This window comes from Nipponia nippon, unplaced genomic scaffold (assembly GCF_047370975.1).
Source record: "Nipponia nippon isolate SJK-2023a ecotype South Korea unplaced genomic scaffold, ASM4737097v1 scaffold_4, whole genome shotgun sequence".
Lineage (NCBI taxonomy): Eukaryota > Metazoa > Chordata > Aves > Pelecaniformes > Threskiornithidae > Nipponia > Nipponia nippon.
In genome coordinates this window covers 38,517,951-38,588,978 of record NW_028262358.1, presented here as the reverse complement: position 1 = coordinate 38,588,978, position 71,028 = coordinate 38,517,951, and the positions used below count along the sequence as shown (strand labels likewise).

The 71,028-nt window shown below is 44.8% G+C and overlaps 1 protein-coding gene across 10 annotated transcripts; it reads right to left on the bottom strand.

Annotated features, from left to right (window-relative positions):
- Positions 1-15,839: 15,839 nt before the first annotated feature.
- On the bottom strand, positions 15,840-62,850 carry LOC148053261 (protein ELYS-like). 10 transcript variants are annotated; one of them, XM_087774653.1, is made up of 36 exons: positions 62,737-62,850; positions 57,038-57,164; positions 55,570-55,823; positions 52,234-52,414; positions 51,238-51,445; positions 49,839-49,955; positions 48,757-48,841; positions 44,762-44,912; positions 42,838-42,970; positions 42,569-42,750; positions 42,003-42,094; positions 40,979-41,107; positions 38,771-38,861; positions 38,591-38,680; positions 38,288-38,428; positions 37,402-37,506; positions 36,635-36,728; positions 34,986-35,109; positions 34,800-34,856; positions 33,465-33,611; positions 32,519-32,706; positions 32,202-32,346; positions 31,974-32,105; positions 31,014-31,161; positions 30,776-30,926; positions 30,121-30,228; positions 29,415-29,610; positions 28,166-28,363; positions 26,341-26,857; positions 24,451-24,553; positions 23,427-23,533; positions 22,577-22,761; positions 18,443-20,282; positions 17,535-17,668; positions 16,963-17,069; positions 15,840-16,313 (listed from the first exon to the last, which is right to left on the bottom strand). In XM_087774653.1, exons 2-36 carry the CDS (start codon positions 57,156-57,158, stop codon positions 16,121-16,123), a joined length of 6,954 nt encoding a protein of 2,317 aa, XP_087630779.1. In that variant the 5' UTR covers positions 57,159-57,164; positions 62,737-62,850; the 3' UTR covers positions 15,840-16,120. The 10 variants fall into 10 exon arrangements, with proteins under 10 accessions (XP_087630779.1, XP_087630783.1, XP_087630782.1 ...); XM_087774657.1 differs by having other exon boundaries at positions 26,428-26,857; XM_087774656.1 differs by having other exon boundaries at positions 42,033-42,094.
- Between the last annotated feature and the right edge of the window lie 8,178 nt (positions 62,851-71,028).

Here is a 71,028-nt window from a genome sequence, read left to right as displayed (position 1 = left end):
TCTAGTGCAGCCTGCCCTGGACCACGCCCAGGCGGCCTCTGAATATCTAATTCTGAAACACGCTTTTACAAGCAGCACCCTGACAGGCTGAACTGCAAACACGTTTGCAACACATGCAACAGGCCCCGGTTTTGGGGACTCTCTCCTACCAGTTTAAGTATTCTCTCCACCACACAGCTAAAACAATACCACACCAGCAAAGGCCTGTCACCATCATTTCTCTAAAACTATATCCGACAGCTTACCAGGTAGGAGACACAAAGTTAATAGAAGCCTGGTTAAGCTCATTTCACTGTCTTAAAAAAGCAAACCCCAGGCAAATCAACGCAGGAAAACGAGTTGCCGCAGTAAGTGAACGAGGAGCTGTCCTCAGCAGAACAGCCTACAGTACTGTGTGCCCAAACGCATGTGGCAGCTGCCAGCCAAGACTCCTACAGCCATCCAGACCGATGGGCCCAAGAAGGCACTTGAAATACCACGTGTAGCCACACGCCCTAAACGGGGTTCAGCATTCCCGACAGAATTAAGTCCCTCACTTGCCCAGCATTTTACCAAACGTGATCAGGAAGCAGTTCTTAGACCTGAAAGACTGACACCATGCTGCTTTCTATTGGCAGAAGCTCCAGACCTGCGCTCACGGTTTATTAAGGAAGAAATCAAGCACTTTTGTTTAAGTCAGCAACTTTGCTGCGGGATGCGTGCTTCGTGCAAAAATCAAGAAACCCCCCCAAAATGCGCTGGGTTCCTGTCGCGCTGTGCTCTCCCCCTTCACCCCAGCCAGCCCTCCCTCTTCCCGCCATCGCCGCTCTACGCAGACAGCGAATTTCCCGCCTCCTCCATTTGGCAGAGGTCGAAGCAAAGAAACGGTTCGCAAAGAGCAACTGGGAGGGTAGTAGCGTACGGCCTTTTGGCCAAGGTGTGCCTTGAATGCTTTATTAATCAAGTCACCGGCAGGCCCCTTCTTTCCCAGAGCAGCCCGTCATGCACTCCTTGGCTCTTACACACCACAGCCTCCTCCTGAAAGGCTTCTGCCTCGCTAAATAAGTCACGTTAACAGTGGTTGCTTTCAGAAACATGCCCCAAATTAAAAGCAGTATTCTTATTCTTTTTTTTTTTTTTTTAGAAAAGAACAAAGAACACATCTGCCCCAAGTTCTAGGGTGTCTATCGCATGACCGGCTTTAAAGTGAAAATCTTTGGTTCTGCCTGTCAAGGACTTTGAAACGACACAACTCTGAGCTGCTTTGACAGGGCTCGGTGCATTCGCTGGCATCTTTTATTTCAGTAATAATTTCTTACAACGACAAAATGAAAACAAGAAACTCTAATGGAGTTCGAAGTAGACAGAATATTCTGTCACCTGAACTCATGAGAGATTTGATATGGTATTGTGGACCCTTAACCAAAGGCTACATGATCGCCAGTTTACCCAAGCCTGAAAGCCCCTGGAGGGTCTTGCCGGGGCATTGCTGGCATAGAGGTGTGTGAGTAACGAATCTGAAAGATGACAAGAAGGGCAAAATACCAGACTCAGAAGACCAGAGGTTAATGGATCTGGCCGCGATGCCTGTGACTGGGAAACTCGCCTGAGCCACGGCGGCGCACTGGGGCTCCCACTCCTTTCGGGCTTCCTCCAGCCAGGACGCCCACGTCGCCTGCGTGCTCCAGAGCCGCCGCTCGTTCACAGCCAGCAAGAACTGCACCTCTTCTGAACAGACAGACAGCTCTAACCCAGGGGGTCAACGCGTAAAACAGTAAACCCCGTGAGAGACGAGGACCAGCGGCGAGGGAGCCACGCACTGGGAGCTGGTTTGGCCTCTTGCGGAGCAAGCCCTTCCTGTCTGGAGCTCCTAGGGACCGTGTGGCAGGCGGGGACATAAACCCACCCTGCTGCTGAACAGCCGAGATGTTTGTTGCTGCTGTCAGCATCCTGAACTGGAAATGAAAGCTGCAATCTTCCTGCTCCTCTTCTACCCAGAAGGTGGTCAAACAAATACTGTGCCCAGAGCGTGCACAGGAACCAACCCAGGTGAATCCTCTTTAAAGGCACTTGCAAATACTTGCCAATTGCAAACGCTTCCAGCTCTTTCTTCAGCTCTGATGGTTCTCCCCTCCTGTCATGTTATAATATTCCTTACTTTTAAAGTTGGAATATTTTTCACTCCTGCCTGCAATAGCCTGACTTACACTTGTTTTGGGTTTTTACCTTGAGCAAACCATCAACGCTTGATAAGGGAACTGACTTTGAGCAACTGCATGTGCCCATGCCAGTGCTGCAAATGACTACAGGGACCATTTCTCAAAGCAGAGGGTTGGGTTTGTTTTGGTTTTTTTTTTTTTCCTTTTCAGCTTTTTAAAAGCAATGTGTCTGGGGAGAATAAAAACCTTTGGAAAGAATCCCAAGTCACAGACTATGAACTGCTACTCCCATATTGACAGGCAGAAACACAGCAGTGCTGTTAGGCTGCCCTAAGCAAGCAGAGCACGAGCTGGCCAGCAAGCAGCAAGGGGAGAGCACCCACCTTCGGGGAGGGCCCACCCAGGACAAGGCTCCTGGTGGTCTCGGTTCTCACGTGCCTCCTCTCCGGCTCAGATGGAGTCCTGATCCAGGCAGAGGTGGGGTGGCACAACAAGGCGTGTGCTCCTGCACGTGTCAGGGCTGAGCAGGGTAATGCAGGTCTCCTCTCTCCCTCCCAAGTCTTTTGAAATACTTGAAATCGGCATGCCAGGGTTAGTATTGTGTAAAACGCCTCAGATAAGAGATGCTACGTGAGAAGTGGAAATGGAAATCTTATGTTCAGCTGCAGATCGCCATACACAAACAGGAGAACTACAAGGTTTAAGTCAGAGATTGTCCAAAATGTTCTCTACCACCCACTTTGTAAGAAATTCACCTGTGGACCTGCCTCGGCCGCTTTCCCACCATACTTCTTCCATGTTACAGATTACCAAAAGTGCCTCCTCCTAATGTTTTGGGAAGGCAAAATCTACTCGCTCTTTTTGGAGCTATAGTGGTGCTGAAGTACGTACGTGTTTCATCGGCTATTGGTCGCCCTGTGCTCCCAACAAGATTTCCTGTCCAATATTAATTTCTTCTTTTGTTCCTTTCCCTCTTCAGAAATACCCCATGTAGCTCTGGAACTTCACAAGCGAAAAAGTCTCACGGCCACTTTGCTCCTCGGGTGGAAGCGTGCGATGCCCTCTTTGTACCGCTAGCAGCAATCACAAGCTGCTTTGGTTCTGGCCCTGCCAGCCCAGGGAAATCCTTCTCGTCTCCGGCTAACCCTAACTTGCAGCGATGTAGCCATAGCTGCTGTGCCTCTAGTACGTGGGGCAATGCGCGATGGGAAAACCAGACCTCATCCGCTCTAAGTGTGGGTACACCAGGCAGGCAGACAAATCTCCTGCAGAGACAACTCCAGCTGCCCCTGCACGGGGCGGGCTCAGGCGTGGGGAGTTTGTTGGTCTGTGTTCATGGGCACATGAAAGCAATTCAGTTCTTTGCAGGACTGGACTGGTGCTGGAAACATTAAATCTTCTGCTCCTGACACCTGCTAGCAGCCAGGCTGCTGCGGCTACAAGGTCCCTGAGCCGTGATCCGCTTTGGGATAAGAGACGTGTAAGTGCCTGCCCTCTTTTTATGGGAGCCGGACTAAGAAGGAACCAGTGCTGGAGTCCCAGCAAAAGGCTAACTGAAAGGACTGCAAAGAGAGCGGGTTTCAGTCCTGAGCCCCAGAAAGGGCAGGAGGAGAGCAAAGGGGAGGAGAGAGGGAACCTTCTCCTCCAGAAGGAGCCGACGGACCGGGAAAGTGGCCGGCACGCATGCTGCTCCTGCCCAGGAGGGAATAGCTCTGCGTGGCACCGTCACTGGGATCTGGGGTTGGGAAGCAGAGCCACCAAAGGCCTGGCAGCAGGGATCATCTCTATGCTCTACGTTTCAACCACGTTTGGTCTGTGGGAGCCCAAACTACAGCTTAGTTTTAGAGGTGCTGCATTACTGGGAGAGAAAGGGAAGGAAAGAAGCGGAATTAAGTCACACAGAGGAGAGAGGGCCCGAATTCTCAGGAAAAAGAGTTACCGCTGTCATACACCTTAGTCGTAAAAGTATGTGCCGTTTGTGAATAAGAATGCAGAATAAGCTCTTCATATGCTGCCCTTGCTCACTGGCAGGCTCACTCTTTCTTCATCCTGAGCTGTCAATCACTTTGAGCTGGTATCTTTTGTCATTTTGCCCAGCACCTGACTGCAGTTTGCGCCAAGACCAGAGAGGGAAAAATGACAAAGCTGTACCTCTCAGCACACCGTAAAGTTGACAAAGTTTCTTGGTAACAGGCGTCTGCTGGACTCACGGCCGCAGTCTGTAAGCGTATGAAAAGCATTAACTGACATTAGATTTTGAAGGCGGGTTTTAAAAATAGTTTTAAACACTGCCAAAAATCAGATAAGGAAAAACAGACCATTAAGTCCTTAAACACAAAAGGAGAACCCACCTGTTTGAATCGAATGGCGATGACCACGTGAGGCCGACGGCCGGTGGCATTCGTGGTAGTCGTAGCTGTTGTTCTCATCTTCTGCCCTTGTTCCCTTGACCTCTCGATCTGTGCGGAATTATCACAAGGCACCAGCTTCCAACTGTCCACATAAAAACCTTGCTGCTGGTCTTCTCTGATCTTGAGCCTACCAGGCTTCCTGGTTTTAGACAGGAAGGCTGTTACCTGGGGAGAGAGATTGATAGTCAAAATTTGTTACTAACAGAAGAAAAAAAAATTGTTACACTTGGCAAGGAGAGAACCAAAATTAAGATAGACTACGGCTGAGCACGGGGTACTTCTTCTGCCTTTACCATGTTTAGAAACTCGTTCCCAGAGAGTTCCGCTTTCCAGGTCAATTTTATCTACATTGAGAGCTCACATCTGCAGGCTTAAGATGTTTGCAAAATTCAGGATAAAGGCGTTATTTCCCTCTGCTTCGGTTATCACCATCAGATGAGGAGTTTAAAGAAGCTTATTCCACGAGCTGCTAAAACTAATGAAGCTTGTTTTCCTGAATATTCACTTTTTTCCTCTCTCTCCTGCCCATTGCATTTAATTTGTCTGAAATGGGCCACGTGGCTCAAAAGCAGTGAGGAGGAAGGTACAGGGGAAAGTGGTTCACAAACAAGTGGCTAATTGTATAAACCTTAGGAGGAGAGCGGAAAACTCAGTCCTCTGAGACACAGACCATCTTCCAAATCCCCTCCCAGCTTAAGAGAAACAGATTACCCATTTCCAAGTAGCAATGAGTCCTGCGTCTGCCAACATAAGAGACTAACTTGAAGAGGAGCATAGCGGGGGAAAGAGTAAATAAAAACGCTAACTTTCTTCTTAACCCCTTCTGCCTTCAAAAAGGAGCAAACTACAGAAAGGAGAAAGAAGAAAAGTACTACAAGGGATGAAAGAGCTTGGCCAGGAGTATGGCAGAGCAGGCGGGCAGCTCAAGCAGCAAAAAGATGCTGTTAGGTCCAGAGACGATGATGACAATAGGCAACAAAGAAACAGATGTACATAGAAAACTAAGAGCTGTTAATAGTGAAACAAAGCGAGTTCATTACCAGTTTGTTAGAAATCTCCAGCATACGGAAAGAAATCCGTAAAGACAAGAAGTAACTAGGAGGTAAAACGTACTGCTGTAAGCACCCCCACAGGGCCTTTGCCACCATCCGTGAGTCAGTACAGAGAAAAAGCACTGGCCACTTTTCTCAGTCACCAACGACTAAAGCCAGCTGGATGGCCTTCAATTCCGCAAGTTGGCTCGATTCACCTTCTCCTTCAGCAGTTGCTGCGACTTGTCGTATAGGACTCCATACAGCAGCTTTCCATCTCCGATGCTTTCCTACAATACAACGGGGCCCATCAGTGGACAGAACATCTTGATTCTCATTTTCTGAGAGTTTATTATACAGTGGGGCCTCCTCAGCATGCACCACCTCCTCCCCTGGCGATATTCCGAAATCTTTGCCTTCCGGCCAGTCCGTGATCACTTCCAAGGTTCCTGGGCGACTGGGGTTTCCTATTTGAGCCCGTTGTGTGACCAGTGTGACCCACTTACTCCACGTAGCATCACTTGCATGATGTGTGGAGGGGACCCTGCCTTTGCCAAGCGTGGCCTGCACTCTGCTGCCAAAGGGATTGAGAAGAATTCATTAGCGATATCAATTGTAGCATACCACTTGCCTGCCTTTGACTCCAGTTCGTATGGAAGTTCTAGCACGGCCGGCACGGCAGCACTCAGCGGCGGCATAACTTCATTCAGGCCACAGTAGCCTGCTGTTAGTCTCCACTCTCCCTTAGGCTTTCGCACTGGCCATATGGGGCTGTTAAAGGGTGAGCGAGTCTTGCTGATCACTCCTTGGCTCTCCAGTCGACGAACCAGCTTATGGACGGGAATCAGGGAGCCTCGGCTGGTGCGATATTGCCGCCGGTGCACCGTTGCGGTAGCGATCGGCACCTGTTGTTCTGCGACCCTCAGCAGCCCCACAACAGAAGGGTCCTCTGAGAGACCAGGCAAGGTGGGCAGCTGTTTAATTTCCTCCGTCTCCAAGGCAGCTGTACCAAAATCCCACCGGTACCCTTTTGGGTCCTTGAAATACCCGCTCCTGAGGTAGTCAGTGCCAAGGATGCACGGAGCCTCTGGGCCAGTCACAATGGGGTGCTTTTGCCACTCGTTCCCGGTTAGGCTCACTTCGGCCTCCGGCACGGGCAGCTGTTGGGATCCCCCTGTCACTCCAGAAATACAGATGGGTTCTGCCCCTGTAGAGCTTGATGGCATGAGGGTCCACCGTGCAGCCGTGACCACTAGAGCCTTCGACTCCTCTGGGTCTCATGTGCCAGGCCATCGAATCCACACGCTCCAGTAAACCCGGTTGTCCCCTTCCTCCACCTGGCCGGGGGCAGGTGCGAGTATTCATTACTCACTCCTTGTAAATACGGGTCAGGAGTTCCTTCATTAAAATCAGGAGTAAGATCAGCCCTTCTGTGCCGTCTGGGGAGCTGCCCACTGGAAACCGGAGCCGCAATTTTCCTGGGAGAACCCCCTTGTGTGGTTGGTTTTCCTTGCAACTCACCAACCCGTGCCTCTAGGGTCGAGGTAGATTTCTTCATCCCACTTCCTTATGTCCTCTCTGTGGTCACGCAGGTAAAACCATAGGGTGCCCCGTGGTGTGTACCCTCTCTATCCTCTCTCTTGAGCAGAGGAACGCTGGCTCCTAATAGCTGAGATACTGGTCCGTACAGGTGGGGAGCAGGACCTATCCTCTTGGAGCTGCTGCACCTCCCGGGACAGTTTCTCCACGGCCGAGACAAGGGACAAAGAGAGACTTTCTTCCTATTTCCAGAGCTGGCCAGCCAATTCATCCACCACTGGTCCCTCTTCGTCTTTCCAGGTCAGTATTACCAATGAGTTGGCATACGATGCCGGTGCGCTCCGTACCAACTTCCGCCACGCGGGTCGTGTGCACTGGACTTCATCTGGATCTTTGGATAACTGCTCGTTGTCCAGGCCACCATAAGTCACCTCCAGCACGGCTAATTCCCTCAGGTACTGGATACCTCTCGCCACAGTGCTCCATTTGCCTGGGCGATAGATAACATCTTCCTTGAAGGGATATCTTTCCTTCACGCCTGACAGTAGTCACCTCCAGAGGCTGAGGGCTTGTGCCCCTTTTCCAGTCCCTTTGTCAATGCCCCCTTCCCTCGGAAGGGATCCCAGCTCTTTGGCTTCCCTACCCTCTAATTCCAGGCTACTGGCCCCCTTATCCCAGCATCGGAGCAGCCAGGTGACAACGTGCTCACCTGGACAACGCCTGAAATCTTCTTCCATAGCTCACGGCTCACTCAGGGATAGGGATCGGGTGGTTTCTGTCTCGTTTACGAGTTCTTCCTCTTCCTCCTCCTCTCCTTGTGATGGCCCTGCTTTTTCTTCATCCCTTACTAAACGAGCTGACTTTCGCTTCCAACATTGCTTCTTGCGTATAAGGGCGACCGATACGGGCACGGGTTGGCTCTCTGGTTCAGCTGCAGTACCTGTTGCAGGGGCTGCAGTAGGCGCAGTGCCCGTCGCGGGGACTGGAGCAGCCGCGGTGCCTGTCGGTTTGTTTTCCCTCTCTTCTCCCTGAGGGTGCTGCATGACACCGAGCAGTGTTCGGTAGATACTAGCCAGGGCCCAGCACGGGGCGATAAGGTGTGCCTCTTTGGAATAACCACGGCACTTTTTTCCAAGCATTTCTATCACTCTGTCAGGATCCTGTAGTTGTTTGGGAGTGCAGTTCCAGAGCACTGGAGGTGAGAAGCTCTCTAAGCACCTGCCCGTATTCTCCTACATGCTGTGCCACCCACGAGCATCCAGTCTCGGGGCAGATCTCTGGGCGATTTCCTTAAAGAGTTGTTTAACCCTAAACGAGACCTGAAACACATTCAGGAGACAGAGCAATAGGAGCATGCCGGATATCCGAAATTCTCGAGAGCTGGTGTAACCAGCCTGAAGGAGAACGGGAAGGTGAAAGAACGGGGGAAAGCATCGCCCCCCGCCCCCCGTCTTCCCAGAGACCGGTTCTCCGAGGAGGAAAGGTGAGGAGCGTCATTATTAATAATTTCCGAGAGATGGCGCCCGAGGCACGGAGATGACGGCAATACCAACGACCAATCCCAAGTCCGTTTTTTGACCAGTAATATCGTCGTACCGTAAGCCGACGTTACGCAGTCCAGTCAAACGGTAATCCTGGCCCACCTCCCAGAAGCGATAAACAGCACGACGGGGAACACCTACGGCAAGTGAGGATTTACATAACACGACCGTGCAAACAAATAAAAAGCCATTGTGGCCACCGACTGTTAAAGTAATACAAAGAATGTTTATGACAAGTTTATTTTAGCACGCTCTGGCCAGATCTGTCGTTATCTCAACCCTTCGTGCCCCATGTTGGGCGCCAGAAAGGACTGTCGTGGTTTAACCCCAGCCGGCAACTGAGCGCCACACAGCCGCTGGCTCACTCTGCCCCGGTGGGATGGGGGAGAGAATGAGAAGGGTAAAAGCGAGGGAACTTGTGGGTTGACATAAGAGCAGTTTAATAATTGACATAAAATATTATCATCACAACAACAACAACAATAATAACAATAACAACAACAACAAATCGTAATGAAAAGCAAAACAACAAGAGAGAGAGGAACAAAACAGGAAAAACAAGTGATGCGACCGCTCACCACCCACCGACCCATGCCCGGCCCAGCCCTGAGCAGCAATCACTGCCGCCTGGCCAACTCCCCCCCCCCCCCCAGTTTACATACTGGGCATGACATCATATGGTATGGAATAGCCCTTTGGCCACTTTGGGCCAGCTGTCCTGGCTGTGCTCCCCCCCAGCTTCTTGCGCGCCTCCCTGCTGGCAGAGCACGGGAAGCTGAAAAGTCCTTGACTTAGTATAAACACTGCTTAGCAACGACTAAAACGTCAGTGTGTTATCACATTCGTCTCATGCTAAATCCAAGATACAGCACTATACCAGCCACTAGGAAGAAAATCAACTCTACCCCAGCCAAAACCAGGACACAAGAAGAGGCGCATGGGGAAAAAAGAGTCAATAAAAATGCTAACTTTCTTCTTAACCCCTTTTGCCTTCAAAAAGGAGCAAACTACAGAAAGGAGAAAGAAGTACTACAAGGGATGAAAGAGCTTGGCCAGGGGTATGGCAGAGCAGGCGGGCAGCTCAAGCAGCAAAAAGATGCTGTTCGGTCCAGAGAGCACCCACCCACTTCAGCCAACATGCCCAGAAGGGCCATGTTACGAGAGCATAAAGCATGATTTTCAAATTACCATAGGCAACAAAGAAATAACAGTATATTGAAGACTAAGAGGTGTTAATACTGAAACAAAGCGAGCTCACTACCTGTTTGTTAGAAATTTCCAGCGTACGGAAAGAAATCGGTAAAGACAAGAAGTATCCAGAAGGTAAAGCATATTTGAAAAAGCCCACAAGCTTCATGGAGTGTCATCCCGTTGTCAAACTAACGCAGCTTACAGGGATCAAAACTTCCCTTCATCCCAAACCATTACGTAAGCTTAATTCACGCGGTTATTTCTCAGATCCATGCTGTTTCATCCCAACCGCGTTTCTTCTCCAGCATTTCCTCAGCCTGCCCTTATGGGTACAATCCTCATGGCTGCCCAGGTAGACTCCATCATAAGATATGCTTCAATCAATCATTTTACTCAGATACTAAGTTATTAAGCATCTAGACAGCATTGCAGAAACTTCAGGACCTGCAAATGTTGATTTTTGAAGGGGGAAGCCCTGGGTTAGCAGATTGGTAACCTCCCTTCACCGCTTGGCAGGCACTGGCGTCAAACGTTAAGCTTCGCAATAACAAATCCACCAACTTCAAAAAGAAATCTGTTCTGCAGCCGTGAGACTGTGCTTAAGAACTGAAAAGAAACATAAAGATCCAGGACAGGATTTTTTCCCTCTGTCCAAGCAACAAGAACTGTGTGCAGTAGGAGCAAGTCAACTTCCAACAGGGTTTTGCATTTCCCGGTTGATACGGCGAGCGAGATGGGAAGGAACGAGTTTTCGCTGTCGTGCTTATCACAGGGGCGCACAGCGGATGATGTCGAAGGAAGAGAGAAACCTGTTCACAAATGGCGTCCCTGCGTCATTTCTGCTGGCACAGAGCTGGGCAGGGAAAACAAAGTGCTCTTTCTTAAGGGAAGTGCCACAGGAGTTAACCACAAGCAGCCTTCGGTAATCGGGGTGGTAGTTTTGTAGACAGAAGGCACTACAGCCCGCGAGCGAAGCTTTCTGCTTACAGCAGTGCTAGAATCCCGTGGACGACAAGCGCAGAAGGATGCTGATGGAGTGGGAGCGTCCAGCAGCTACCAAAGCTGTACTGCGAGGCTAAAACCATTGCTCCTACTGCATAGGAGAGGTATGGCACTATAAAGCTTCTGCACGCTATAAGGGTGTACAGAAGAAAGCATTTGTTTTCTCTGCTGAGGTGCTGGAAAGACTTTCTCTTAGTACCCTGTGCAAGAGGGAAGTGAGGAAGCATAAGGGAGATGAACGATCAGCTCACTTGATGGTAGGTAAAGGAAGATGAGTGTTTGAACAGTTGGTAAAGAAAAGGTTTACTAAAGGCTAACACTTTTGGTTCTCCTGTTAGGGATCAACTAATTACACCCGTGACAAATTATCCTTTCAGGGCTTATCTGTAAATCTGGCTGTACTCCACCAACTTGTTACTCAAGCCTATTTTATAGGACCCCCTGTGGCTTGTACTGTAAGTTGCTCCGTCTACTCACGGTTTCTATTTTGGCTCATTTGAAATTAACGGAGTCTTTTAAAAGTACAACCTGGAACGCTCTTGGACGTAAATGACACTTTGTGCTAATCCCACCTGCTACTGCTTGTTCTTCTCCCGATTCCGGGCGGCTTTGAAGAGCTCTTCGCACACCAGGCCTCTGTTTGCACCGTACCCGGCCATCGAACAGCTCTTCCCTGAGCCGGTCTGACCGTACGCCAGCAGAGTGGCGTTATAGCCTTGCCAGGCGTCCTCCAGCACTCCTTGACCGAGATCACGGAAGGCCTCTCTCTAAAAAACGGTCGAGTGCATCCTCCTCCTAGATGAGCAAGCAAGTGCAGACACAAGCACTGCCGTCCGGTAGGAGCACCCCCGCTAGTAGTTTAAATTAGGAATCAAGATTTGCAAACAGACTTGAAAGTAAAACTGAGTTCCAGGATGACAGAAACGCCGATAAAATCTAGCTAATGCTCCAAGCCCGTAAACTTGATAAATGCCAGGCGTTCGCATTACACGCCCATGAAGGCTAACAGCGGCAGATAAACAAAGTGACCAGTCTGCAACGGCGCATTGGCTAAAACTGCTTTTAGTTGCTGCTTTGACTAACATCGGAGCCGGCCTGCATAAGTGGTGGATCCTGCCGGGATGAGCATACCATTCTCGTCCTTTAGGAAGCTGCTATGAGACCGGTAGGCTAGATCAAAAGTAAAGGTTTTCCTCTGCCCTGGCTTCCCAGGCTCATATACGCTTGTGCTGTTGGAGCTCATAGAAATCCCACACCTGCTTCCTACGTCCTTCTCTCTCTGGGTGTTACAAGTACAATTGTCGTATCAAAACACAAGCAATCAGTCATTCACTAATAATTCATGGTTTAGTCTGGATTTAAACCATGTTCAACAGCAGTGCACACCACACCGGTGACCGCTGTGGGATAAGCCCGCTCTTGAACCATGCCAGCTGAGAGACAGCCAAGGAGTAAGCGACCTGAACGAACGGACACATCAGTAACCGTAACTCGCATTTGTCCCCCCTACCTCGCATGTTGGTCATCCGCAGAGCAGAGTGCATGGGAAAAAGCATTTTATGTTAGGAACAGCTTTAATTCAAGAGGAACCACAGTACATTTATCTCCAAGCATATCAAAGAGACTCGTTATCTGGACTCCTTTGGTGAAAAAAGCATTCCTGGAATGGAAACCCCGAAGTTTTGCCCAGGAGACAAAAGTACAAACAAAAGGAGAAACAAATGCTACCTTACTCCTTGAAATTCTATCATTTCCAAGTATTTTCAGGTTGGCCTAGACTAACGGGTCACAAACATTGCCTAACAACTCACGAGAAACTATGGATTGGCTTCTGCCTGTAGCTTGTTTTTCCCCCACCAGGAATCAACAACGAAGCTATTTATGATTAGTTACATAGGAACTGATGAAATTGCAGCAAGTACATTTATTGTGCTGACAAGCCTGAGAGTAGTCTTCCATGAGTTCTGATGGGGGATTGAACTACTTAGTAGCTGCGGACTTATTTGCACACTGGGCACGTACAAATAGCAAGGCAAATGAACTCAGTCAACGCGAATCAGTTAATGCTTTAAGCACCAAGTGGCTATCAAAAGTACAATGGATTTGCTTTAATTCTGCTTCGCGTTACAACCTGCAATGACTACTTTCATCAGCCTTCGCTTCTAAACAGTTGAAGAAAACAAGTCATATGAATATTTGTGCTAACTCTCTGAGGTAACTCCGGGAACCATTTCTACTGAAACATTTCTTTCCTTGACAAATTCCCTTCTCACAACAGCCCTTAATCTTATTAATATTCACTCTCCCTTTCACAGTAGTCTCTCCTACTATGTGTTTCCTGGAAATAAAATCTGCCATTACACCTACCTAGTTTTATTCTGGCTGAAAGGTCTACTAGCCCAAGGCAGCCAGCCTTCCAGTGGAATTTTCTCGGGGTTACGGCCCCAAAGGCACAGATGCACAGTTTAGCTTCAGCTTTTAGCCATCTGACATTAGGCCAAAGCAGATGCATCCAAACACTCTTGAGAAATCCCAGCTCTTCATTAGGGGGAGAAAAACAAACAACCAACCCTCAAGCCAGTACATTTCCTATAGGAAAACTTCAGAATTGCTGTGTTTAGTGACAAACTGTACTGAGGAGCTCCTGGGAAATGCTCATCTTGCTCGCAAGAGAATTGGCGCTCTGTGTCCCTAGAGCTTTCTGCAGGCATCCACCACAGCGATGCATCACCCCTTCTTCTGCCACAGGCCCCTCGTGCCCTTCTCTGGCACCGTGAAGATCATCTCTCGCCGATTCATCCTCACTGTTCAGATTCATCCTCGCTGTTAAGAAGCACTGCTCACGCACTGGCTCTCTCGCACCTTTGTTGAAATGATCTTTCTGCTCTATCCTTCACATACTTGCGGCAAGCCTACACAAAGAATCCCTCAAGGAAAATCTGTTTTCTCCACTGCATTGTCGACCCATCCTTGAGTTGCCATCTTGACGCTGTTAGCTAGCTTCTTTCGCTTTTCTCAGGCTCTAAAGAAAAATTCCCAGTGCCTCTTTTTGCTTCCATTTCCGTCTATGTCCTTTAGCTTTCCGAAATCCCACTCCTTCTTACTCGTTACGCTTACACGCTCGTTCTTTTTAAACTGCTCCCTGGGGAAACTGGTCAGCACCCAAGAACTGTGCACTGAATCTAAGTCACTGAAGAACAATGGAGGAAAACGTTTTAACACAGAATTGGATTAAAACACCTTTAAAGTAAACAATTACTAGACCATTACAAACCTTTAGGAAGTTATTAAATCTCATGCCAATTTTCTTGTTACTACTCTTGCTTTCTTTTTTCCTCCAAAGCACTGCCAAATGAGGATAACTCAGCTGAGCTGGTTATAAAACAGAGAGGCTAAAATTACTACAAATGATCAATAAAATCAGCTAGTGTCATGTTTTCGCTTGTTGTAGTTGATTTTCATACAAAAAATATACTATAAGTACAAATGACAGAAACGTTAAAATCCTATTAAGCAATCTTCACTAGCATTTCATCAGTCAGTTCTATTCGATCAGCAATTGGAGCATTTTATAAATACTTTTGTGCACTCCACAAAACGTCTGCTCAGATTTGACGCCCATTTTCTCTTCCGGTTTTGAAAGTTTCATCTTTTACCGCATTTTCTGAGCTAGTCGCTACATTTCTGTACAATGTGAATTTAAAACAATATTGCTAGAACTTCCCCGCCCCCTTTGACCAAATTTATATCGTAGCTCAAGTACAAAATGTTCAGAGTAAATAATTACGAACCTGACTGAAAGGTCTCACTCGAGCTGCCACTTTCACACTGTCAACATTTGGCTTTTTTTTAAGCTTTCATTCAGCCATGAATACTCCCAAGGGGAAAAGTATCCAAGTGCATGCAACTGCTTCTCTAGAACGACCTGTTCCGAGACAGAAAAATCACGGCCCCAGAAGAAACTTCTGGTACAAGCTTAGTCGGTTATTACCACATTCATCCGTTATGTACAAGCACGTATTAGTTAACCAATAAATTATTTCTTAGAGTAACTGGAGTGGTTTTTACTAACTGCAAAGTTTAATGTCAGGTTCCACCATTCCGTAGTCTGCAAAGTTGCATCCGTATATAAATTAACATACATAAAAATAATCCATTGTCAAAAAGACTGCACATCAAAATAGTACTTCCATGTCTGCTTTTAAAAGAATAGGGTTTTTGGTTTATTTTTACAAATTGAAGCTTTATAGGGACATTTGCTCCATAACCCAAGATTATTAATGAAATAGTGACTCAAAAATATGGTTTGTAACTAAGGATTCTGTACATTTTTGCACCTTTTTCAGACTATTATGTTAGCTTTACCATCAGGTTTTCAGTGCTGTGATATGCAGGCTTCAAATACTGCAAAATGTGTTTACAGACAATAATTACTTCAATTACAGTAGCATTCCTAGTAACCTTACAAAAATAATTTTGGCTCAAATTTCAAAGTATGCGGGTAATATCCCTTTCAATGTGAGATGCTATTGCAACCATCACACCCGCTATACAGTTAATTTGTTGCTGACAACAAGCGGCAAAAAATAGCAAAACATCTGAGGTGTGATCTAGTTTTATGAACAAAAAAGCAGCTTTGCCAAAGTTTAAGACAAAACCAAAAAAATATTGCACAGCTTAAAACACAGTTGTTTACCTTCTGACTTCAACACAGTACAACTTAACGGTGAATGTAAGGAATTACCAGTTTGTACTGTGAGCCCAATCTTTTGTGCCAGAAGGCCAAACATCCTGTATTACATCTCAACTAGCATGTTTTAAATGTTTACTTGGTATAGGAGTTCCAAGCAAACTTTTAAAAAGCTTAAAAAGCTTTCGGCCTCACTTGTCAAGGTCAGCAACTCTTGCCAACCAACATGAAAATTTCTGAGCGATACAGACCATTCAACCCACTAATTCCCTCAAAAAGCTATCAGACAGTAAGCATATTGTGAAGTAGACATTTTTATTTCACATTCCTAAAATAAGCTGTATTTACATATTATATAAAGGTATGAAGTCTTAATATAAAATAGAAAACTGCATTGACTGAAGAAACCGCACTCCATATGGAGTTACTTCTTGAAGACCATTAGTTTATGAAATTTTACAATAATTTATATAAATTATCTCTTCCAAATTAGATGATTTTTTTTTTTCTTTTTACTAATCCAGACAATTTTGATGACTTCACAAACAGCGGTGTACGTTCTAAACTTAAAAAAGAGTTACAGCATCTTCCGGCGCACAACTGGCTTTGGAAAATTAGACAGTCTTTTTTTGTTCTTTCGTAGAGTCTTCTCTGCCACGTCTGCGGTTTCTTTCTGTTTTTTTTTTGGTCCATCCACTGGACTTCCAAAAGGAGAGATGAATTTTATTTCCACTGGTGGAGGTGACCAAGAACCTTCTTGTCTTGGGGTTCTGACAAGAGAGAGAAGTATCAAATGGATTTTTTATTACCAGCAGCATTTACTAGAGGAAAAAGAAACCGTGGAATTACAAAATCAATGGCAAAGCATTATTTATGGGCTTCTTTGTAGACAGGATCACGCAGAAAAGGTAGATAAATAAGCTTCCTTTTGCCTTCATTCCTTACCAGACTGTCCCAGGCATTCTCGGTCACTGCTCATAGGAGCTTTTAGAGCCCCCCACCCCAGCTCTTCAGAGGCAAATGTCTTCAGACAGCTTTCCAGAAGGAACCAGAAAACACGTCCAGAAACAAGAAGTTCTCTTTACTCATTGCCTGACCCCCTCCTGCCTTGCACGCGGAACTGAAGACCACAAGAGTGTGGTTTCATAAGGTGGAACAAGACGATATAAAAAAAGCACGCCATCATCGCAAAGAGCAGCATCCACTTGCCCTTTCCTATCCCCTCCCTCTTCCGTTTCCATTAGAAAGCTAAACCATTAAGTGGGGAGAAGGGGGCCTATTAGACCAGCAAGCTGGGCAGGCTTGTAAAGTCAGAGCAGAACCGCACGGCCAAGTGAGGAAGAGGAAGGTAGGTGGCTAACAGCTCAACCACTTCCACAATAAAGGAACACAAGGAGGTATTCAAGAAGAATTTCATACTTGCTTGCTTTCTTCATTTCTGACTTTGCAGTTCTACCTCTCTTCAATTTGGGCTTTCCCACAGGCTCTGTGGATTTGGTATCCTCTTCCTCTTTAGCTGGAAGCTCCTAGGTTAAGGAAACCAAAACGTTACTCATGCACAACTTCTGACACTTCTACAGAACACAAAGGAATGTTTCTTTCATGAAGAAGTCCTGACAAAGTTATTTCCAAAAGCATTACAATTTCCCTCAAAAAACAAACCTTCCACCTCAAGTTATTGGACCATCCTAACAGTTCAAACTCCGAAATGAACAGATAACACGCCCAGTAAGTTTAAAGAAAGCCACTGTGCCTTTTGTTAAAGGCAAAGCGATACTTATTAATTCTTGACTTACATAGACTCAAAACTGATTTCCGTAGCTAGTTGTCATGAAGGGAAAAAAAAATCAATTGTTTAGCCGATTAATTTAAAGCTCTCTTTTTAGACATACTTTCAAGGAAAAAAGGAAGGCATTACAAAGTATGATTTGAAAAAGCAGTATGGAGCAAAAATCAAGAACACGAGACTAGTAACTCGAGTTTTTACTTACTGGTTGTGTCACAATTCGGGAAATGCTAGATACATTTTTCATCCTTGATCGCAAAAGAGGCGGTGAAAAGACGAATTGAGAAGACATGTCCGGGTCTGAATCCTTAAGCTGCACAGGACGGTCTGCTTTTCCAGCTAAAATGACAATGTATTGTTAACATGCACGTACGTTATACATAAAAGACAGTCATGTTAAATGACAGCTGATAATCAGGAGCACAATAGCTTCCTGCAATAAAAGCTCCAACCAGGTTTATAAGCCCTCGGTGTGGAGCTATTTTTGCCCTAGTAACTGCCCCTTGGGACCCATTCTTTTATAGTAAATTGTGAAACAAAAATAAGCCAGTGCAGTGGTTTTACCTGCACTTACACAATCAAAGATATTACACTCAAGAGGCATCAACTGGCCTTACAAATCTCAAAAAAAATTATCACGTAGTCTAATGAAAAGAACCCTATGGGCAGTAACTTCACTCACAAAGTATATGCCCACAAAAAACAATCCATAATTAAACAGCTGTATAGTTCGTTGCAAGATGCAGCTCATTTGAAGTTCAAAACTGAATTTGGAAGCACGCCTCCTTTATTTCTCCAGCGGGGGGAGGAGATGGCAATCACGTCTTAACGGATAACCCTCCGGTTTCCCAAATTGACAGAAATTATGCTCGTGACAAAAATTCAGATTAAATTTCATTTCACTCTACTCAGACCAGCCTCCACATCTCTTTCCACCACTCGTCAGCCAGTCGTGCAGAGTCCAGAAAACAGATGAATCACCTCCTTCCAAATTTTTTATTTTGCGTGCTTACATTCTTTACAATACTTAAAGCCATCCTTGCATCCACCTGTTTTACGCAGTTTACAAGGCAGCAACGTGCCCTATTTTGTGCACAAACACAATGCACCTACCTTTACATCTCTTTGTCAGCTTTGTGAGAGGAGGAGAGAAAAGGAAGGACTCCTTTTCCTCAACAGACACTTTCTGATGCGTGGCAGTTTTGCGGGATCTGGTTCTTGTCATACGATCCCTTAAAGTTCTTGATGTTTCCTCATGTCCTGATGGGTTTATGCCTTCAAGCAGCAAAGGACTGCCACCAGGTCCCTGGGGGAAGGCCTCCTCCCCTGTGCTCTCTGCCAATATTGAGCGTCTCTTTCTGCCCCGACGCCCTGTCCTTACTGTAGTCCCGGGCGTGGCCGATTCCTCATTTGGCTGTGCAGGTGTTTGCTCACGAGTATCCGTTTCTTCTGCTTTAGCACGTGCAACTCTTCTCGCTCTTCTCCTAGGAGTATCAAGGATTTCCACTTTCCCCCCTGAACGTACGCCCTCCTGAGTAGAGAGAGATTCTGTGTCTGCCAAGAGATTGCGTGCCCCCTTCCTAGCACTTCTTCTAGGAGTGAGAGCAAGTTTGAATTCTGTTTGAGGAAGCGAGGGTTTAGACAAATCAAGGTCAGAATTTTCTGAAACTTCGGATGAACTCCTCTTTCTTCTTCTGCCCCTTTTAGTTGGCACGGGTACAAGGACTTGGTCACTAGGCTGCACCTCTGGATCCTTGACAGTATTTTCAGTCAATTGTAAATTAATGCTTTTCAGTTTTCTTGCACTTCTGCTGGGACTGACCGCCGGTTTTATCTTATGAGCAGTGTCTGTCTGGCCACTTTCTTCATCTCCTGCTGAACTTTTCCCTCCTCTAGTCCTTTTGGAAGTAGCAGAAGCAATAACGCTACCTTCCGCAAGACAAGTTTCCTCATTAGCCTCTTCCAAGAGCTCAGACGCAGCTTCCTTTGCTCTCCTTAATCCTCTTCTTGGAGTAACAGCTATGGACTGCGTCCTGACGGACAACGTTTGTCCATCAGAATGGCTGCTTTCTACTTTTTCTAAACTAGTCGGTTTAGGCTTCCTACCTCTCCTAGGAGTAACAGGGATCACAGGTACTTGCTCCCCGTGAGCATTTTCTTCCGTTTGAAGACTAGAAGTCTCTGATGCTTCTTTTGTTCGCCTGGTACTTCTCCTAGGAGACAGTCCAAACAGAACTGGTTCGTCTCTCTTCAGCAGTTGCTGATCACTTGCCGATGCAATACTTAGACTTCTACTCAGTTGTCCCCTTGTGCGTGTCCTAGGAGTGATGACATACTCGACTTGATGGATGCTGGTGTCATCTTCCACTCCTTCTGGTACAGTTGGTAGGGGAGCTTTTGCCTTCTGGAATCTCGTTACCTTTTTACCTATGGTTTCATGAATAGACTGTTCTACAACTTCAGATGTAAATTCTTTACTCCTTGTGTCTTTGATTACATCCAGCAAGTTCTCAGCAATAGCTGTCTTAATGGGTTCAGGCACATATGGGAGCGACTCTGCAATATTTTGAGATGCCTGATCGCTAGTTACAGTGGACACCGAGTTTGTCACATGGTCTTGGTTTTCAGAATTTCCTAAACTGTTCACGGGCTTTTCCTCTGCTGTCGTACCAGCCGGTCGAGAACCATCCACTGACGTAGGGCCTCCCATCTCCCCTTCACCTTCTTCTCCTTCCAAGACTAAAGTAAAATTACTCTGAGATACAAAAAGCTCTCCATCTCCCTCAGCTGCATCACATTCACTATCCTTATTATCAGGCAAATCACATGCAAACTGTTGCTCTATAGTAGCATAGCTGTATTGAAGACTGCCTGATTGAAGCAGTTCACTATATGGTGATCTTTCAGGGGCTTCTTCCCAGGTTTGTGCCTTAACCGCACTATCTTCAAGAACCTAGAGTTAAAAAACGGCTGTTAATGCACTATTGATGACCAAACAGACTAACTTCCAGCTGAGCTAGATGAGGCTGAGGACAGCAAAATGCTGCTTTTCCTTTCAGATCACCACTGACTGTAAAGTTAGAAACATCCAGCGCACTCTCTACTGGAGAGAAAAGTTTATGCGTTTAAGGGATGGAGAACAGAGCATTCAGTCTCTGCAATCACGTGCTCCATTTCTGATATTTCTGTTCATGCCTAACGATTTGCCACCACCCGTGAACAAAGTGAGCAGTTTTACAGTGCAAGCTGTATACACAACTGGCAGTAGTCATCCCATTGCAATACGTTCGGGACTGACTACGAATCCACACAGAGTGACCGACTCTGCATCTAACAGGGTAAGATACAATCATTTAAGATACAAAGTTTGAAGTTTCAGTCGCGATAGCTGTGACTGCAATGCTTTGTCAAACTGGTCAGGTATCGCATCCCACAACTCAACCCTGCGCGCTAAGGAATCACTGGGATTGCCTGAGACAACACATATATTCGAAATACCTCCACCTCGTGTTTTGTAGTTCCCTGTACTGAGCAATTATTCTTTCCTTCTAGATCATGGAATGCTTTGGGATGGGAGGGACCTTTAAAGGTCATCTAGTCCAATCCCCCTGCAATCGGCAGGGACATCTTCAACCAGATCAGAGTGCTCAGAGCCCCATCCAGCCTGCCCTTGAACGTTTCCAAGGATGGGGCATCCACCACCTCTCTGGGCAACCCGTTCCAGTGTTTCACCACCCTCATCGTGAAACAGTTTTTCCTTGTCCTTAGTCTAAATCTACCCTCCTGTAGTTTAAAACCATTACCCCTTGCCCTGCCGCAGCAGGCCTTGCTAAAAAGACTATCCCCATCTTTCTTGTAGGCCCCCTTTAAGTATTGAAAGGCTGCAATAAGGCCTCCCCACAGCCTTCTCTCCTCCAGGCTGAACAAGCCCAGCTCTTTCAGCCTTTCCTCAGAGCAGAGGGGCTCCATCCCTCTGATCATTTTTGTGGCCCTCCTCTGGACCCGCTCCAACAGGTCCATGTCCTTCCTCTGCTGAGGACCCCAGAGCTGGACGCAGCACGCCAGGTGGAAGCTCACCAGAGCAGAGTAGAGGGGCAGAATCACCTCCCTCGACCTGCTGGCCACGCTTCTTTTGATGCAGCCCAGGGCACGGTTGGCTTTCCGGGCTGCGAGAGCACATTGCCGGCTCACGTCCAGCTTTTCATCTCCCAGTACCCCCAAGTCCTTCTCCTCAGGGCTGCTCTCAATGAGCAATGATCCACATGAGATACTCAAGCTTTTATGCTGAGAACAAAAGTAGCATCTGTTACATATTTCGAGTGATGGCTCAGATGGTCAAGATCACTTAATCCATGTGTAAAGACCTTTGCCCAGCCCTCTACGTTACAGCGCTAGCCAACGATGGCAGAAGGAAGAAGCCATTCAACAGGAGTCGCCACAGAATCTGCTTATTTTCTTGCCTCCTGCCTTGTCAAAAGTTGCTAAAGCATCATTGTATAGCAACGTGCCCTGCTTCAAAACTAAATTCAGGACAGACTAGTCTGCATAAACTTTCCTTTTATGCTTACGAGTCTACGACCAAGAAAGCAGTAAGTAGTTTGTCCTGAATTCAGTGAAGGCAGACAAGCCCAAACCAGATGTTTCCGTATAAGTCAGTAAGAACCAGCTATAACAAAAGCAGAAAAGCCTTCACTGTGCTGCTACGTGAACGACTGCAGAAGCTTTGAGACCTTTGTCTCCTGCACCTGCTCCCTTCTTCCCATCACAAATTTGCCCTTTGCTCCCATAAGTGCTTTATGTATCGCCAAGTCTATAATCATCTTCTCTACAAGCATTGTCCTAAATCCCAAAGCTGAGACAAGCTGCAGAAGTCACTGAAATTTCATCTGAAATCTGGGACACTGAAAAGCATTTTCTGTTACTTAAGACCAACCTATTTGTGGTACGCCTACCTTTCAGTTTGTGTTTAACTATTCTTAATTCCTGTGAGGACAATCCTACAAGAGATTGACAGTATATTCTATAGGGTACTTCGAGGACATCCGCAAATGGCCCCCAGTATCAACCAGCTGCACTCCCCAACTTTTCTTATTGCATTTAACATACATAATGAGGTTTTAACTTGTGTTAACCAGCTAAAGAAACGCAGGTGGTTTTGTGTGCCTTCTACTTGTCAGGAAGACAGGCCTGTCCTCAATTTGCAAAGTGTTTTCTGTTTTGTAGAAAATGGGAGAATAGTTTACTCACGTTCATTTCCTCAGCTTGAGGAAGATTGTTAGAAACAGCTACTTCTTCCTGCGGAAGAGGAACATCTTCTTCAACTTCAGCTGCTTCGAGGTCTTGTTCTTTAGGTAAATCCACACACTTGCCCTCAAGGTGATTTTCGGAATGAGTACTGACCACGTCCTCACGGTCAAGGATACTTATCGCAGCTGGAAGAGATTTATACAATTTTAACTTAATTGCTACATAATGGCACAGGTTTCAGCAACAGGAATTAACAGAGGCAGCAGGAGCCAACACCACAGTTCTCCACCCTGCCACATATATATTGGGCTTTCTCCACAAACCAGAAGCCAGAACTATCTACCTGGTAAAGGAGGCAGCCCCACAATTACACAAAACCAAACAAACAAAACAAAAAAGAGGAAGGGTAAAATCAGCCGGCAAGTCCATAGAGAAAAAGAACAACAGAGGAAAGGGTGGCTGGAAAGGCACACTGATAGCTAGTTCTTCTTCACAGCCCAAATACCGAGGATGCATCATCTTGTCATATAGTAACTCAAGCAGCAGATCCCATAGCAGACAAATTAGGAGTGGTGCACAACAGTAAAACGCATACTGACCTCTCCTTCGAATAGTTTAAATTCTACCAGTTTTCTTAATACCTTTCTCAAGAACAGGAACAGTCACGATGCATTTTCTACAAGGACTTTCTTTGAGGAGGGCATTCTCTCTGCAGTTTAATGAAAGTTAGCAGTAGCATGCTCGCACTACTTCAGTCTGAGACACTGGTAGCGGTATGGCAAACTACACATTTTACTTCAGGAGTTCAGCTGCCTCAACTCCCACAACATCTCCAACACACTGTACATACATTCAGCGTCTGCCCCCGGGGATTCAGAGAGCTGTGGATTTGGTGCAACTGGTATGGCTGTTTCTTCTGATGCAGAGGACATTCTGGACTCCTGGTGGGTTGTTTCGCTTCATGAACAGAAAGAGAGAAATTCATCATACGGCTTCAAAACAAACCTTGAAGAGCTTTACAGGTTACTTTCTCACTGTACAACCTTCAAGTTTCAAAACAGAAACATTCAGAAAAATTAGAAATCCCTTTACCAACATAGCTACATTCAATTCCTGACTCCTTTTATGCAATGAATCAAGCACTGAACATTCTTCCCAGCTATCTATCTAACACTAGATAACAACATCACAACAGAGTGGTACTGAAGAGTAAAGTATCAACTGTCTTCTGCAGGAAGAGCGCAACTGCTATATTGGAGGTTTACAACAAACTGAACAAATGTCTGTACCAGCGTATGTTACCGCTTGAAATGAAGGGTTATTTCATGACTAACTTTCTGTCTTTATCACTAAGCAGTTGCAGCTTTTAAAGTATCTGGCGAGAAAACTGCTTCCCCTTCCATAAACAAATAGATGCTAATTGAGCACACACAGAAAACAGAAATTAAGCGTATAAAATACTGCCAGAAAGTACTCAAACCCCAAAATAAACCCGCTAACGTTACAGGAATCTCAGGTGTCATTTTTAGCTAGGCAATTTTCAGACTAAAGCAGGCCTTATGTTCACAGTATCTGCTTAGTAACCCTCAAACTGTAAAAAGGTTTATAGAGCCCGTTGAACGAAGCCCTTCTCACCATACTTTGGGGTCTGCAATGATTTGAGAAAAAAAGACTCAAACTGACAGCTAGTCAATTTGACTTCTATTCATGCCAAGTTAGTTGTGTTCCCAGACAGAAAGGAACAGAGAAGCCGTCATATCTATAAGAACACAGGAAAGGACCAAGACCAGGTCAAAATCATAGTTCTCAAACACGGGAGAGCCAGCAGCTACATGTTGTGCGAACCCAAAGATGTATCTGTTTTATAAACTCACCCTTCACTTGCAGTCCCAAAAGCAGCAGCCTCAGGAGCTTTAACCACCAATTTACCATCCTCAGGAAGGGCAGGACTTTCAGCATTTGATTCTTCCACAAATCCTACAAAAATCGACAGGTGGATGACTTCCCTGTGGCACTTAACAGCATTTCTTTTCAAATGCTCATATGGTTTTTGAAGGGAGTGAGCCTTTATGCATTTCACCTAGGATAGCCATCTAACAAAATAATGCTACCGAGACTTCAAATGCACACTGGGTCCGAATTCTTCTTCCCAGTAAAACAAGGAGTCTGATGCATCATTTCAGTCAAGGAAACCAAATGACCATTGATATTCTGTTGACAAACTAAACTTGCTATGTTACTGCCCTAATACATTCAGAAACTTCAGAAAACATCCCTCCTTCTTAAAACTGGCTAGTAACGTTTCTTATTTCTCTTTGGATACTTCTCTCCTTCCAGCACTGCTGCTTTTCTTTCCTGACTCCGTTTCCCCTCTTCTACAAGAATGCGTCTCAGGTCTTGTCTTGTTCTCTTCTCTAGTGATTGACTGGTGGTGTGGAAACCCAGCTGCTTGCTAACCTGTTTTTATCTCAACCGGTTCCATTTTAGAAACAGCCTCCTTTTCTTCTTTGCTTCTACTGTCTGCTTCCTCCAGATCCAGCAATTACCTTTGCAGACAGTATGCAGGACTGGCATAATTTTGCAGGCCCAGGCCAAACAGGAGCTATACGGACTGCCCTCCAATGCTTCCAGACTACTGAAATTGTACAGAACTCTTCGTACCAGAGTCCAGCCGTGACAAAGTTTCTTCATAAGGTTATTCTTTAGTGATTAGCACCTTAGCATTCTTTTTAATGAAAAGCACCTTTGATTTCTTGTCCAAATACAAGACGTCTAAAATAGGACAGGCAAATGTTTTGACCTCTCTTACTAGAAGCACTCAGATCTGGAGAATCCCTTTTACCCATGTACATGGAGCCCATATCTGGGCACTCCTGTCATTTAAAAAGGAAAGGAGCTGAGGAACTTCCATAGCAACACTCACTCTCCAGGATGCTCCAGAATTGCCTCAGACTTAGGACTGAATCAGGCTGCAGGTGACGCACCGATGCTGGAGCACACCCTCACTGCTACGAACCCTTTCAAGACCTCAGGCACAGAACTCTGACACTTGCACACATGTCCCAGGAACAGCAAACATTGTTTAGAGAGACTCGAAGGGACTGAGCTCTCTTTGTCAAATACTGACTGCAGCTGTGCTTGCGCATCTTCTCCCTGTTCTGGCACTACTTTCCTTCCCAGCTCTTCATCACTGCACCCCAGCCAGCGAGCTACATCTCTTCAAATCTGCCGGTAGACCTGCTCATATGAACACATCCTCAGCAGCTGCACTGGCTTGAAGGAGTTCAATTGAGCTGAATTACCAAAGACCAGCTGAAATAGGTTTGGAAAAGGCTGCAGAAGCTGTTGAGACAGCAAAATGAACAAGCATAGCTGTAACAAGAAGCAGATACACAAGCAGACTCACTTCCAGAAGGACACTATTGAACTGAACACTAATGACGTGGTTAAAAAAAAAAAAAAAAAAAAAAAAAAAAGAAATCTGTGTGCTCAAAGCACACCCTACACTAAACTTGCTGTAGAAAAACCTGCAGCCTACCGAAGTACCCCTAAAACACAACCAGAAGCCTAAGTCTTCAACTTGTATCCCTCTCAAAACTCCCACAAATCGCTGCTGCCTCTCACCTGCAATTACACACAAGAAATGTCAGCCAAAAGCAGTATACATTCCTAACGTCCAGGATACCTAAAGAAGCACTCAAAACACAGTGGCAGTTTTAGAAGCCCAGGACAAGGAAGTGCCTAGGACACCTGTGAATGCTCACCATTAACTATTGCACTCATCAGGAATTCAACCTTTCGAAGACATTTGAAAAATTCAGAAACGTAGGTTATCATAGGATGAAACCCACCAGCTTCTTTTCTTAGTTCTGATGAATCTGGTTGTTCCATCTGGAACGGTTTATCTTCAACCACTTCACTGTCTTCTTCCTTCCCCAGTTCTTGAAAACCGGCACTTTCTTCAGGGGAAGAATTAGCTGGTTTAGCAGCTATGAAGATGACATCATCTTCAAAATCGCCAGGTGATTTTGCATCATGATACTCCAAAGTAGTTTGGTCTGACCTGGCAGAGAAGCTACTAGTTTCTTTGCTGGCATCCATTTTCTCCAAACCAGCTCCAGGTATGCTTTCTGAAGACTCTTCCATTTCAGCACGATCATCCTCAGGATTGCTCAGAGTAGAGAGAGTTGTTTTCTCTCTACTTTCAGACCAAGCATCCTCCACCACTCCATGTCGATGCTCAGATGAAGCTCCAGACAGTGCTTTATCACCTCCTGTTACCTTTTTTTTTTTAGGAAAAAAGAAAGTTCACTATCAGTAACATGCATATGCTTTTTGTGAAAGCAAGGAAAAAAAAAAAAAGAACAAACATATATCGATATTTGCAAGTTTTACAAGTGCCACCTTAAGCAAGGTGCTACAACATTAATTCTCATTCTAGCACTATCTTAGCTTTTAAAGCTGAGTGTAAAAATTCATCACCCTTCTGACTGCTTATTGAGTTTCCACGACCCTGGAGAATTAAGATGCCGTGGGTCTTGTAGGTGCTTGCTTATATTGTCATCTCAAGGCTGTTCTTTGGGTTCACTACCGTGCTTTCCAGAAGAGGGAGCTTTGCATACCTAAAATCCTAATTCAAGATTTCTCTTTTTTTATGCTTGCCTTTTCAACTTGTATGCGCTACTAAAATAATTTAGTGCTCGCTATGCCGGTAGCATGGAATAAGTAAATTAATCTGGCCACGTCGCATTATTAGTAAGAACTTCATCTAGGAGAGAGCCTCTTGTTGCCATTGAGTAGCTCGTTATAACAGGCAATGAAAAGTACAATAAACACAGAGTACGACAACTTGTTAGTACATGTACGGAAAGCTCATACATGTAGATACTAGCACACGCCCCTGTTCTGCCCCTGATTTTGGTACGTTACTTGGGCAACGGCATGACGAGCTGAACCAGGGAATCCAACGGACAGAACAAAAGGAGGAGCAGAAGGGGGCAACTTTCAGGCGGCCCAACTTCATTTGGCAACTATACGAATGCTACCCCTGGTGCAAGGCAAGAAGCAAACGTGAGAACTTTAGGGCTAGAGAACAGACAAGAGTCCAGCTCTCTTCATCAGGAGTCTATTATATTTACCATAATTTAGGTAAACCCAGCCTTGTGAAAAGAGAGACCGAAAGTAAATGCTGCTCAAGACTGCTGCTGCTTTCCAAGATGTTGAACTCACAAAGCTTAGCAAACCCACACAACTGGCTCCATCTATCTTCCTTAACCTTCCTGCCATACCACCATTGGAAAAGGTAGAGCGGGAAGCTGAAGTAGCCATTTGGAACAACCACAGCTCCTAACACCACCTGAGCAAAAACCGCCAACGTCACTGGCATTTATTGTGAATATGTTCCTGCAGGCACAGGATGGTACAGAAGGTCTAACATAGCCTTTTCTGACCAAGTTCAAGTCTGCCATTCTGATTTGCAATTCCAGTTCTCAATACAAGGAGTTTTGGCAAACTTTAAAGAAAACTTAAATCAAACCACAGCCTATAAAGCCTTTACCTGTAAAACCCACTAGCTACAGCCCAGCTTACCCCAAGAGTCCATTCTGCATTCGAGATCTCTTCCCTGAAAGATATTCTAGGTTCCTTTGCTCGTAGAGGAGGAGTAACAGATCGTCCTGGAGATGCAGAGGGAGTTGCTAGGGGTGTGGTGCGAAGGCTGGATCTGAGAATAGACTGAGGAGTAAACCCAGGAAAACCAGAAGCAGACGTGGCCAAAACTTTAGCTCTCTATGAAAAGAAAGAAACACATTTACTTTAACACCAGTTAAATCTTCAAAACAGAGGACTTCCCTTCTCAAAAGTCTTTGTTTAAATTACAAACTGAGTTTGTCCCAGCAGAGAGGACAGAGCTTAGCCTCCGCGCTGCTCTTTTTCCAAAGGGATGAAAATCTTAACGATAAAAACCCATGCTTTTTATGTTTCCTTTGGCCTTTTTTTTGGATGCCAACATCAAAGGCTATTTTTTAAATTCATTTCCTGAAGAAACAAGGATGTGGCATCTTGTTGTCTGCAAGGTTATCTCCCATCCCAGTAATCTTTGCAATTTCTACACTGCTCTTCTAAAAGGCATATAACTCCAAACGTTACCCTGGATACAGTGACGGAAAACACTGCCAGACGAAATGGCAACGAGCAAACCAACAGTGATAGCTTATTTTTTCGCTAATGGATCAATCTGCGCACTAGACTAAATTAAGGGACGCTGCTGTAACAGCACCCACCCATCTGCACCTAGAAGCGCTCAGGTCCTCTTACCTCAGCTCCAAAAAGATTTGACAGTCTTGAAAGGGTTTAAAAAGAGGAGAATGAAACTAGCCTAATGATATGGACAACATTCAATACGAAGAAAAACGTTGTCATCAGAAACTGAAGCACATACATTCTTGCTCATAGGTATGCAAGTCAAACTCCACAGAGCTATTGAGCACTTAAATAATGAGATGGTTAAGCTACGGATTGCATCTTCAGGTATCTAAGTATATCGAAAGGTCCAGTTTTAACTTACGTCGTTCCATGCAGTGAAAAGAAGTGTATTCCACAAAGCTATGGGACAACGTGCAGACTGCAATTAAGTTAGAGCTAAACTTTCCCTCTTCAAGACTGTTCCCAACGTACTGCTTCCAAAAGGACTGCACATACAGTAACCACATGCATATTGAAAATATCCCCCAATGTGAACCCAACAGTGTTTGTGCTAAATACTTTGGTGGTTTCATTTTAAACAAAGTTTACAGACTGATGGTTCGGTTGGTTGTTACTGCTTTTTTAAAATACAAACCTTAACCACCAGGGGAGTCTCTAGTAAATTCAGCTCTGATGCTCCTGAAAAACTCTTTTGTGAGATGGAACCACGCCTATTTGATTTCAATGGGCTGGATGCCATGAATGGAGCAGAAGCTCTGCATGGTGACTCCCAGGTACCACCCTGTGCTGCAGCACACGAAGGAACAGGACGAACCACCAAATCCAGCAATCTGTTGAGATACACAATTTAAAGTATGAACATAAATAAATACATGGGAAAAAAATGATGCTGTGTTCAAGAAATCTAAGATGATACATAACAAAAACATTCAAAGAACAAGAAATACGGGTGAACCCGCACTGCTGGGGTGATGTAGCAGGCCCACGAGCAAGTTACAGGCATTTTCTTTTTTCCAATTAATTCTTTACATTGCACACTTAATTCCCTAAACCACTGCCTCTAAGGCAAGAGTAGTCCAATTTTAAGTTGCACAAGTGATGCAGTTCTCATGTCAGAAGAAAATTCACCTGCGCTGCAATGCTGGGACCACTTCAAATTCTCCACTTAGTTGTGTCCCTAAGTTGACCTTTTCTTTGACAGAGACAAAGCCACATGCAAACAGACCACTTTGCAAACACAGAAGGTATACACACACACGCATACGCACACAACATACGTACACACATATATATGAGAAGCAACACCTTGTTGAAGTATTCATTCTGTAGGTCTACTATACCTGGAACGTTTTTGTGAACATTTTGTAACGGGTGTCCCAACAAATGGATCGCGCAACTCTGCTCCAGGGAGAGCGTGTGTTATGCCTGGTGGTTCTGTAGCTCTAGGACTAGAATTAAAAGGAAAATGTAACTGACTCTCATTCCCCTGGAGTCCAAACATACCAGAATTCAAGCTTATTTGACCATGCCACCTGTAGGAAAGTCACCTGACAATTCTAGCCTCTTTTCTGCTCTGCAGAATTCTGCCTGATTTTAAGTGAAAAGGGCAGAAACGAAGCAGAAACAGGGCAGGAAGTGGTGAAAGATGACTGGTTGATCACACAATCAAGTCTACCAAAATCCGTACACCAACAGCTCGATGGTAATCATAGTGTTCTAGTTTCAACCGTCTTAAATTCTGTAAACACATTTACCATCATGGAAATACAGGTATTTGCATAAATGACATTATCACAGCAGAAAAAAAATCCCTCTCCAAATATTACTTCAGATGCATTGAGTCTCGAATGTTACACGTTGTATGTGCAAAAAAGGGCAAACAAAGCTTTATTCGGGTGCACCTTCCTTCCAGAACACTAACACAATGCAAATGGCTTTTTCTCGCTCTCTCCAAACACGTAGCTCAAGACTAAACTTTGTTAAAAGGCTGCTTACCTATCGTATTGTGAGAAACTGGTTTTCTGCTCGTTTCCTACCCATACTTCTCCAATTTTGGACAACACATTACTGATGAAAGTTGCTCTTGTATGCACATTTCCTGCATTAGCTTGTTTTGTTACTGTTGATAATGGCTTTGGTCTTGCGACTGTAAAGCAAGAGGGGAAAACGTATCAGCCCTGTGTAATCAAAGTGATGGTTAGTTGTCCATTATATTCCCCCCCCTAAAAATTACCTTCTCTGAAGACCGATGAAGGCAAAGGGTAAGGCTTGGCTCTCTCTACAGCCAGCTTCCTTTGGACTCTAGGAAGGATCTTGCCATATTGGTCTAATATGGAGTTTCTGACAACTGCTCTCTCTCTCAAGCGAGGATCACGATCGTTCTGATGAAATGATGGACAAAATGATGTGAATATTAAAAGGAGTAAGAGAAAGCTGCCTACACGCACCTTCCCTTCCGGCTGGATCCAAGTTTCCAAACACAGGACCTAAAGCTTCCAAAACCACCTTATACGTTTGATTCACTGGAAAACTGTCATTCCGCAAAACAGCAAATGCATCACAGATCCATAACAGAAGTTCACATAAGAAGAAATTTTGAGACAGAGAAGTTAGATAAGAAGTTCTGTCGTAAAAGTGGTAAAATGAAAGTTGTAGAATTGTAGAGCTCACGCTACAACCTGAGGAAATAAAAAAAAAAACAAAACACAGCCACATCCACCGCGCAAATTTTACCCGTGGATTGGCATCCAGACTGCTCTCAGCTTGGAAGAGAAAGTTGCGTGCAAGATACAAGAGATGACATACAACATACTCTTCATTCCACAGAAAGGAGTGGCACAAGCAGCTTTCAATAATCTAAACCACAAGTAGCATACGCATCTGAGTAACTGAACGATAAGTTTGGCCGATAGAAGAGAGAGATGTTTATTCCTCAGATGCAGACAAACTATTTTAAGTGGCGTCAGCAATGGTCTGTAACATTTAATTTATAACTTCACAGAGTAGCTTTGGAGTAGTGAAATACTTTGTTCAACTTTTCGGTTCAGCCGTAACTTAAGGCGTAGAAACTTATTCCTGGTATTTCAAAGAATGGTATAGAAAAAAACAAGGCAGGATTTTTATTGGGTACTATCAAAACCGGTTCGTAACACCTAACAGAAACTTGCACGCTTGCCAGAACTTTCACGCTTACCATAAGATTAACCTTCATTGACTGATTCAACTGTAGTGCTGGGATATAGTTGGCACGCTGCAGATGGTGGACTAGAAGAAATTCCTGATTCTGAACACCAGCATTGGTCTGTAAAAACTTCTCCAAACACTCCTATGAGAAATAACACATTGCAAACATCTATTACGATTCTGCCTCTTCTCCTTTCCAAGAGACGATCAAGATTTTTGTTTTCTTGTCCACACTTACTTGTTCAGTCTCTGTGAAAGGTAGCTTCAGTAAGTCTTCCATTAGTCCCATCTCCTGACAGGTTTCATACATGTGCTTTAGCAGCTCTTCTATGTCTAACTTAGTGCTATGTTGCTGCAAGAGACCCCAAGCCTCCACCACGCACCTGCAATTAATTTTTTGAGACGTGAAGGAATATTAATAGTAGAGCCAAAAAGACGCCCCAAACTTATTGCATTCAAAAGCTTAAAGGAAATTTCGGGGATCGTGATTTGTATTATTTGTTCTCCACCTCTCACAGTATTTGCATGCCAAAGCGGTGGGATATATTTCTTTACCTATTGGACAACAACACAGTGAGGAAAAGCCGCACTTCACTACTGCTTGACATTGATGGCTTCATCATCTGTATGTATCTGAGGGCTCGCCTGTGCTCTCCTTGGCACATGAGGGACTGAATAATCCTCGTATGTTGCCATGACACAGTTTTGATCGTAGCTGGATGAAAGAGCAGGGCCAGTGAGCTCTGTAGAAGTCAGAGATCAGGTTTATTAAGGTGCAGACATACTCTCATGCAACAAAAATATTCAACCGTTTCTTAAGTAAGGGTGAATGTGGGTTAAACAAACTTAGATGACCAACTAAGGAAATACTTGGTACAGGACATGTACGGAAAAATTCTTAAGTATTTGCAGAAAAAGCTTCCGTTAGCCATACAGACCAGAGCGAGTCTTTTAAAAGGAGTAACTCACACTTTTCTAGGTTAACCAAACCTCTCTATACAAACTTCGCTTTTTATAAACACACTGCTAAATAATAAGTCATTCTCCCAGACAAACAGGTTATATGAACGTCGTGACAGGCACAGAACAACCTTCAGCATCAGAAAGAACATGAATTAGGTTGAACAGTCACTTTTGCAGTCTTCTGTCTCAAATCTTGCTGCTCTGTGATCACAGTTTTACTATTTGAAGTATCTAAAGCACCGTTTTTGAGAAAGTGCTCAACTGGTCTGCTGAAAACAGCCTAAAGGGATGGCTTTGAAAATTCACATATCAAGCATTACTAAAGTCGTTTTCTTCTTTGTTTGAATCCATTTCCTGTCAAAGTAATTAAACCAAAATTTCAATCATAACTTCTTGCTGAAGGTGTCGTAGCGGTACTACAAAAAAGCTGCTAAGGTTTTATCACCTGTTGTCAGCTAAGCACCAGTTTCTTAAAACCATTTTATAGATTATAGCTTTGTACTGCAATGCCTGTCTAACTAAACCGTAACATACTTACTTCGTAATCATTGTGATCCAGAAGCCAAAAGCCTTGAATAAGCTTAACAAGACCCCAGGGGATGGCAAAGGCAGTTGGGAAGGAGTCGATTGAAGTTTCGGCTTTCTTTGGAAGGGAATGCATGATATCGAGCAGCAAGTAAATTGTCTGGTATCAAGTATCTAGTTAAGGCTAACAAATTTGCAAGACCAAAAATCCATCACATGGCATTTAGACAACCATAAAGAAAGAAGAATGTAAAAGTGGCAGGAAGCAGGAAATTCCTCTTGCCATTTTAAGCTATTAAAACCTGAAGAGAGTCAGGTCCTAACAACAAAATTGCATTCTGAATAAATAAGCAGAAAGACAGACTCTTTGATTTCTGTAAGGCATTCCAAAAGGTTAAACTTTGGATATTTAAATACTTCAGTTATAAACTCAGGCTCCCTCTTCAGTCAGCAGAGCTACCAGTTGGACACTCAAAACATTTGAACATCCAATGCTTAATTATTGAAGCAAACAAATTCTACAGCTGTTTTTTCCCTCATTCCCAGAGCATATAAACCAATGCAGATTATGGTGCCCTTGCGACACCACTTAGCTCCAAATGATGAAAGCTGGATTTAAACCACTATGTGCGTCACTCACTGGTAGCGTCATTGTCTCTTTCTGACATCCGTTTTTAGGGACATACGCTGATAAGACAGCTCTGGGGTACAACAGTTTTTAAACCCCTTGCTCTCTAGGCTCCCCTCTCGGGTTAGGCAACGAACAACAAAAGCAATTCTGTATGTTTCGGCAGCTTGAAAGTTAAGTTTCTTCTGCCCAATGACTTTGCTCTTCTCTCGGTACATTATGCTGCATGCCTGCCCTTTTAGCAGAACAAAAGCAAGCCCTGTCATTAGCTGCGCTGGAAAACGGATGATTTCGGCAAAACTCAGGTACTGGCAAACCACTGTTAGAAATCCCTTTGCTCTGAAGCAGCACGTTTTGGTGCATCGTTCTAGCAAGCAGCCATTTGCTACAGACATGGGTGCTTTCAAAAATTAAACTCTGCGTTTAAATTTTGAGAAAAACTAAAGGCGCTGTTTATCGTCTCTAACATTTCTTGGTAAACCTGTTTTCCCCTATCAGAACAGACTTCGCAACAAAACATTCAAAAAATCCTAAAAAATCCACAGTACAAGGAAACGAAACAACGCTTCTGTCTACCACTTAATTCTAAACTAAATGCTTTCACTTGCATTGTGCTTGAAGCATACTTTAAAAAACGTTATTAAACACGTAGGTGACAAACATTTAAGAACATTGATGCGCATATACTGAAGGCGTAATAAAAACAACTAGAAAGGATACAATTGCATGTTTGTAGCTTTCCTCAATGCTTTCTAGCAAATAGAGATCCAGCAGTGCCTGAAAGGAAAAATTAAGAGTTTTTTAAAAACTCCTCTCTTTTATAAATCATTGGCTTTTTTTTTTTTTTTTTGAGGGGGGGTGGGGGGTGAGGGGGTTGTTGTTGTTTTCAGTGAACATAACACTCACATGTAAACTAGCAGGTGGATACTTCCCAGTTCCTCCTTCATCTCTCCGCCACAGCTTCTCGACTTGGTCTCCCAACTGGGAAACCATTCCATCAATCATCAAGCAGTCAGAATCCCATTTTCCCCTGGAACAAAAGGCAGCAAGGGTTTGGACAGAGTGAAAGACTAATTCCAGCCTCTCGGTGTAACTCATTTCCTCCACTCAAAACAAAAACCAAACGCTCCCAGGAGCCAAAGAAAGTAACAAACAGACAAAGGCATGACCATGACTTGAAACAGACGTGGAAGAAGCTTCTGAGGCAGACGAAAGATGTTCGTTAGATCATATGCAATTATTAAAGGAGTTCAAAATAGAAATCGTAAGAGCTCTCTTATTAAGGGAAAAGTTGCAATGACCTCTTTAGTTTTCAGGTTTTCTTTTTTGTTGTATTACTTGTAATACAAAGGAAGCATAGACAAAGTTTTTTAAGTGCCAGAAATAACCACTCTCATGCTGTCTTAACAGAGGAAACGCAACAGTATCAAAATACCAGGACTATTCTTTGACGCAAACCTAATGCTGCAAACTGGAGTGTTCCAACACACGGCTGTGAGACAACATCACGGAAATTTCAGATTTTGCTCTCAGCATCTCACTTTTGTTATTGAAAAAGAGTTATTTGCAGGAAGCTGAGCATACAGGTACATTTTAGGATCGTCTTACGCAGCATTTCTGTTTCTACACACATACCGTTACAATTACGGATGGCTGAACTTTTAAAAATGACATTCTTCCAAAGTCCATCCCAGTCTTGTGCTGACTGCGACGCTACCCTTTAATTTCCCGATGATGAAAAGCAGAAAAAGCACGCTAGAGGTTGTACGCTTCTAAGGCACACACGAGCCTGTACCTAAGTTACTTGAGCGGTAAGCTAAGTAAGGTGGGCTTTAAAGTCAACACCTAATACACTGCAGCTTCCACCTTAACTCGTCTTGCAGCAGCTTGTTCACAGTGCCACAGCCTAACCTTCTTTCAGTCTTCATTTAGTTTTCAGTACAATTCCCAGAGGACAATCTATTATCATCTAATCCAAGGCATATCACCTATATGCTAGTCCAGGAAAGAGAGTTTCCCTTAGGAAGCGACTTTTAGCCAATAGCCAGTAGAGTGCTAGGTGCGCCAACTACGTGTAACTCCGACTAGCTTATTAAATTACACAAATCTACTTGTGAGTAGGAGATTCACGCCTATACAATTATTACCGTCTGTTACTAGTCAACAAGGGAGATGATTGCTTTTTTAAAACATGCTTTCTTCTGTGTCCAAAACAGTTTCGCTGTGAACGCCGTGCTTTGCTGAACTGGAGATGACTGATCCTATCCTAATCACATGGTCTTTTTAGCCGTAACAAATTACGGAGATTAGCCGATGAATTAAGCATGTTACAAAAAACGACGATACCGACAAATGGTACTAAGCAGAGGTATATATAAACATTTTAACGCGGGCAAGTACCCTCTGTGTTCAACGGAACACTTGCGTCGCTGAAGTCAAGAGTGTTGCCGGCAAATGCATTAAGCACAGCAAACTCAACTGGCGATATAAAACCCATTCCCTTCCACTTCTGAATTTGCCGGGGAAGTGTTCTAGAGCTTTCCCGCAAGTCTTACCTTGATAAACGCTCAAGTTTCTGTCGGTGCCCAGTGTAGTAGCTCTGAATCAGAGGATAAGTGTAGAAAGGTCTGGGCAAATGCACATCATCATCTGCAGGCAAGGAAGTAAAAGCAAGATAAAGAAGTGGTATTGCATTTTTAAACTAAAATTCTTGACTAAACGCTTGACAGCAGATCGTACAAGCTAAGCACCAAGAAGCACAGGCAAGCCTCCAACTTTGACAGAAGCCAACCCTCTTTCTGCCTTTGCTGAAAGAGACGTAAGACACAAGACTCAATTCCTTCTTGTCTCGAGTGCCCGTTCAAGGTTACAGTTGATGTAGCATTCGGAACATGTAGTGTAAGCTGAAGCTCGCTATAAAAAAGAACAACTCTCGAAGGCAATGGTTTTCTAAACTTGTCATGTGAGCATCTGTAAGGCAATTAAGGCTGACAATAGAATTTATAACCCATCCAGATAAAGAAGTATTTCCAAGGTGTATTTTTTCCTGAAGCAATAAATCAACAGTTCAAAACATGCGGGTAACGCTTTTACTGCAAAAAACAAGCGCTCCAGCATTTGTTGTTGAATAGGAATTTGTTTAAGATCCCACGTATTTCAAGCTGTGGACACAAGCAACTCCTTGAAGTCAGAGGCTTGTTGCTATTTCTAAAAAACATCCAGGAAAGAACCCGCTTGCATTACTCTACACTATCTGCTTGAAAAAAAACAGTTACATCTCAATTTCTCTCCCTGTTACAAATGTATTACAGTTTATGCTTACCTAAACCCTCTGGAAGGAGACCGGATCGACAGAACCAGATGACCACTTGTGCATACAAAGAAATGAGGCTAGTTACCACCTGCTTATTTGTCAAGTCTGCAAAACCTGAAAGAAAGCACAAGATGATTTTTGTTACGCAATTCCTTTCATTTGCACAAAACTCCCTTCGTCATCCTGATTAGAAAGTATAGAAATAACACGGTAGAAACCTTTGTCGTTGCATTTTTCACTCTGCATCACTTCCTTGTCTCAAGGAAAACCCCACGATCACCGCCAAAACCAAACGCAACCCCTACAAAGAACCAGCTTCACTAAAAGTGAAAATAAAAAAAATGAAGCCTGAACTATTAAATACACTCACGAATAAGGCACCTGTTTTTCATGTAGCCGAGATTTTTCTTACAGCAAAGGGATACTCTTTTTTTTCCCCCTCCATATGCCCAGAACAAGTTGTAATACAGAAGGCTATAGAAACTCAAGGAACTTACTTTACAAGTTACTCACTTATGCTTCCTTTATATTTTTAGTAATTTGCACTACAATATGTGCATGCAATTACACATTGCTAGCTAAGAATTGGAAAGAAACATCTTCAGCATGACCACATTCAGCTGCTGTAATTTCAAGCCAGTTGCTTACACAGCTTCTTGCTGAATGTAGCCTCCCCTACCCACTTGCATGAACTCCACAACAAACTATTGCCCTGAACTCAAGGCATATTAAGTGGTAGCCCCAACTTCTCACATTTAAGCCCCTTCTCCCAGCTAAATTTGACTGTCTTCCAATCATCAAAAACAACAAAACCTCGTGTCTCCACAATTACAACCCAAGCATAATTCCAAATCTTAATAAAACATACCAAAGATTTCATGATGCTTCTACAAACCTTTGTCAGTAAGCTCTTGTGCTTCTGTTAGAAAACAGTTTAAGACTGTGCTAAGGTTGCTCAAAAGCAACTGGCAGTGCTGAAGAGACCGTAACGTCTGTGGGTCAATGAAGTTGCAAGAGCCATCAAACAGCGGAACACCTTTTCAAGAATAAGTATTAAATCATTAGCCTACAGAGCACTTTCAGAGTTTCAAAGTACACTTAAAGAACCGCGTGCAATATCATGTACCAGCAGATTACTGAATAAGCTCAATTAGAAAGAATGGTTTTATGTTTGCAGAATGACTACACTCGTACTCACATATTCGGTCAAATTCATCTTTCGTACAGATCACTTTGTTCCATGTCCACTCAAGAACAAAGCGTAAATTAGCAGCAGAACTTGGCTGCTCTTTAAAAAAAAAAGAGAACAAAAAAGAAATGAATCAACAATTTCAAACTAAAAAAATATGTAACATAAAACCAACGTAAGAAGTATTACCTTCCGATGTCCAATGTTTAATGCATCCAGTCAGAAGTTCTAAAGAACCTGTCTGGACAGCAGCTGACAATACCGCTTCTAACTGTTCCTCCTAAACATAACAGACAAAATAAAATAGACTCTTACGTGCTTCCAATATCGGAACCATCAACAGTAGAAGTTTGTTTCTAACTGTCTACTCATTCAGACATCACCAAGGCCATTAGTACTAATTCAACTAATTCCACATTCTTTTTCTTAATTCTCGCCACAGGCTGGACTGCTTGCTGGTCTGAGGAACACATTAAACTTCTCCTCTGACGTTTCAACTTACTGAAGGCTAATTCTCATCTTCATTTGCATGCCTCTGCATCGTAGTCTCAGTTTGCTGAGTTCCAATTAACGATTTTCAGTAACATCCTCTGCTAATACCTGTTACACATTTTGTGCATATAAAATTTGCCATCAGGAATGCACGAAGGGGACAGAACAGAACTATGCAATGTTTGCATGGACACAGTGAAGCTACGGTCAAGCAGCTTTCTAGACTATGAAGACATGAAGCAGTTCTGACACCCAAAACATTAAGTCATCGTTTTCTAAAATGACAGAGAAGAAGGGAAACATTAAAATTCTAACAGGCTTACATTCTAGGCTGTTCCAATACTGTATTATAATGTAGCGGTAATGCTTTAGAAGGATAATGCACAGGGATGCACAGACCTGCGATATCAAGTAGTAGCTTATTTCAGCTGGTGTTCTGATGCTTCTTCCAGGTGAAACGATCCTTCATGAAATTTTACTTGTTTTTTCTTTGTTTGCTCGTTTTTTTTTTTTTAAACACAGCCAAAAGTATCTTTCCCTTCTAGGTAAAATCATTCCACTCAAAGCGAGTTCTACACAGGAGAACACACATGGGCTCTTCCCACCTTTTTCTGAAAACCAGTTTCAGACAAGGGGGCACACCAAATACTCCTTACGGTGGCAAACAAAGCTCCAAACCAAGCTTCTTGACCCTCATTCTGAAATTTGTCCTGCCAACCTTCAAACGAAATCCCCGCTCAACTGCCTAACAAGCCGCTGAACGATATACTTGCAATTCAGCAAACGCTATTAAGAAACTTCTTGATTTCCCCAGTTATCTCCAAACTGGAGTTGACATCAGAACATCTCATTTGAATGGAAGAGTCTACATCAGGCTTGCAAAATACACAGTCTATGGGCTAGGTCAACGTGCCAAGAAATTTATTTTAGCTACCACACGGTGCAGAAGTGTTATTTGCCCTACCACGCTCCTCCACAAATCCGGTGAAGAACCCCGAACCCCGTAGACAGGAAGATGAGGGCAGTGGGAAGACTGCTCTCCCCCTTCCTACTAATTGCTCCGCTGTCTGATGACTAGCTAGCTGATCCTTTAGCTTAGATCCTGCCTGGGTGAAGGTGGGCTGTTCATCACAAAGGCTCCGTCTCTCCTGAAACTCTTCAGACGAGAGAGAAAGGCTGCTGCACTGCAAATGGAAAACCTATGGAAGAGGGGGGTGAAGTCACTCTGGTGGGAGAAAGCAGAGAGAAGGTAGTGGGTGTCATGAGATAAAGGTGATTAAGGTGTTGCAGCAACAGGAGGGCCATCTAAGCGGAGGAAATGGGGCTACCGCAGCAGAAGGCAAAGGCTGCAGAGGCGAAGATCTGCTTTGGGAGGCTGCAGAAAAGCCTACTGATGAAGGGAAAATGAGGGGAAGCGGTGATGAAATTGTCAGGGAGAGCTGACAACGGCAATTGTTTACCACAGCCCGCTTCCTGGGAAGCAAATGATCACGTGTCGTGCAGCAAGCTGATGTGTGCAATAGCTCCCATCCGAGCCAGACACCCCTGTCGTCAGCTACTGCACCGAACCTAACGCTTTGAGAAACTGACGGGGACGAAGGCTGTGCCGAGGGAAAGATGCTTGCTGTTGCGCATGACCGGCACTGGCTGCACGCTTCCTTGTGCGTGTCTGTGGCACAGAATTAGTAGATGGGTCTCTAAAGACAGAGCTCTTGGGGCTGTTCCCGGTCAAACTCAGTAGTCTGGATCTAAGACTACTCTTACTTCTGCTAACTAAAGTCAACACCTGCATTTCAGTGCAACTTGCAAATAAGGTGAAAAGCAGATTAGCGTGTCTCATAGCCTCTACGGCCCTGTCAGACAAGAGGGATGTATTTCCCTCTCGATTCCCTGACATGCACTCACCTGACTCAAACTGGATGGCTGGACATCAACTAGTCTTGGAGACAGCAAGCCAGCTACAAGGCACCTGTTGTAGCTATCAGGAATGGCTTCACTTATTGAAGGACCCGATTTCTTTAAAAACTTCAAGGTCTGAAACGTCAATCAAAACCGACAGATTAAGACAGCGTTATTATTCAACTACTAAGATTCTGGGTAACCTCTAAGAGAAAGAATACGAATGTTCACTTAAACTGTCAGAAAGCTTGCATCAGTAATGTCCTTTAGGTTAGCGATCTGAGTAAGCATTACTAGGTAGAGTCTTAAAGACGGCAGCTCAACTAACAGTTAGAGTTTATTAAAAAAAAAATGGTAAAGCAAAATATCAGCCCTTGTATATTCTGGCTTCTCTGTCAATACGCAGGCCTTTCTTTTCCTCTGAGCACTGACACAAGATACATTCTACAAAAGCTAAAACTAACACACAACTTTAAATCACACTTTGGGGAGACCCTTTCTATGCTTGCTTGTGCAGCAGCTGATTTCTGTTGGAAATACTTAGTGAGCTGAAACTTCATTCAAAATTATTTGTTACAATCCGCGCAGTGGCTCGGAACTTGTAATTTGGCCAGGCTTGGGAGGACACAAAATTCATTTCTTCTTACACAGTTAAATCATTTTTCCTTTTCTCCATTCTGTCCTCCTTTGTCAAGTTAATCAGGGATCAAAACCCTAACTCCAGACTAGGCAGGCAGTTTGACTGATGGGTAATAAAGAAGTAACAGCTTTCCCTGACTTCCACGACAGTTTTGCTCTTGCTCCTAGAGCAACGTTGTATTCCTTTCTAGACGTTCAAGCCCTGATTGTGCTTCCACAGGAGGCATTGGAGGTTTTACAGTCCCAAGAGCGGAGCTAAAACATTGCCATTTACATAAAACTGGCAGGATATTATTGCAATCATGCGTGCAGATGGGCAGGATGAGCGTAAAATGGCCTTGGACACTGAAAGCAGTGCAAGAGGAAACTCAGACAAGGCACATCTCTTGACCTTCTCAATAAAGACACGGTAAAAGATCACCTCCTTCTGGAAGCCGGTGCCAGTCATATGAATAACTCCGGAGTTCAGCAAGCACGTACCATCTGCAGAAACAATGAACGTTTGACAACATTCCATACTCTCACAGTTATGTTAGCACCACTTTACATTTTTTAAATAGCAATGTCTGGAAAGACATAACTGAGTACCCGTTTTCTTCATCAGACCACTTACCAACTTTTTTTAAAAAATAATTACCACATGTCGCAATTTTATCTCTAGCGCTATCAAGGTGCTGTGCTTTGAGCTTCAGTTCAAAGTCGTTTCATTTGGTAGCCATCACCACTTCACAGGCTACGTTACAAAAGCCCCAAAACCCAACACTCAGCAGACTGTCAGATATGTTTCACGGTATTGAATACTTTGTTGGTACAACGTAATCCGAGTTGGGTTTGTGGCGGTTTGGGGTTTTTCGGTTTGGGTTGGGTTTGGAGTGAGAAACAATGAGCAAGAGAACCAGTAAGTAGCATTTGACCTCCATTTAAGCTCATCGCTATTAGAAGCAGTGAAATACCTACCAAAATTATAGGTGCTTGGATTAAAAAACTGCTCAGGTGGTGGATAGGAAGGAGGAACTCCCCGATTGAGACTCCGCTCATGCACCAGAATATCCAAAATGAGGTTTGGAGAAGTCATGCTTATTACAGTATCCAGTGACCACAATGCAAAATAGGGGCAATCATGAAGGAATTCTTCTGGCCTGAAAGAAAACAAGAGCATAAGCTAAACGCCGACTTTCAAATGAATCATTTGTAGGGATGTTGAAAACAACTGAAGAGAAGTCTACCTTAGCGAATCTGGCATTTGAGCATGATACCAGCGATTAATGTCAAACACACCCAAATAAGCAGATGGTTTTCCCTGACCATATGTATTCACTTGCCAACTGAAGATTGATACACTGGTGTCAGGAGATATTACTGTAAAAGACAAGACATTGTTTCTTATTTGTAGAAAATACAACAAAGCTGATACCTTTGAAACACCGCTTTCTCTTTGGGCTTAATTCCGTTATATCACTCATGAAACACAACGCTTGCTAAGAATAATTTAGAAAAAGTACGGAGTAGCAAACATCTCTCTGATAGATTTCAGTCACACTACCCCTTTTTCTTGTTCAAATTCTATCAGTTCTAAGCCAAATCAAATACACAGTCGTTAGCTAATTAAGTTTTCCACACGGTAAGAGTCGAACAAGACATTCAGCTAGAAGAGTAGTTTAGCAAAAAAAATATGCTAGGAACACATACGTTGCTACTTTCAGAAAGCATACAAATAATTATGGTGTACACTTGTATTCCTCAGCTGGCATTCTTCATTTCCAGATTGGACTCCATTGCAAGTTTTAAGAATAGCTCCTTTCCAGCATATTCACAATGCAAGAACACAATTATCACACAAACGAAACAGAAAACCCACAAACCCAACAAACAGGAAATTGGAGTAAAGATTTTAACAGGAAACATTCACAATGTTATACTCCAGTTCTCTCGGGAAGTGGAATGGTCTGTCTTCTCTGGGGAGGATGCATTCTCTAGATGTAAGCAAAGTCCGTGGTATATCGTTTACCCTAGTAGAGTAAGGAACAAGACGACAGTTTGTTTGGCAAAATGTTTCTGTTCTCTCTCGAATTCATCGTTACTGGTTAGGGAACCTCACACACTTTATTGTGTTTTGTTAGCCGCTGGAACTGCCTTTGAAGATATCCATTATTTTTTATCAGATTTGGACATCCTGCTCCCTCAGCCGCTCCTCATAAGACTTGTGCTCTAGACCCTTCACCAGCTTTGCTGCTCTTCCTTGGACATGCTCCAGCACCTCAATGTCCTTCTTGTAGAGAGGGGCCCAAAACTGAACGCAGGATTCGAGGTGCTGCTTCACCAGTGCCGAGTACAGGGGGATGATCACCTCCCTGGTCCTGCTGGCCACACTATTCCTGACACAAGCCAGGATGCTGTTGGCCTTCTTGGCCACCTGGGCACACTGTCAGCTCATATTCAGCCAGCTCTCGACCAGCACCCCCATGTCCTTTTCCACCAGGCAGCTCTCCAGCCACTCTTCCCCAAGCCTGTAGCATTGCATGGGGTTGTTGTGACCCAAGTGCAGGACCCAGCACTTAGCCTTGTTGAACCCCATACAACTGGCCTCGGCCCATCAATCCAGCCTGTCCAGATCCCGCCGTAGGGCCTTCCTACCCTCCAGCACATCAACGCTCCCGCCCACCTTGGTGTCGTCTGCAAACTTGCTGAGGGTGCACTCAGTCCCCTTGTCCAGATCATTGATAAAGATATTGAACAGAACTGGCCCCAGTACTGGGCCCTGGGGAACACCATTTGTGACCGGCTGCCAACTGCATGCAGATGCAGACATAGGTTTGAACAGGGAAAAAAAAAATCAGGTAACATTCCTAAGCAATGGAGACAATGATCTTATTCTTCAGAAAAGACAGCTGGAGGAATACAACAACTGACAAGTATTATACAGATGAGCCCACCATACATCGCTACAGCATGTCAGCAAGCATAAACTAACACCTATTCTTTCCCTTCAAGAAGTCCCCCATAACTTAACCACCCAATTTTTCTTTAGCCCAACAAGCTAGTCTATGCAGGTATTTAAGACTTTCGGACTGTGGGTACAGATCAGCATTCGTTGCTCAGCTTCCAAAACCATTTATGTTAGAATAACCACACGCAGACATCAGAACTAACCTTCATTAACGCTATCCTCTCTGTCAACATGGTTGCGAAATTTTTCTACAGTCTGACAGCTGAGTAATTTGGTATTGCTGGTCTGCCCTCTCAAGGGAAGGACTCCACCCGTGAGCTCTAAACTGTACCTTTCGTCACAGTATTCCAAACCCTGGGAAAAAAGAAAAGAAGCGAGAAAAGGTCATTTTGAGATACAAACTTACATTATACCAAAGTATGAAAGAAGAAGGTACCTATCGAATACAATATGCATATTACACCGTATCTTTCCCAGGAGCTTATTTCTGATGGCAAATAGAAACTACATCTGACATGCAAGAGAATTAAGTGTCAAATCCTAACGGGCAAGTTTGGCTGTAAAGGCTTTGCACATTCTCAAAATTTAGCATTTCCCTAACCTTATCCAGTTCTAAATACGTTTTGCAGAATTCCTTGCAACATCAAGGTTTCTTTACAAACCTAAATAAGTACCTACAAAGAGATATCTGAAACAATGCAATACATATGCAGGCAAAGCTCTTTGCGCCGTGTCTTGATTACGGAACTGATGAAGTTAGAGTAGTCAGGGCATTACAGCAGCTAAAGCTCTTTGGAGAGGTATTACCTATAGGCGCACCACTAGAGGGAAAACCATCTCTGTGGTAGCTATGAGAACCTGTCACTGATTAACAGTCCCCTCTCAAACCAGGTAAGCTCTTACCAGCTCCTCCGCTAATCTCGTCAGAGACTGATGGCTGAAATACGCCTCAGCTCCTTCACCAAGCACAGCCGACAGCAAAAGGGGAAAACAGAGAGCACGTGGGATGCACACGGGCAATGCCTCTAGGCTCACGAATGACTACAGAGTCAGCAACCTCCTTTGAGACATACAGAAACCCTGGCAGGATTGTGTGAGCCTCTGATACCACCATTCTCTAAGTAAGCATTAACGGAAATAACGTCTGTCCAAATACAGCAGTCGTTCAAACTCTCTACAGTGCAACACAGAAACGGGTGTATTGTGGACAAATAGCAGCTCTACAGTTAAAAGAAAAAAAACCACCAAACCAAAACCAACAAATCACCACCACCAAACAAAAAACAACCCCAAAATCAATCTACCCCAAAACCAATCGTACTGCATTCTACCCAAGTCTCCTAAACTTCCAGAGCTCTAAAATGAACTGGCACAATACAATACATTCTCACATGACTTGATAGGATACATCTAATTCACCCAATCTGAGAAGAGACAAGTTTCCTCTTAACCGTTCTAGGAAATACTACTAATAAATATCAAGGCTGTCTTTATCGTCTTTATCAACGAGTGAAATACGAAGACAGTTTTCAAATGAGATGCACTGCTCAGACTCTGATAGGAGAGACTGTACACTCTGGCCATCCGCAGGCATTGTGGAGGACAAAGGTGAAGGTGTGCTCCATGACCGTGATGGGATGCACTACATTTAGCAGCCGCTGAGATGGTATAAAACAGGTCTTTGAAAGCATAACTTAGAGATACCTTTATGTTTAATTCCTTGAGCACAGACTTAAACCAGCCTGGAAGGCAATGGAGACACAAGTTCGACACACGTCTATAAAAAGACAGTGCCACATGTTCCAGAAGTCCTATTTGTGACTTTTTACCACGATACAAAGTCAAAGAGGCGCTGTTTCAGAGCCTCAGGTGTGATTCCTGGAAAGTAAAGCACTGCTGTAGTAGACAAGTCTTTCAAGCTCCTATGAACTCTATTCAATGAGCAAGGGTCAACAGTAGATTCCTCCTTGTTGACTCAGACTTGGCTTGGCAACTGGGGACAACTCTTAAATTTTCTGCCACGGAAGGTAGCCAAGAAACTTGACTCAGCCAGTCAGGTAGGCGGACAGCCACGTAGTACTGACCAATCTGTGGCTACCAAGAGGTATTCTGAGACTGCAAGTGTCCACTGTAGAGCCCGGATCCTGTCCTAATGCATCATTTGGGGTTTTGGGGGGGCCGGGAGTTGTTTTGGGGTTTTATTGTGGCAGTAGGTGTTATCAGGTCTTGGTACGAAGCTCCACGTGTTAGTGGCTCATCCGGAGGCTAGCTGAAGAACCTGTCTTTTCTCCCCAGAGCGTGTCCAAGTTCTCTCTTCAGCTACCTGGCAAGACTGGTTCCTGTTCCAACCTTCCACAACACTCATCCCAGGAAAGCAGAAAGAGCAGGGGAGCAAAATATCTCAAATGCAGAGATTGGTGCCTGACAGCTCCTATAAGCCTGTGAATGTACTACTGGTTGCATAGTCTGTAGAGGGTTAAAAGTCTTACACTAACTACACCACGGCTTTCTCAGGCCACCAACACAACAACATTATTTACTCACTTTGTGCGCTTTTTTTAAAGAGTGTCCACTGGAATGTCTAGTAGAGCCATATGTAAAAGCTGCTGAAACATTTCAGCCCGCTGAGGTGAAAACTGACACTCGTCACATCTTATTCAGGAAAATAACATGACCGAGGCAAAGAATTGCCAAATAGTAAAAGGTCCCACATTTTAACATTAAGGTATTGAGACAGAACAAAGCAGCCGCGAGAGAAATGGATACAGACAACCGCTTTTTTTCCCAAGGAAGCACACCGTACAAGGTATTGTCTTTGCCACTGCTAAGACTGTAGCTACAAATAACTTTTAAAAGAGGTTAAACAAAGCAGAAGTTGAAAAGTGAAACTGGAGAAGGATTAAAGAATCTTCCTCCTATCAACCTGCCAAAGTGCTTTGAGCGCTACAAGAGATGCAGAAGTGAACTGCAATGAAAGCCCTTTTAAAATTAAAAAACCCAGTCAGGGTGCTCTGTTCCTCTACAGCACTCTATATTTACGTCATAAAAAACCTGCACATAAAGAGATGACCTCCATACTTAGAACACGCTGAATCACTTGAAGAGATTTACACCCTCTCGCCACGACAGGGAATGCATTTTAAAGAAACACCGCCTTTTCCAAACACCTAACATTATCTATTCAAAAGCACTGTTTACAGATGAGGAAGGAGCTTTCCTATATGGAAGGAAAAAAGGTCAAAATTTAAACTCATTCAAAAACATCAAAACGCACACTCCCTATGAAAACAGAGTACCACGAAAAAAGAGCCACCCCTATTTCTTTCCATGCCTATTGAGAATCTGCAAGAGAAACTATCAAAATAGGAGGAAAGAATTCCTCTGAATTAAGATGACTTTCCCCTCAAAAAGATTTTGGAAGGGTTTCAAGCACACTACTGAACAGAATTATGTATTATACAGATTCGTCTCAGATCTCTTAGATAACCGAGATACAGTGATACCTCATCTATATTTTAAACAGAACACCTTTGGAGCCAGTTCTAAAAATTTACGTATACTCTTTTGACCAAATGGCACCACCCTTTATTGTATTTACGCCTTTTGCTGGCTTTAAGAGTCAGTCTCCTAGGTAACCCAGCCAAAAACTAGAAAGACTTATGTTTACACCTACGAAGTTTCGGGATCGACACTTAAGTGACGCTGTAGGAACATTTCATTGCAAGTCCTGCTGACAGAGCTCAAAAGAAAAACAAGAAGATAAACCCAAAGATCAGAAAAGAATAAAGCTAGATGACCATATTTGAAGAAAGGGAGACAGAGGGAAGCTTATTCAAGTCTGCAGTTTGGTTCAACAAAGCCGTCCAAAGCCTTATCTTCTCTTCCCACGTGCCTTTACTTTGGTGTTGAAATGAAGAACAATTTTATTTGTAAAAGCTGCTTCGTCTTCAGGAGTTGAATTTATACGGGCTCTTTGCAGATGGATCTAGTTGGAACACACAACACTGCAATATGAAATTGTAAGACTTGTCTTGAAAAAGTATGGACAAAGGCCATGCCCAAGAAGACTCAGCAAAAGATTCTTTACTCTACTCATCTCTGAATTGTGATGGTAGATATTACCCCTGCCAACTTCACTGATGATAGGCACTTAGAGAAAATTACTGTTTTCACCTTTTTACATACATGCATGTCTTACCTCGTACAGGACTTGTCCTGATGCCAAGCGTTTTCTGTCACCAAATGCTAACTGCAACAGATGTAAACTCACAACATCACCTTCACTGAAAAAGGTATAAATTATGAAATTTGATTACAAAGCTGCTTTACCGTCCTCATTATCATTGCATTAGACCTAGCCTGAAGTTGTCTTAATAGCATGCTCTTGCTGAAGAGAAAAACAACACCTCCCAAAACATGACAATTGGTCACATTTAGCCACTAAAACGTAAAGGAGGAACTTTTGACACTAACAGCTTCAGGGCCAAATGCTAACCATACAATTTGAAAGCTTTCATACGTTGTATGGACTAAAAAGTCTTGGAAATCGTTCACTGCAGTGAAGAGGTCTCGATCAAAACTGCTTGAAAGTCAAACGTAAAAAGATTGCCACTCCATGAACAAACGTAAAAGGATTAACAGCTGAGCTGATTAAATAGCTTGCTGATGCTGGAAGAGAGAGATCTTTCTCCCCTTCCCTTCCCGCCAAAGTTCCAGTCCCTCTCTCGCACACGCTGCACTCTGCCACATACTGATTTGATGCTTTAGCCCACCAGGAAAACATTGACTTTGCTGCTCAACAGTGATCGTTCTCTGCCAGGTGAGCTGAGCTGGCTCAAGAAGGCTCCACAGACTGCTAAAGTTGGCACAAGGTAATCGGCAATACTGTCACCTCCCTCCTTTAGGGGCAGCAGGCTGTTATATCGGCACGTTTAGTGTTCTAGGTCTGTAGCCTCAACTACTTTTCACGGTCTTTTAATACCATGGTGAGAACATCACACAAATCATCAAGCAGTCATCAAGAAACAAAGGAAATCATTTCAGAATGCAAGCACAAAAATACAGCCCCTGTTGCTTTGCCTTCTTTCAGAAGGTAGGAACCAGTAGGTCCCTCTTCACGTCCGTTCCATCCTGTAAAAATTGCATCGCAAGCTTAACACCTTCCGTACCCGAATCTCCTGCACAGCTAAATAAACAAAACAAATATACATGTATCAACTCTCTGTGAACAAATATTAAAACAAAAATGAATCCAGTGGCTACTAGTCAGTTTTTATTCACCTTTCTTGTGTAGACTGAACAGCCCACAAGTAGCAACAATTGCGAGGATCATTCTCAGGCTCTTGAAAAGTAACAGCATAGACAGGAATCCTTCCTCCTTCAAGCTGAGAGTGGTGCCTACACGTTTTGGGGAGGAAAAAAAAAAAATAAAAAAAAGAAGAAAAGAAAAGGGAAAAAAAGGTGAGCCTACTGGCCCTAACTCTCTGTAGAAGGGTAGAAGCATCTTCTGAGAAAGAGCACCTTGCATGCTTCTCCTCAAGGTAGAGAAGGTCACGCTTCCATCTCAAACAAGTGAGCCAAGGAAGCAACTACTTTTTAGGCAACAGTCAAGAGGTGAGGAAATTACTGTCCGTCAAATGCAGTCACCTGGGTTTATCTCCTCCTCTGCCTGAGGAGGAGGAGGAGGAGAAGCATAATTCCTCCTGTTGGAACCTACTTCAATATTGAACTTAAAAGGCAGCACATCTGCTAAACAAATTGAAGAGAGTGCCAAACAGAAGTCGTTCCTCGTTTCTTTACTTGGACTGTGTAAAGCATCTTTCTTCCAGACTTCGGAACCTTATTTCTACCTTCACAACCTATTCTTGCCAGCTAATTATTCCTCCACTGTCTATTTATGCATCCAATAGTTTCTGGTGAGTCACTGCAGGTTTCCTTAAGTGAATCCCTCTCTGAATTTGGTCAAATATTTCAACTGAGATTGCGCTTTGGCACATTTTAAATCATCTCTTGATTTTTCTATTGCTCAGAGATTTACATGTCCCTTAGTCTCATCTCCAAGTGTTCCAAGCAAACTTCCGTTCACATGCACCGTTGCCTTGGAATGGGTCAATCCCCTATTTCAGCCAAGGCTGAAAGGGAGGAAAGAATGGATTTTCAGGCACAGATCAGCTCTTCATTTTTCATGTCTCACTAGTTTCATCCTGGACACTTGAAAGAACATCACCACCAAAACCACATTATTAACGTACTTAAGCCTTTCAATGTACGCCCTAATTGCAGGAACTGCTTCTGAAAAATAAGTTTAAAAACCTGTTTCATCGAAAGACACACACTTCCTGCTTTCGCTGAATACTACTGATAGAACAAACTGTCTTCTAGAAATCACCGCTATCACATCCTAGCTGCTTGACATAACCCAAAGAAGCATACTTTCTGCAATTCCTCACTCCACAGGCACACTAAGGAAAACAACCCTAGTCCGCTGGGGAGAAGGCAGTCCGCTTAGTCCATGCCTGACTTGATAGTTATTTCAGAAGAGGATTTCTGAACATTGCAAGGTGGTACTCAAAATGTCAGTCCCTGAAAAAGTTCTCTTGAAACTAACATGCTTCCTCCTTAAGCAAAAAATTGAGACCCCTGCACCTCCAGGCATGGCCAAGGGCCAAGGCCTACTTACTCCCTCTTCAGAGTTTTCATGTTCCATAGCGACAGGTAGCCATCTGAAAAACCCACAACGAGCTGATTGCTTCTGCTTATGTAGCACAGGGTTGACGTTGCTGTTCCTGAAGGATTTTGTAATTGGAAACAGAGATGTCTCCCTTCTCTGGTCACGGTTTCTCTTCTTTGTGGAACTTCAGCAGGAACTCTAGTGACAACTTCTAGATCTGCACACACAAAGCCACACAAGGAAGGAATGCGTTATGCCATTCAGGTTGCATTTTACACACTGATGTGACAACATGTATCATCTCATTCTACCGTCCCAGGCAAAATACCCATTTATGCAACACTTCTTTTGCTATTTCCATTTTGAACGTATGCAAAGAAGATAAGAACTCTCTGATCGGACAGCTCTTCTCACTCCTGTTTCAAAGCCAGGTAAAAGTGTAACCCTCGTAGGCAAATTCTTCCTGGACTCTGTAAATGGGCAGCTTGGGCCTCATGATGAAGCTATCTGAAGTGACATCAGCTCCTGAAGCCACTGTTGTGATAGCCAAAGGAGTGTATGCAATCCAAATACACAAATTAGAGATTTCATTCCTCCAAATGCATGAGTTTTGAGAAGTCGGATTTGTTTTTAAAAACAAGCCTAACGTTTGCCCCAAGTCACTTAACAGAAGCAGAAGAACGTTCCCAAGAAACAGGGCACCGCTGGCACAGCTTCCTATCAGGCAGCTGCACTGACTCAGGTGGTAAAATTCCTGCTCCTCACTGGCAAGAATCACAGTGACATAGGGGACTTGGTGGGAGGGGGGCATTTATGACATTAGAAGGAGTATTAAGGCACTCCCGTTTTCAATCCGTTCAGGACTACACGATGTCAACCCGCCATCCTTTATCAGTAGTCATAAATGTTTGCACACTGCTGTCTTCAGAGTGGGATGCATATCGTTTACTTTAAAGACACACGTTTTCTTACTTTTAAATTCAAGTCTAAAACCGGCAAGCTTACCCGATGCTTCTATTTCATTCTGACTGCAAGATAAATCATCCAAACAAAGGTCAACTAGAAGTAGATGACCAACGTCTGTAGCCACTGCTGCCACTCCAAAGAGCCATCGCAGACTCTGATGCAGGTGCCGAGTGCTCACACTGGCTCCTCCGTCATTACTTATGGGTTCTATAGCAGTTACCTGCAGGAAAACTGCAAGTTACTCTTTAAGCCGTTTGACAAGCTAAACAGAAATCACTCAAAAGCAAAGCCAGAATTAGCCCATCCGAAACAAGAAAGTAAATACAGGATCATAAGACTCAAAAACAAAGCATCGTTCCCAATTCTATCAAGAAAAAAGAAAAAAGCCCTGTACAGTAAAAATGTGTTACTGCCTTCCTTTTACTAGATTTCCTACAGTTACTTAACTGAAATAATTCCAGCTTAAACGGTGCATTCTGCTATTACAGTTTAGCAATTCCCATGTCCTGCTTAGAAATAATTAACTCTAAGGAAACATAGAAAATCCGTTAGATGCAAGAAACTTGATCATATTTCAGGGACCTAAGTCAGAAAGACAAAACTAAATCTAGTTCTCCCACAGCTCACAGCCCGTCAGCACTGTGGTACAGTCTATGCCTATGTCAAGCCCTTGCTAGGACTACGCTGCCTGGCAATCTACTACAGGCTTTACCTTTCACCTTGGTCACAAGAACTCTAACCTTAGAAGTACCTGCAGGGCTTTAGACAACTTTGGTTTGGTTCAGATTTCCTATAAATCAAATTAAATTTCCAGTCCTCTCTGCTACTCGAAGGACTATCAAAAGCCATTTCATTATTCCAGTTCTTGCTGCTCCAAGTCCCCATGACTGTTATGAGGACAGCAGAAATACTGTACGCAGCCTGCCGCAGAATTAGCCAAAGGTCAGGTGTCGCATCTAACTTCTTTTTCTTTCAAGACTTTTTTTTTCCTTGTACAACTGGCTCTGAATCAAGCTCTTCCATTCTTGCATACCACCTTCCAAAAACGCTTGCCGGTTTGAACCCTTCAATTTTCCATGTAGAAGCTCCGGAAACTGCCTGGTTTTCCACTGCGCTATGCACCGGCTTTTCATATTCTCCTAGACTACTGCCAACCCATTCTGGGAATGAGCAAAGAAAACTTGTCTCAGCTCACTGAATCTGAAGGCTACCCTTCTGCCTCACACAAACCAGGCAAAATTTGGGAAAATACTCTTCAACAGTTCTGAAACAGACAGCCATTATAAAGCAATTTCATATAATTACTGTTTTCATTTCAGATTTGCTTGTGCAAGAATCCAACTCAAATTGTACTCCACCAACATTTTCAGTGTCCTGCTGCATTTCACCTGTATATCCAGAGGGCAATGAGAGATGCTCCCACAAAAAAACCCCAACATTACACCAAAATTCTTTCTGAGCTTGTGAGGTTGGTTTTTTTGACTCATTCCTGTACTCTCTGAATGACTACACGTCTACTCTTACCCTAAAAGGCAGTCATACAGTCACTGTAAATACCCTGTACGAAGACACTCATGGCTTGACACCTTGGGCCAGAGTTACTCTAAGTTGGTGTTAACCTGGACAACTTAGTTGTCCACAGAAGACAGACCCACACGGAAAACAGTGCAGACCAGTCATGACAAAAACTGCAGCAAGTGACGTGAAGAATAGATCGTCGTCCTTTTCCTTTTAACAAGAACCAGTGTGAAAATCACAGAAACATTCCAGCAGATTAAAACCCCATAATACATAACGTCTAATTTGGAAGCATGAGTTACAGCATACATTCAAAACATATGGACACTGGCCAAGGGCCAGTTTTGTCTACTTGGTTTTGCTTACCCTTACTCCCGCTCACAACTTCAAAGTTAACAGTCCAACTAGCAATACCTGTGTCCTGTCTACGCTGGTCTAACTAATCCGATAGCAAAAAGATAGGAAGCAAAATGAAAGCAACAGACCAAACGTGCTTGTAATCAAGAGCATTCAGGGCATAAGAGCAAAAATGCCGGCAAGCTTTCGCTTTCTTCCAAAAGTCATAACCTTTATCACACAACAGCCAACTTTCCCTCCAGAGCCTTCTTCATATTTTCTCCTGAACCACTTCTTTTGTGGTGTACAAAAACTCCCTAACACAACTGATAGTTACAACTACGTTCTATTTCAAATCACTTTGGAAGACACAAAGTCGATACGTGGACGTGATCCTTCTTAGCCTTTCCTTTTCCTATTCCCAGCTTACCTAGATGTAAGAACACTTAACAAAGCTCTGTCATTTCGCACAAGCACAACTTACTTATTGAGTATACACTTACGTCAGTACGCAGCTTGCCTTTCCATCGAAAACTCCAAGATGTATCAAGATGATAGGCAAACTAACACAGTGGAGCACCAGCCCAGCTCATATCTTCAGAAATGACCACAATACAAATGCTTACTACTGGTAATCACACTGTAGCATTACAAGCAAACAAAAGCCCACCTGTACTGCAGCCAGTCAAACCAAAGGACGTTAGGGAAAGCCGAGTCATGAATAACTATTTATTTGTTGCAGATTCTAGGATGATAAAAATATAGTGAATCTTGATGTTCTATTAACTTACGCTGATTCTTGTTTACATGGGGATAAAGAGACTAGGGGACATGACGTCATTGGAGTTTATGGGTTAGAGAAGCCAGAAAAAATGAGTAACATTACACCGGTGTATCCCATCTGCCCAAACACAACATTCAATAAGCAGAGATTCAAGGACTTCAGACGGAAAGGCAATCTTTCAACAATCTGTCAGATAACTCACTCAAGGCTCTTTTTTCCTACCCTACAACAAACCAACCCAAACAAAAATGTGTTCTGCTCTAAAGTCCCCTGCTTGCTAGGCATGAGCTTCATGGGACTGTGCCTAAGTCATTTACAGCACAACGATGGAAGTTTGAGGTATTTTAAAGACCGTCTTTCTGACAGGAATTAACCATTAAGGAAATGTACGTTCCAGGCATTTGAAGAGTAGGGTTGGTTTTTTTCTTTTGCGCTCTGGCCAGAAAAAGACAGTTTTCAATGCCTTTGTGTGGAAGTGGAGAATTAGGTAACTACGTGCCCTACGATAAAACCAGAAGACTCGTTTTACTCTCAGTAAACTCAAAAGAGAACGGTACCGTTAAGCCCAAGATTTTACATCAAGGCTCTCTCGACTGGATGCTCTGAAGGGACAGTGTGTGAATGCAATATAGAAAAAATACCTCCTCCAAAGCGGCGCTCCAAAGCTTTTCCTGAAACAGGATTATGCAGCACCTAACAGCACAAAAGCTTCCTTGCTCCCATTAAAAAGTACGTACCCTTCCTGGAAGAACAACCGCTTTAACCACTCTTGATATTCCGAGGTCGTACAGACAGAGAACACTTCCCCCTGCTTCTTCCAAGCCAACCAGCAGTCCAGTTCTCTTCTGCCAGGAGAACTCCTTTACCACACGAACAGTGGGAGGCTGTTCATTTACTCCACTGAAGCGGTGTGCAGAGAGCCGCTCTCCCGTCACAGAGTTCACTACCTCAAGTTGAGGACCACGCGCCAGCCATGCTAGGCCGTTTCTCCCTGTGAGAGCAAAGAAAGCTGACTAAAGCAAATTTCCAACCAACTGAAAAATCACAGGCGCTGCCCCTTTCCTTCAATAAAAGCACCGAAGAGAGGAAGACCGACTTACCTACTTCTGGTCAGTTATTTTCAAGTCACCCACTGAAATCCTCAAGCAATACAGCTTAAAATTAACCACCTTATTATTTGGCATCTGTACTCGTCATTCCTGCATGGAAGAATTTTGATTGCTTCGGGCAAAGGTTACAATATATGCGTCTATAGTCTTTATACCATATTTGGCTTCTTTTTGCTGTAAATCATCTAGAACCATACGGGAATGCAAGTCTTAAAGCATACTTCACATACAACAGATCTAAGCCAATTCCTTTCCAGGTTATGAATGTTACTTGACACATGCCTGCTTTGGGCAGGGATTTCAACTTCAGCAAGAAATTATCTTAAAATGGGCACCGCATGGGTGAATTTAAACTCTTACCCGTGCGGGGCACAGCAAGAATTGAACACATTTTGTTTCACTCAACTACTTCAAACTCAAAGGAAGTATTAACTACTACTGCACTTACAGTCAGGTAGATAGGCTCTGCCTGGTCTTAACAGAAGCCTAGGCACCCAGGTGGGCACCCAGCTCTACTTTCAGATCCCCTAGAAAGTCAACTCCCTAATCTGCTTAGCCACTTTCAGCAACTCTCACTGGGTACTCGTCTGCATCCTATTAAACACTTTGGGAATATGGCTGCAGCGCTTCACAGTGCTGTCCTCTTCCTCCTGTGTTTATTCAGACTAGAAAAGAAAAAGCAGGGGGTTCTGCCTCTGTAACATTGTAGAAGAACTCCTTCTGCCTGTGGCATGATGGTGGTCATAGAGCTTGAGCCCGTGCAAAGAAATACCGCCCAAAACACCACCACCATTCCTTTTTTGAAAACTGCCTTCTATTTAATTAGAAATTGAGGAGGGCTCACTGACGCGCATGGTTAACTAAATTATTTTCATAGCGCAAGACTGGCACAGGTTGCTGTCATTTCAAAGTTTGACTATACCCATGTTCTAATATTAGCATTTTTAAGAGTTAAACCATCCGTTTTGTTCTCTCCAAACCTGATGCATCTTAACAGCACCAACCTGACACAGCTGATACTGTGACGCTCTGCTTCAGGTAACCTCCAGGCAATAACAACTTTGTACCAAGACCAAATTTAAAGGAAAATGCTCACCTCCAGAAAACTTCCCACACAGCGGAGAATCTAGGGTGCTCTCATCTTGCCCAAGTGCCTGAATAGTCACCTCCGGAAACTGCAGCAGGCTGCTCGTTACCTGGGCCGTTAGGTCTCGCATTCTTCACTGTAAATCAAGAAAAAAAATGCAAAAATAGACTCCCGTCAGCCATAGATAGTTTTGAGATTGACAGAAGGTTCATCAGTAGGCAGCAAATAATCTCCTATCCGTCTCCTGTAGCTCTTGGCACTCAGGAAAGTTTTTGGCAAAAAATGGCACTCAGGACAGTTTTGGATCCCACAGCAGAGCAAAAGGAGAATCCTTTGCTCTTCCGATGCCTATGAGATCACCCGCCAAAAGTGACGCAGAGGGATTGACAAGATAAATAACAGGAAAAAAACCAATACACTGTGAGTTCAAGTCTACTCCCATAGGTTAGCAAGATGCGATCTGAGAGAAAGCATATTTTGCGACGCTTCTCAGTAACAGGTCTAAGTTTCCATTTGTCCTTTCCCTTGATTTTATACTTTATTATTTATTGTCAGTTGTCTTCTAGTAGATTTCATGCATCATTTATGCCTGGTTGACTTTTTGCATGCTTCTTTTGACCATTAAGGCGTACTACGTTCTCAACTACCTTCATTCTCAAATTCTTCCACAAAACGTACCGTTGATATTTTCACATCACAAGCAATACAGACTTTCACAGCTCATCGATTAGGTAGCAGTTTTCCAGACCCTTGTGATATAGGCGTAACACAGCACTTTAAAACACTGTATTTTTTTCTGTGCTTAGAGCCTCATCTTCCTTATTCCAGTCCTTTCCTTCCTCTTGCCTGTCCTTATCACACCTCTGCAGGATTTTACAAACGTTTCTAGGCCTTTCAGACAGTTTCCACACTTCTGGAGGTGCTCCACAAAGACTTCGCATGTCACCATGTCAAGATAGATCTTTTGGTGGAAAAACTTAAAAGCTGAGCTGACTTACAAGATTAAACAGGAGCCTAAACAGGAGATATTCCATACACATGGAAATACAAACTACTTGAAGTAACTGTGTTTTGCGAGTTCTATGGGTTACTGAAGAAGCCTCCGGAAGACAAGACAGATTTCATCATCCTGTTCAAATAGCACCGCTTTCTTCATGAACTCTCCAAAGGAAGACATTGTACGTAGTTCACTGCTCCTGGCTGTTACACATGCTGACCAACGCAGGCATCAGACAGAACCCTTACCCTATGCTACAAACCAGTACAGCCAGCCACCAACTTGAATGTGCACACAAAGCATATCACATTAACTGTACCGTACGTGTTCTCCTGCAAATGAAGCGTTATGATTGTTTCTTCCAGCGCGCACTAATAACCTATTTGCCTTACAGCATAGGAGGTTACAGCTAGTTTCGAAGACGAGACTCTGGGAGCAACACAAAGTTATGAAAGGGAAAGGTTTATAAATCAATACAATTTATATGAAGTGTCCTTCCGTGGAGAAAGATTATGCTCGAAAGCCTGGGCGTTGGAATCTGCGACATTTCGAGTCACAAGCGCTCTATCTGGGAATATGGTCCCGTATCTTCTGCCAGCATGAAAACAAGGAGCGCGTGAAACACAGGCAGTGTGAGTCAGGGTCCCGCACTAAGCGCGAGTCAACGTTTTGACAGAAACGTTGCCGATGGCAAGGCCAGTATTGCGGGACGCTGCTGCAGCCAGCCAGCCAGCCTCACCCCTCTGCCAGCGTTCCCAGCTAGCACAGATCACGTTCCAAGTGGGACAACTTATTTGCAGTAGTTTTGTTGGGTTTGCTTTGTGGTACTTGTCATAGCATCTTTTAAATGTTTCAGCTTGTGCCCAGTGCCTCTGGTCCTGTCACTGGGCACCACTGGAAAGTACCTGGCTCCCTCTTCTTTACCCCCTCCCTTCAGGTATTTATATGCATCGATGAGATCCCCCCTGAGCCTTCTCTTCTCCAGGCTGAACAGTCCCAGCTCTCTCAACCTTTCCTCACAGGAGAGATGCTCCAGTCCCCTCGAACCATCTTTGTGGCCCTTCCCTGCACTCTCTCCAGTAGGTCCATCTCTCTCTTGGGAGACTGGGGAGCCCAGACCTGCACACAGCACTTCAGCTGCGGCCTCACCCGTGCCGATTAGAGGAAGGATCACCTCCCTCCACCTGCTGGCAACGCTCCTCCTCTTCACACAGCCCAGGCTACCGTCAGCCGCCTTTGCCGCAAGGTCGCGTTGCTCGCTCACGGTCAGCTTGGTGTGCACCAGGACGCCCAGGGTCTTTGCTGCTGCCAAGCTGCTTTCCAGCTGGGCAGCCCCCGACATATACTGGTGCATGGGGTTGTTGGGTATTACACTAGTACCAAGGCAGTTTTAAGAAGAAGAGTGAACAAGTATCTTCCAGCAGGGCAGGTAACAGCGTTCAAGAAAGCTCAGCTGCACGCTCTCCGCGAGTCACCCTGCGTCACCCTGCCTTTGCCACTGCCTCCCTGGACAGGCCAAGAGCACAGAACTTTGTGTGGCCAAACGGGAAATCAAATTTTAAGGTACTCTACTGGGGAGATTTGAGTTTAAAAACAAACCACTCACCACCCCAAACTCCCCACCAAATCAGAAAGAATTCTTCTCTGGCGCAAAGCTCACACCTCGACGCAGTGTAGTCCTGTCGACAGTACACGCCAAACGTGCTTATCAGTCCAATTCCAGCAGTACGAACCATCAAATAAGTAACACTCCAACACCTGGACCATTCAGCTAACTTTCCATTTAATCATGCTGCCGTTCTTAACTACCTATCAAAGCACGTCAAAATGCTGCTGCATCAGGTGTGCCCAGGTTTCCTCTAGTAAGCCAACGGGCGTTTTAAACAGTGCTTTTCCAGACATCCGGCTTGGCTACGTGGAACTGGGGAGATAAAATCCATAATAAATGACGAACAATAGATATAGTGACCTGGTTATTAGGATGTATTACTTGCATCGTTCTGCTAAGTTAAACCGAGCGTTACTGGGAAAGCAAAACAGTGGGAAAATAGTTAGATCGAGATAGGTTAAAGGCATGAAGCCTCTCCTTTAAGAGAGAGCTCCAACACTAACTGCATTTCTGCTCTCTTTGAAACCAATGACTACAATCACGTTCCTATTTCTGTCTGTTAGAAATCAGGTTAGTGTAAAACGCCACAGGCTTACTCCATGGTCAGGAGTAAACCAGAATCCAACCTCCCAGCTGTATCCTATACCCAAGGGGCCTGTACACAAGTTGCCAAAATTACCATTCTTATTCACCCGAGCTGCTTAGGACTTCCAAACACCATGAACTATTTCCAAAGAAAGGAACATGCCACAAGTCATAGACTGATGACAGATTTTTGGATTAAAAAGCTCCAGGGGAAAAAAAAAAAAAAAAAAAACAAACAATTGAGAAACGATACACTCAAGCAGAATCACATACAGCCAAAAGTCAGGGTTCTGGGATGTCAGTTTTGACTGATGGTCGTACCTGAAAATCAGTTTCAAAGGCCAACAGTGTTATGGGCTTATTGAAGAAAAAGCTAAAAATACAGTCAGTCGCAGGTGAAGATGATTTCAAAGAACATGTTGACTTCACTGCCACCAGAATAGAAGCCTTGCTGCCATCTCCCATCTCTCCATCTGCTCCTTTGTTCTACTACTATATTCCTGTGGCATACCTTGCACTGACGTGAACACTTTTTAGAACACTTAGAAGCCACACTAACTCCCTTAGCAGACAGGAAACTAACCCAGAAAAGTAGGTAGTTTTCCACCAGGTCATGGAGTTAAACTGGCTTGCAGAGAGAACTAGAAGCATAAAAGGTGGCACAAGGAAGGAGGCAGGACAACGCATTGGGAAGGAGAGGGAATTCGTCCATCTAAATTCTGCAGCAATAAGCCATTATGCTACCTCATACACGTGTGGAACTACACACTCAGTTTGCAAGGAGAGCTAAAAAATCCTTTACTTTTAGAAAGGACAGCACCCAAGGCACAGTCAGTCAACTTTTAAGTCCCTCTTGCATATTGAGACTCACTATCTCACTGAGAAAGGCTGCGGCTGATAGGCATCATTCTTTCATTCAGCCAGATGTGGAAGCTAAAGTGATTTCAGGGAAGTGTTACTTGGTGATCAGAGAACATCTAATTCTGAAACACGCTTTTAGAAGCAGCACCCTGACAGGCTGAACTGCAAACACGTTTGCAACACATGCAACAGGCCCCGGTTTTGGGGACTCTCTCCTACCAGTTTAAGTATTCTCTCCACCACACAGCTAAAACAATACCACACCAGCAAAGGCCTGTCACCATCATTTCTCTAAAACTATATCCGACAGCTTACCAGGTAGGAGACACAAAGTTAATAGAAGCCTGGTTAAGCTCATTTCACTGTCTTAAAAAAGCAAACCCCAGGCAAATCAACGCAGGAAAACGAGTTGCCGCAGTAAGTGAACGAGGAGCTGTCCTCAGCAGAACAGCCTACAGTACTGTGTGCCCAAACGCATGTGGCAGCTGCCAGCCAAGACTCCTACAGCCATCCAGACCGATGGGCCCAAGAAGGCACTTGAAATACCACATGTAGCCACACGCCCTAAACGGGGTTCAGCATTCCCGACAGAATTAAGTCCCTCACTTGCCCAGCATTTTACCAAACGTGATCAGGAAGCAGTTCTTAGACCTGAAAGACTGACACCATGCTGCTTTCTATTGGCAGAAGCTCCAGACCTGCGCTCACGGTTTATTAAGGAAGAAATCAAGCACTTTTGTTTAAGTCAGCAACTTTGCTGCGGGATGCGTGCTTCGTGCAAAAATCAAGAAACCCCCCCAAAATGCGCTGGGTTCCTGTCGCGCTGTGCTCTCCCCCTTCACCCCAGCCAGCCCTCCCTCTTCCCGCCATCGCCGCTCTACGCAGACAGCGAATTTCCCGCCTCCTCCTGGAAAACGACACCAAAAGGGGGAAGGGAGAAAATCAGATGAAAGAAAATTAAAATGCTCCGAAGAGAGAGCGAAGGAGCGAGAGGCGGGGGCGTGCGCCGGCCGGGTGGCCGGACAGGAGGGAAAGCTCCCGGCGGCAGCCGCCACGCTTCCCACACTTCCCACGCCCCCCAGCCTCTGACGGCCGCCTCCCGGCTGCGGAGCCTCGCACGCCGCCGCCTCTCATGTGCGCTGCCCAGGCCGCGCCGCCGGCCGCCCCGGCCTCCCCCGCCGCCGCCGGGCCACGTGTGGCGGGGCACGGCGCTGCGGCCCGGGGGACACTTACGTAAGGGGCCGGGCGACGGCGGCCGGGCCCGCCCAGGGCCCCCGCCGGGCCCGCGCTGCGCCAGCGGCGGCGGTGCCGGCCTAGCCGCCTCAGGAGCGGCCGGTACCTGCTGGTACGGGAGAAGGAAGGCGGGCGGGCAGGCTGGCGAGCGGGCGTCGCCATCGCCGCCACCTCCGCCTTCTTCTCCCCGCGCCGCTCCCACCCGCCCGCCCCGGCCCATTTTTCCCCCGTACGTGCCGATGGGGGCGGCGGCATCTCCCGCAGCGCGCACAGCGGCCTCCGCCTGCCCGGGGCCTGCCCGGCCGCCCCGCGCTCGGTTCCGGCCCAGCCGAGCGCGCTCCCTTCCGCCCTCGGCTCCAGGGCGGCTGCCGCGCGCCCCGCGCCGCGCGGCTCCCCTCCCCTCCCCCCGCGCGCGGCACCCACCTCGCTCGCTCACCCGCCGGGCGGGGGGCGGGGCGGGGCGGGGGGCGGAGTTCTCGCGAGACCTGCCGCCGCCACCGCGGGAATTTTCAAATTCGCGGGACGGGGCCCTGGGCGGTGGCCGCCCCCGGACTACGCGTCCCAGCATGCCGCGCGCCGCCGCTTCCGCTGCCCGCCCCGCTCCCTTCCGGTGCGGGGCTCGCCGGGAACTGTAGTTCCTGGCCTCTTAGCGCGCATGTCTTCTTCGCGGGGTGTAGGCCAGGCACCATTTTGCCTCGGTCCCCAGCGGCCACCTCAGCCGCCGGGGAGTCTGGAAGAGGGACGACCCCAGAGCCCATGGGGAGCACTCCCGGCCACGGCAAAACCACACGCCCTGCAGAGCCTGCTCTCGGCCCACAGCACCTCACCCTGTGGGGCCAAGCCTGCCCCCCTGTCCCACCAAGAGGGAACCCGCCGTGGTGGGAAGGTGGGCCGCTTGGGCCAGCCCTGCCCACACATGTCCGTCTCATCACAGGAGCCATCTGTCCTCCTTGTGCCAGCCCTGTCTACGCACGTCCCTCTGATCGCAGGGGCCGCGGGTCCTCCTCAGGGCGCTTGGTTGCTGCTGAAAACCGGGCTCAGAGGAGCTCAGCCCTCCCCCGGTGCGAGGCCCCGCTGGCAGGGGCAGCGTCCCTCACCATTGGGCTCCGCTCCCGGCAAGCTTAGCCTGGAAAGCGAACCCCTCACTGATAGTTTGCAGGCTTGTTTTGCACTTTTTTACACCTCATTACAGGCTCTTTCCAGCACAGCTGTTTCAGCAACAACTACAGTCTTGGCAGTGTTGGTGAAAACTCAGGAGAAGATGCAACCATATCTCAGTGAAGCTTAAGCCTCGTACCAATGTGTGAGATGTCTGTAAAGGCGGTGGTTCTGTATTAACATCCTTCAGCAGTCCGAACGGGGTTTATGCCAGGCGTATTTGCTCGTAAAATAGGCTAACTGCCAAAGAGAAGATGACTTTGTACATTTTGTAAATAAACAGGTTTCTAGGCATGCTTGATTCCTGGTCTCTAATTTATTGCTGCTGTTCCTACTTGACTGCAAAAGTCTAAACAGCAAGGAAGCAGAAACATAGCTAGACTTTAATGAAGTAATACTGGCAATTAAAAATACTTAAAATAGATTAGCTCTAGACATTTGAGAAAATTTTAGACTAAAAAAAATACCCATATGGCAGCATAAATAAGCATTTCTTTACAGATAGATAGAAACCATGACTATCATCATTGCATGCATTCACCACTGAAGAGAGTGCAGCTGGAGGTACTTACCTGTAGAAAACTGTTCTTTGCAACCATCATGATGATGGTTCTTTGTGTCGATTTGCCCAGCTGAGTTGTGACCTTCTTTCCATTTACTTTACAACACAAGCTACATGTCACCAGCACCTTGGCAAGATACTTACCCTTTCAGGTTTTGCCTCTTGGAGGCAGAACATCAGCAATGTTATGAGACATAAGTATCACTGTACTTGTGAATTACTGTTTCTTGAATCCTAGCTCATGACTTTTGATGTTCTGGATGTTGTTTCAGTTAGGATGAGACGGTGATAACAGACTGATGTATCTCTTGTGCAACACTGTTCATGTGCAAAGAATGAGCAAAGTTCCCCTTTCTTGTACTGAGCAAGAATTAGATGACAGAAGATATTTCCAAACCCCTTTCCACCTAACAATTGCTGCTAGGACCCCATCTTTTTCTCCAGGTAGCCAAGACCTAGACATTTTGTTCTTTTTTATCATGTGTGTTCAAATCTCCATCAACATGCAGAAGACAGTTTTTAATCAGTCTGCACATGCCTGTTCAGAATATGGTACTCCTTTTATTTCAGCTACCAAAAGAGCTCAATTTCTTTTATACTTATCTTAAATAAAACAAATCCATTAGCCCTCCCAGCTTCAACAGAGCATAATGCAGTCACTAACACACTTAAATGGCAGCCACCTAATTTCTTTTACATGAGTGTTTTGCTGTTGTCACAAGTTAAGTAAAGCTTACTGAGCTTACAGTAGTGCCTACAGCATAATTTCTTTTCGTCCTTCCGTTTAAACTAAGGGACTAAGTCTTCTGTTTTCAACTTTCAAAACAAAAGGAGAGAATTTTGGTCTTTGGCATTTTAACAGAATTTTCACTTCCATGGTATTTTTTCTCCAACCCACATAGTGTCCTTCACAAAGAGGTTCATTGCGCATAGCATTCAAGATAATTTTCATTACAATTTGCAAATTGTCCAGAAAACACCAGAGCTATTAATTGTCACTCCAGCAGTTTAATACCTACCTTTTCTCTCACACTCCCACGTCTATGTCCTAAAATACCCTACAAACAGTAAGAGTGAAAATCAGAATGCAAACCAGTTATTGCATTCCAGACCTCTTCAGCACATCCATAATGAGTTTAATTGATTTTGGAGCAAAGCAGCTAAACTTTGAGATGAATGTTTAAACCCACAACAAATAATACATGCTCAAAAAGGTTTACTGAAAAAAAAACCGAACCAGGTAATAACACTAAATGATCTTATTTGAGATTCCCGTATACTGTTTCAGAACAGCAGCTTATTATAAGTAAAGACTAATCTGTTTCCATCACAGCAAGGACTCCCTGTTAGACTCAGATTTTCTTTAAGGACACAAATTTATTCAACACAAAATTCAGAAGAAAAACCCTCAGTATAAAACATTTCCACTGAACACTGTAGAATATAATCTACGCAAACCATCTAAGGTGTGTGATTCAAAGATGACTAGCAGACACCCACCTCTTTCTTCACCTCCTCTTTTCCAGGGGAAGAAGCCCCAGCCAATATCCCAAACTTGGCTGATAACTGCTTTCCCCCCAGTCTCCCTGGATTTTAAGGGAGTAGGCTATTTAGCTGCAGTTTTCATCTTATTTTTAATAAGAAAGCATATGTAAAAAACCAACACAGCTTACATAAAATTAAGGCTGTTAGTCACCAAAAGGAAAGAAAGTCAGTATGAAGTGAAAAGTGCAAGTCTAATGCTACCCCTTTGAGTGTATGTATTGTAACATGGTCAAAACACTCTTTGACTTTAAAATAGATGTTTTCAGATATTAACAAACAAATCTGCAATGCTTCTAAGAAGTCTTAGGTTCATCAAAGGAGTGACAAGTACATTCAATTTCTCCCGGTACTATTAACAGCACACATTATCTCTAAATTACAGCTGTGCCTCTTAAGGTGAAGTCTACCATTCTTTATAGTATTATGCAAATGCTGATCGTGACTCGGTGGCTGCTGTTGCCATTTTAGATCTATTAATTTGTAGCATATAAGAGCACTGGTCATGGACAAGGAGCCCATCATGCCAGGCAACGAAGTCGCATGGGACAGCCCAGCTCCTGACCTTACAGGGGAGGTTGCGCACACGGTCACGAGGCGTCGGTGAGACAGTATTTGCCTGCACAGAAGGAAGCCTAACCCTTGCCAAAAAAAGGGGAATTTTGAAGGTGCATTAGTTTTGCAGCTGTGTGCAGGCAGCTCCTCCCAGACAAGCTGGGCAGCCTGACACCCGCGGGGCTGCGTACGAGAATGTACCGAGCGAGTGATACCACCGGCTGATGGGTGATGGCAGGGCTGACTCTGTTACGCGTGAGAGGCTCTGCCTGAGACAGGCAGAGCTGGGGTAGACCACAGAAGATCTTGAAACTGAGGACAAGCGGCTCTCATCTGATGTGACAGAGAGTAGGGAGCTAGGGGAGAAACGCAAAGATGGGCATGGCAGCACCGGAGGACCAGCTAGAGCCATATCCTTTGTTGAGGCATTTAGAGTGATTATGTGCAGGACAGGGCTGCATTTATTAAGGGCAGGACAAGCACTTCAGCAGTAAGGACAGTTCAAAGTCGCAACAGCTTGGATGAGAGCCTTAGCTGTATGGATGGAGACAGGAAGGTTTCGTGTCGGGAATTATTTATAGAACAAACCTTGCAAGGCTCAGACGTGGCCTGAATAAGGACACAGGGAGAGGTCTGGACCAAAGATGTCCCCCCAGTTGTAGGCATATGTGAACATTGGCCTAAACAGCAACTGAGGAGCAGCATGATGCTGTGGTCTGGTTTAGCTGAGCTTGAACTTGAACTGACAGAGAGGCTTATCTGAGCAGGCATCAGAGAGGCAGGAAAGGCTGCGTTTGGAAAGAAAGTCTGCAATTCATCTTACCCAGATTTAAGGGTCTACGGTGCAGTCATCAGCATCAGAGCCACTCAGCTGGGCTCCCTTTTTAGGCAGGAGAGGGAAACAGGTTTTTCCTGGGTGCCATTCATCTGACCCGCTTTAGATACCTCCTATAGATTAGCTGTAAAGGGAGTCTAGATGGCATTGCAGGTGGAGACACCTACACTGTACCCTTTCATTTTTGGTCAGGTTAATCTCACCTTGAGAGACTGATCTTAATAGAGCACTGGATCTTTAAGTTCCTCAGCAGATGAATTTATGTTTGCGGTTGGGATTACCCAGAGATAAGGCATAAAAAGAAAGAGGACAAGGACAGAGCTTTATACCACCTGTGCTGGAGTCTGGTGAGTGAGATAAAGAGGAACCTCCAAAAGCCATGCTGGTTGAATGAAGAGGGAAGGGAAAGGGGAGAGCAGAGCTGCGAAAGACAGGGAGAATAACCTCTCAGGGAGAGATGTAGGGGAGAGCTGGAGCTGCCTAGGAGGAGGTCATTCAAGGCTCCCACCAAAGCAATGCTGACTGAATGCGGGGGCAGAGGCCAGGCGAGGGAGAAGGAGATGCAGTAGGAGGACTCCAGGCTTTCACTGAGCTTACAAAGCAAAGAGAACTGAGGTGCATGTTTGTATTGGGTTTGCATGGCAAGGTTTAGGTAGCGGGGGGGCTACAGGGGTGGCATCTGTGAGAAGGTCCTAGAAGCTTCCCCTATGTCTGACAGAGCCAATGCCAGCTGGCTCGAAGACAGACCCACCACTGGCCAAGGCCAAGCCAATCAGCGATGGTGGTAGCACCTCTGGGATAACATATTTAAGAAGGGGGGAAAAACTGCTGCGGAACAGCAGCCGGAGACAGCAGTGAGAATATGTGAGCGAAACAGCCCTGCAGACACCAAGGTCAGTGAAGAAGGATGGGGAGGAGGTGCTCCAGGCGCCGGAGCAGAGATTCCCCTGCAGCCCCTGGTGAAGACCATGGTGAAGCAGGCTGTCCCCCTGCAGCCGATGGAGGTCCACGGTGGAGCAGATATCCACCTGCAGCCTATGGAGGACCCCACGCCGGAGCAGGTGGATGCCCAAAGGAGGCTGTGACCCTGTGGGAAGCCCGCGCTGGAGCAGGCTCCTGGCAGGACCTGTGGACCCGTGGAGAGAGGAGCCCATGCTGGAGCAGGTTTGCTGGCAGGACTTGTGACGCCGTGGGGGACCCACGCTGGAGCAGTCTGTTCCTGAAGGACTGCACCCCGTGCACCCCATGGAAGGGATCCACACTGGAGCAGTTTGTAAAGAACTGCAGCCCGTGGGAAGAACTCACTTTGGAGAAATTTGTGGAAGACTGTCTCCTGTGGGAGGGACCCCACGCTGGAGCAGGGGAAGCGTGTGAGGAGTCCTCCTCCTGAGGAGAAAGGAGCAGCAGAGACAATGTGTGATGAACGGACCACAACCCCCATTCCCCATCCCCCTGTGCCACTGTGGGGAGGGAGGAGGTAGAGAAATTGGGAGTAAAGTTGAGCCTGGGAAGAAGGGAGGGGTGGGAGGAAGGTGGTTTATGATTTAGTTTTTATTTCTCATTAGCCTACTCTGATTTGATTAGTAAGAAATTAAACTAATTTCCCCAAGTCGAGTCTGTTTTGCCTGTGACGGTAACTGGTGAGTGATCTCTCCCTGTCCTTATCTCGACCCATGAGCCTTTCATTATATTTTCTCTCCCCTGTCCAGCTGAGGAGGGGAGTGATAGAGCAGCTTTGGTGGGCACCTGATGTCCAGCCAGGGTCAACCCACTGCGATGTTGTTTAAAAGAAAGAGGAATGTATAAAGAGTAGTTAGCCAGGGCGGGGGCGGGGGGGAGGGAGGTGGGGAGGTTGGTTGCTTGTAAAAAACAAGAGGATTAACAGATTCATTTATTGAAATGATAAGGAGCCAGAGAAGGGTGAGCAAATAAAGAGAAAAAAATGACAGTGAGTCAATTAAGATGAGAGAAAGTGGAACAAAGAGCAAGCGGAGGAGTGAGGGGACAAAAACAAGGGAGAGAGCTCTGTGTCTTTGGCACCAGCAAAGAACTGGAGAGAGATAAGTGGAAGTGGATGTGAGACAGGGGCGGGGAGGGGGGGGTGTCCACAGTCAAAACACTGGAAGAAAGCAGTGAGATCCTGTGCAAATAGAGAGGGAAGGAAGGAAGGAAGATGCAGTGAAGAGGGGAGATGCTGCAGTTGAAATTGTCCGCAAATTGTATGCAAATTAGAAATGTTCAGCTAAGCTGGAAGAATCAGGCTGCTTCACGTACAAGATGTCATCAGGTTTCGTGCAGTTAAGATTGTTGAAAACCTAGTGGACAAGCAATATTTGAAAGCTAATGTTCTTATTTAGCTAAGTTAATGATTGCCAAATCTAATTGTTAGGGCTGGGTAAGGAACAAGTGGAGTCACAGCTGCAGCAGCACAGCAGCTCTGAAATGGGGCCGCTGAGACGGAGGCAGTAACTCAGCCAAGTCACCGCCTGCTGCTGTACAGCTGTGGGTGCCTGGGTGCCAGGTGCTGATGCACCCCATGAGGGTACCCGGCCCTGGTGATACCCCCTCCCCAGAGGACTGGGAAGCCTGGAGCACAGCGCTGGCTGCAGAGAAGGGCTCCAGCACCGCTGCCTTCCTCGCTGAGGCAGACCCTCTCCTCTGGGAGAGCTGGAAGAAGAGCCCAAAAGCAGTTATTGAATTACAGGGAGCTAATGGTGGGGCTCAGGCTCCCCGGTGGCATCCTGGGCAGCACAACCTTTGTGTGCTGCCCTGGTACAGCGGCGTGGCTGTCGCTCCGGTGTAACCAGTTGGCGTCCGCTTCTGCCTTTGTGTTGCATTTGAGTATCTGCAAATCTGCCTCAAAAAGCTAAAATGGAAATTGATGCATATTCGATAATATTTTTTTTGAATCATTCTGAAGAGCCTACAGTAGCATCCTCTACAAGCACTTTTTAGTTGGTGCTCACAGTCTGAAATTTTCAGTAAGCTGCACCAAAATTAAGCAAATCCTCAGATGAAGAAAGCCCTGTGTTAAAATGAAGTTCAGACTGTAAGCATATATCAGGGACATAAAGGTGAAACAAAAAAGAAAATGGTACAGTGGTGTAATAATTATTTTCAAGCACAGTATTGTTTATAAACACAGGATGCTCAGAGATGTGGTTATACTTATCCAAATATGTAATTACAAGGATACAAGTTTAAAAACAAGAATTAAATACTGCCTTTCAGTAATTACATAGGAGGAATCTGTTTGGAAAACATCCTGTGTCTTTAAAGCCAAATATTAAACAGCCTCAGACACAACAGACAGGAGTTTGGGCTGTTTGAGAGGTTTCGTTGTGAATTGTTTCAACTGAGATTTTTGTTACTTAGACTGTTTTGTGGTTTTTAAAAGACTAATCTTAATTTAATTTTCTGGATTCAGAATGCCTGGTTATGAGATGCTAGGAATTAGTTCTGTACATTTTTTACTCTTGAGTAATTTATAAATATTCTCAGCCTTTAATTCTACTATATATTTCATTGGGAATAAATATTTTCTGGTTTTCGTTTAAAATGGTATTAACTCAATTGTAGGGCATTACTAACATTACACATTAAAAGCATTAATTAGTGCTTTTCAATGTCAAATCCAAATTAATTAGAAACTTAATGAACCAAAAATAGTATAACAGGATCTCTTCTGTTCTCCACTAGAGCGGCAATAATTTAATATAAAGAGAGGCACTCCAGAATTTCCCAGAGAAAGAGAAAATTAAATGGTGGTCGGAACTGCAGTTGCTAAAGAGTCATGCAGCCATTAAAAAAGCGAGAGAGAGAGAGAGAGAGAGAAGTGTCTGCATTTCAGTTCAAGCAGGAAAAGGGACCTTAGGAGACCTTGAAAACTGCTTTCTTGAGCAGCACACTTTGTATTGGTCGCATCTTGGTTTCATCTGTAAAAAATGTTACAGCTTGATTGTCAGAGCTACTCCCAGGTGCATTTTATGCATTACAAAGTTCTATATTACGAAGTTTTCATTTTTTTTTTTTTCCATTGGGGCGATTGTTTGAAGCCAAGACA

What these genes read in the sequence shown, in the direction of transcription:
- LOC148053261 (XM_087774653.1), bottom strand. Translation starts at nt 57,158, where the DNA reads ATGCGAGACCTAACGGCCCAGGTAACGAGCAGCCTGCTGCAGTTTCCG. An exon ending in ACAAGAGCTTACTGACAAAG is followed by an intron (nt 37,507 to 38,287) that starts GTTTGTAGAAGC and finishes GCTTTCTTTCAG; the next exon opens with GTTTTGCAGACTTGACAAAT. An exon ending in CAATGAAGGTTAATCTTATG is followed by an intron (nt 31,162 to 31,973) that starts GTAAGCGTGAAA and finishes TCATTTCATCAG; the next exon opens with AACGATCGTGATCCTCGCTT.